Source organism: Diabrotica virgifera, chromosome 5 (genome assembly GCF_917563875.1).
Source record: "Diabrotica virgifera virgifera chromosome 5, PGI_DIABVI_V3a".
In the NCBI taxonomy this organism is placed as follows: Eukaryota; Metazoa; Arthropoda; class Insecta; order Coleoptera; family Chrysomelidae; genus Diabrotica; species Diabrotica virgifera.
In genome coordinates, this window is record NC_065447.1 from 259,561,877 (window position 1) to 259,625,007 (window position 63,131).

The 63,131-nt window shown below is 30.9% G+C and overlaps 2 protein-coding genes across 2 annotated transcripts; both read right to left on the reverse strand.

Moving 5' to 3' along the window:
* Positions 1 to 7,852: 7,852 nt before the first annotated feature.
* LOC114329031 (uncharacterized) lies at positions 7,853 to 26,249 on the reverse strand. Its single transcript, XM_028278042.2, has 4 exons — positions 26,128 to 26,249; positions 25,521 to 25,560; positions 17,618 to 17,687; positions 7,853 to 8,066 (listed from the first exon to the last, which is right to left on the reverse strand). The coding sequence occupies exons 1-4, from the start codon at positions 26,165 to 26,167 to the stop codon at positions 7,902 to 7,904; spliced, it is 315 nt and encodes a 104-aa protein (XP_028133843.2). The 5' UTR covers positions 26,168 to 26,249; the 3' UTR covers positions 7,853 to 7,901.
* Positions 26,250 to 41,964: 15,715 nt separating this feature from the next.
* Positions 41,965 to 60,457, reverse strand: LOC114329033 (uncharacterized). Its single transcript, XM_050651169.1, has 4 exons — positions 60,307 to 60,457; positions 57,297 to 57,327; positions 45,224 to 45,293; positions 41,965 to 42,186 (listed from the first exon to the last, which is right to left on the reverse strand). The coding sequence occupies exons 1-4, from the start codon at positions 60,344 to 60,346 to the stop codon at positions 42,019 to 42,021; spliced, it is 309 nt and encodes a 102-aa protein (XP_050507126.1). The 5' UTR covers positions 60,347 to 60,457; the 3' UTR covers positions 41,965 to 42,018.
* Between the last annotated feature and the right edge of the window lie 2,674 nt (positions 60,458 to 63,131).

Sequence of the window (63,131 nt, forward strand, 5' to 3'; positions counted from 1 at the left end):
AATTGAAAAACGTTAACCTTTTTCACAAAAAAACCATAGGCGGACAGTTGAATTTTTATTAATTAAATGCGAAACTAAAATATTATATTCATTTAATTTATTCACCAAAATTCAAATCAACTAAAACCCAAAAAAATTAGCATGACTGAATAGGTATTTTGAATACCTTTCAAACGAGGTATCTCTTGCCATAGGGTCCCATTTAAAATTATCGGTCACAGTGGCTCTGCAACGTCATCTGTCACTATTACGTCACCTGTCATGACTAGTTAAGAAGCTCACGTCCGTTTATTTCCTCCCTCCAAATTTCACTATTATAGGTATAACCGTTCAAAAGATACGAGGGGGGGGGGTACGGACTTTTGACTAGCACTGTATAATAAAAAATTGATCCACTTGAATAAAAAACATATTTACTAATGATATTCCGCGTAATATTTTCAAACTTACCTCGATTTACTTAGATAACATTGAATAATGTTTTGTAATAAAATGAAGACATTTGAGATAAGTAAAACATTTAACATAATTTTATTAATTAATAAAAATTAAAGACTAAAATTCTCTCTCTTAGGGCGATACAAAACAAGTCGGTCCCTAGCCTCTCCCAGCATCGTCTTTTAAGTATTCCTATCCTTGACTGCTCTCCTACAGTTATCTCGCTCAATATTTTTTAGCACCGTTGTCTTCGTCTATCCACCCCTTCCTTGGTCTTCCACTGAATAACGTCCCACCATAGTTTCTCTAAGCGTTCTACTAGGTTTCTGTCGTTATCTATTCTTTCAAGTTGACCTGCCCAACGCAATCTTTGCATTTTTGAACAATTTGCTGTAGAGGGTTTATGATGGTTCCTGTTTATCTGAACCATCTCAGATAATTGAGGGGTGGTTACCCCCTACCATAAGGGTTGATGAAGTACCAATACTCACTGTAGATTCATTTGTTGGTACGTTGAAATAACTACGGTAAAGAGCTGGTGGTATATTATTTAGTAACTGTGATATTTACTCGTTGGGATCTCAAATACCAATGACTAATCTTTTCGCCATGAAAGTAGAACTCAAAGTGGATTTCCCTGTTTACTATTTGGTATAAATAAAAGTGAGAGTGTTTAGTAAAAGTGCTGAATGGGCTAGATTATAAATAACGAATACTAATTGTTATTTCAAACTGACCTTGTATCGAAAATCCACACATTGATGTGGTAATATAGGTCAATCGTATTTATTATAAACAAACGTATTTGTCTTACCAAAGATATTTAATTATTAAAAGAATTTGTCTTAATAAGATGATTACTGAGATGCAGTGTATCCCAATACAGGTTCTTTGTATAACTTGTATTTGAACTTTATTCTCAATATACTATTGTTGCAAATGGGTCCCAATATTCTCACAGCCTTAAAATCGGCAAAGTAAACCAAATAGCTGAAATAAAAAGACGCATACAGTAGCTTCGGTAGCTTTCGGCAAGTTAAGCTTTATCGCGAAGAATAAAGATATACCAATGTGTCTAAAACGTAGAGTTTATAACAAATGTATCTTGCCTGTAACTACATATGACTGGAGACCATGACCTTTACAAAGAAATCCTTAGCGCAGCTTAGTACAACCCAAAGAACGATGGAGAGTCCTAGGGATTAGTTTGAGAGGCAGAATTCAAAATATCGACATCCGTGAAGGAACAAAGAAGAAGATCCTCATTAATATCTTTTTTTCAAAAGTAGTTTTTCTTAAATTTTCTTTAAATTCTATTTTTTTAAGTATCTTTTCAGTTATGATTCCTGTTCCTGCTCCTCAGTTATCAGTACACCCAGGTATGTGAGCTGTCTTACTATTTTTATTGTCTGTTGTCAAATTCTGCAGGTTTCGTTTGCTTTAGTTTTAGTTATGTTGACGGCTAGCCCTATTTAATAATAAGCTCCACATCAAGTTCTCTAACGTCTCTTGCGGTTTCCGTCAAGTTTACAGCAGCTGAAACATGTTACAATCTGCTACAAGTCAGCTACGCTGGCTTACCAGTGGATACTTTAAAACTAGTACAAGAGAGTGAAAAAGTCTAACCAAGATGCGTCCAGCTACGATGGCTTACAATTCGACTACTTAAAGTTATAGTATTCCAACTACTCTGGGCTAATTAGCAAAATACAAGGAAAAGTTATTTACCAGCAATTTTATTGCTGGAATCGAATCTTATTATTGTATGTATTAATAAATAGATATGCAAAGTCCGCAGATAGTGTGCTACTTTTTTTATAAACAAAATGCCGCCCGAAAATCGTGTTTTTTTCAATTTTTGCTCTATAACTCCAAAGATTTTTTAACTTTAGACCAAAAACACTCAAATAAAAATTCACCGCAATTAAATTCTGCATAGAGACGTGTTTTTTTCGATTTACTTCGACGAAAACTTTCCCCGGAAAAAGCGGGTATTTCCAACAAAATCTTTAGATTTCAACTAAGCTTTTAGATAAGTAGTTGTTAATCAATAATTAAATAACTTGGTAACGTAAAAGCCCTTTCCGTATATATTACAATTCCAGAAGCCGATGGAAATTGAATGAACAGTTTAGCAACAATTAAAATGTTAATTAAACATTTACGGTTGCTATAATAACGACAATAATTATGATGAATAAGAATAACTATGATTTTTTCATAAAAAGACACTATACCTACCTAATGTACTTTATAGAATTGAAATTGGACTATTTCAGCGACCTCAGAAATATTTTAAAATTATAAACAATTTTTGGGTTTATAAACAAATAGAATATCTCCGGAAATATTAAACTAAATTAAATTATGAAAACGGTATTCGAAATTCAGCGGCAGGATGCTTCTTCTAAAAGAAAAAACGTTTAATTATGACGAGTGGTTCCTGAGCTACAACCGGTCAAATTTGACCGGAATTTACGGCAAAGATATAAACAATAGAATCGTAATTTTCAAACCGTCACCTTTTTGTTTTTGTCCTCTTTCTCCACACCAATTTTCATATCTTCAAAATCCTCATAACATATATTATTATAATAAAAACTATCGATAATACGTGTGAAAATTGCCAAAAATAGCAAAATTCCAATCAAAAATTAGGTTGGAGAAAATGTAACCCTCAAAGTTCAAAATCGGTATACATTAACAAAATGCATTTTCTCGGCTTCCCATGGAGCAATTTCCTTCATTATTTTTTTGTTCCCTAATAAATCGAGTAGAGCCATCGAACTAACGCAATATTAAATGTCAAACTTGCTTTTGTTTTGTTATAATAGATTAATTTATTTATAAGAACAGAAAATTACATATTTTTCCAGTTGTAGGCTTTTTTAGATAAACTTACTACAAGTGTACCTTTTAAAGTTAAAAACATAAATATTCTCATTTGAAAGCTGTATAATTATTTAAACAATTTTTATTTAAACAAATTAAACTGTTGTGTTATAATAAATAAATTAGTTTATTATAACAAAAAAAAAGCAAGTTTGACATTTAATAATGCGTTAGTTCCATGGCTCTAGTCGAGTTACTTGGGAACAAAAAAAGAATGAAGGAAATTGCTCCATGGGAAGCCGAGAAAATGCATTTTTTTAACGTATATCGATTTTGAACTTTGAGGGTTACATTTTCTCCAACCTAATTTTTGATTGGAACTTTGCTATTTTTGGCAATTTTCACACGTATTATCGATAGTTTTTATTATAATGATATATGTTATGAGGATTTTAAAGACATGAAAATTGGTGTGGAGAAAGAGGACAAAAATAAAAAGGTGATGGTTTGAAAATTATGATCCTATTGTTTATATCTTTGCCTTAAATTCCGGTCAACTTTGACTGGTTGTATCTCAGGAACCACTCGTCATAATTAAACGTTTTTTCTTTTAGAAGAAGCGTCCTGCCACTGTCTTTCGAATACTGTTTTAACAATTTAATTTAGTTTAATATTTCCCGAGATACTCTATTTGTTTTTAAACCAAAAAACTGTTTATAATTTTAAAATATTCCTGAGGCCGCTTAAATAGTCCAAGTTCAATTCTGTAAAGTACATAACAACTACTTATCTAAAAGTTTAGTTGAAAATTAAAGATTTTGTTGGAAAAACCCGCTTTTTCCGGGGAAAGTTTTCGTCGAAGTAAATCTGAAAAAAACACGTCTCTATGCAGAATTTAATTTCGGTGAATTTTTATTTGAGTGTTTTTGGTCTAAAGTTAAAATCTTTGGAGTTATAGAGCAAAAAATTGAAAAAAACACGATTTTCGGGCGCCTTTTTATTTATAAAAAAAGTAGCACACTATCTGCGGACTTTGCATATCTATATTATTAATATATACAATTATAAGATTCGATTCCAGCAATAAAATTGCTGGTAAATAGCTTTTCCCAAAAATGGCCTATTCTTCGATAATCAGCCCAGACTAAATGCCTAGTCAAGCTCAAGCGCTCTTTCCGTCTGTATCTGTTTTGTGAGGCTTGCATCCAGTTACCGATAACATGCTTCAGATCGTCAGCCCATCTGGTTGGTGGGCGTCCTATACTTTGTAATGCTTCTTCTCGTGGCCTCCAATTGTCCGTCAACTCGGCTGTCCGTCAACAACTTCGAAATTTGTATAAGCAAGTAGGTAAAACCACACCTTTTCAATGTTCGGCGATATCCTAACTACAAGTTTTCAATATTTAAAAACATCTTTTGAATGCATTATACGTGTGATTTCTTGGGAATTTGCTGGAGAAACTTACTTGGTAGGTTTTATGAAAGTATAATTAATTTGCTACTAGTGGAATAGCAATATTTGGTTAAACTCCTTATAGAAACTTATGCATACAGCAAAGCAAAAACCAACTAAATTAAAAATTATAAATAGTAAAATAAAAAAAAGACTGAAATAACGTCATTAAAAAATGGTATAGGAGAAGATTGGATCAAAAGCAAAGTTACTATATTATAGCGAGTTTAAAACATTACCAGAGTTTAAAACTTGCTATAATTTTGCCTCATTCTCTTTTTAAAACGTCCCACATATTCCCTTATTGGGTTAGGGAATGTTTTTAAAAAAATATTATTATTAGGTTTTTACTGTTTTTAGGTTATATCAAGAAAATCTTCTACTGAATAATATGGTCTTTCAGATAGGTAGGCTCTTGTCAGTTTACGTAATTTGGGGAAAGATGCTGCAAATTTAAGTTGTAGAGGGAGATGATTGTAAAGTTTTTTGCGCAATATAATATAGATTTTTTTACTAACTGAAATGACGGGGTCGGTAAATAGACCTCAAAGGTAAAATTTCTCGTGAAGCGGTCATGATTCGGTCTTGCTGGAAAGACATGTAGATTTTGTAGATGTTTACGAATTAAGCAAACAGTTTCTAAAATATATAAAAATATATAACGAAAGAAGAGTTAAAATCCTGTGATCTCTGATGTAGCTTCTGCAGTGTGTTATTCTTCTAAGGTCAAACATATATCGTATTGCTCTTTTTTGAATTTGAAAATAACATCGGATTGGGCATCTGTACCAGAACCCCAAAAAGGAAGACCATATCGAAGATGCGACTCGAACAAAGAAAAATATTGTCATTCTAGAAGATGCTAAATTGAGTTTCTTCGAAACAGATCTTAAAGCATAGCAAGCTGAAGATAATTTCTTCCTTAGCAAATCGATATAAAGGGACCATTTAAGGTTGCTGTCTAAAAAAATAGCAAGAAATTTTACGGTAAAATTACGGTACTAATCGGGCTGTTGTTAAGAGGCAAGGGTTGAAGAGCTCCTTTATAGTATATTGCTACTGTTTTATCTACGTTAAGAGAGAGCAAAGTAGAGTCGGACCAGGTTTTTATTGTAAATAGATCAGAAGATATAGTAGCATGAAGAGTTGCGATATTTGAGTTGCTCCAAGTGATACTGGTATCATCAGCAAAAAGAAAGATTTTTCCATCGATTTTTAAACTAGTTATGTCATTAATAAAGATAAGGAAAAGTAGAGGACCCAATACTAACCCCTGAGGTACCCCACATACAATGTTTTTGAGACTAGAGTCTGTATAATTTGCTCTAACTAGTTGTTTCCTATCATCCAAGTAAGATTGAAACAAATAAAGAGAAATACGTTGAGTTCCGTAAAAATTTTGTTTTTTTATCAAGATGTCGTGATTTACACAATCAAAAGCTATGGCGTAGTCACAAAAAATGGTGGCAGTGTGAAGATAATTGTTCAGTGCTTGGTGAACGTCATGTAGTACAGAAAACATGACATCAGTGGTACATGTAATATTTAAAAAGCCGAACTGATTTTGTGATAAAATGTTGTTTTCAACGAGAAAGGACATACAATAAGTCGGGCTATTTTTTTATAATAAGTCGGGCAATTATTGAGTCTCTCAATAATTTTGGAGACTACCGGTAGCAGTGCAATAGGTCTATAATTGCAAGTATTAGATTTCTCACCACCTTTATGAAGAGGAATAATGATGGCTGTCTTTAGGCACTGTGGAAATTTGCCTTTCTCAGAAAAATCATCAATTAGTGAGATGAGGTCTTCCAACACATTTCCTGGGAGATTTAAAAAAAAATTTATTCATAGACCATTAGTACTACAGGAGGATTTGCTTTTGATACTATTGATTGTTTGGATCAGTTCAGCTATATCAACTGGTTTTATAAAGAATGAATTCGTGACCTTTCTTGTACTAGGAAGATAAGAAATGAAATATTATGGCAAAAAATTAATGTAATATTTTTACTCACATTAATAAAATATTAATTTAAATTTTCAGCGTAGATGTTAGCGTTAGATGTAGCACAGTAGCGTTCTGAGTTTCAACTTGAAATTATATTATAGCCCATTAAATTTTCTATTTGTCACATTCCAATCTTCATATCGTTTTGTCATATATTATTGTGTTTTCAATTTATCGATCAAAGGCAAAATAAAAATTAAATAATTTTTTTTTAAATAACGCTGGCACATAAATTTGATACACCCTGTATATTAATCTGTAAATATTTATTAGAATTTAGTTTGGATGTAAGTGGGTTTCTCTTTTAATGAGCTTTCCGATGAACCATTAAAGACTTTTGTGAATAATTAAAGTGAAAAGGACGATGTATTTAGATTTAAAATGGAAAAAGATTGTTTATTACGGGAACTATAGCAATTTCAGTTTAAAACTAAACTGCGTTGACCCCAATCGCGTTGTTTCCGACTGCTAGGCCGGTTGACCGTGGCCAGTGACGTCGAACATATAGAAGGACGTTCAAGAGCCTCCTAAGGTATTTGAAATTTATAGCATTTTCAAAGCGACGTTATTAGCGTACGGGTTAAAAATATTTGTTTTTTTCGCATGCAAGCGTTTTAAGATCATGTTAAGTACCTTATGTTTTTTAATATAATTTTAATATTTAAAAATTTATGCAAGTTCCCTATTACATCAGTTAATCTCGAAAGAAGTTTTTCTATGTAATCAGATAGAAGCCATAAGTATTTGTTAGAAAATTTTGAACAGCATTTGATAATTATTTATTGTTACCACAATTCGAAATAATATCAATTATTTATTTGTTACAATACTTAAATATTTAAATATTTAATTAATTAGCTTAGTTAGTAAAGTATATATGTACATGTTAATTAATACACCATGGGGAGATATTGTAAATATGTTTGTAAATAAAAAATATTGTAAATATTTTTTTAACTACATGCATATTTTCTAGATAAACTTGCATATTTTTGGGTAAAATACTGCATATTTATGCGCATATTTCACACCTTTTTATTTGCATAATATTTGCCTAAGTCTAATAATATGTATAGGAAGCACAATTTGTGTTAATTTTTTTCATAACAAAACAACACTTTTCTAACTTTAATTTTGAGTTTTTTATTATAATATTCTAACAAAAATTTAATTATTACACAATTCCAACTTTACGCATTGATCTCTAGGAGATATGTCTTCCGTCTGGTTGTACATTTGGTCGATGTCTGGAATCAACTGATAATCGCACAATACTTCCAAAAATCCTGGTAAAAGATGGCACAATTTTCTCACTTTTTCGTCAACTTCTTCCTGTAGAAAAAATAAATATGTATTAATATAATTGGAACTTATACAAATGTAAAGTTCTCAATGCTTTCAATCATAGTAAAGCATATTTTTGAAGTGTAAACTTCTTTAGGGACTTTGTGCGGTTTTTGGATATGGGAAGAAGCATTGAATTCGCGATCATCATCGCGACCGTCATCTTACGGGACGTTGTGCGATTTTTGGCTAGGAGAAAAAGCAGTGAATTCGTGACTATCATCGTGACCGTCATCCCAACCGTCATTGCTTCGACGAAATAAATTTTTGAAGTGAAAACTTTTTCATGGACGTTGTGCACTTTGTAGATGGAGAAAAATTATTGAATTAGCGACCGCCATTGCTTCGACGAAATAAACTTTTTAACCTTCGGATTACCAAGCGGCGGAAATTGTGACCCCAGCGTATGTTTTTCTTTAATAAATTCAAAAGTACTTTTAATTTTTAACTCATTATTTTTTTATTTGACTTTAATATCATTCTAGATATCCTCATATTTTGAAATAAAAAAAATTCCCTATATTTTACGAATAAAAAATATATTCTGAAGTTGATGTTTAGTAAAATAGCGTCTATTATGTGTAATTACAAGTAGTTTTACGCTAATCACGTCGACTTTGCAAAGTAACAAGACACTTACTCAACATACACTCTACACATGACACTAATACTTATGTTGTGACTGGCTGAATGACATAAAGTCCATGCCAAAAAAAATTGAAAATTAAAAAAAAAACTTTATTTTTTTGTTAATTGTCATTTTTGACCTCGAGTCATTTCCCCCCACCCCGTTAGTCATCCGTGTAACAAAAAAGGGTTGGTCATCGGAAGGTTAAGTGAAAACTTCTTTAGGGATATTGTGCACTTTTTAGGTGGGGAAAAAGTATTAAATTAACGACCGTCATTGCTTGGCGAAATAAATTTTTAAAGTGAAAACTTCTTTAGAGACGTTGTGCACTTTTTAGACAGAAAAAAGTGTTGAGTTTGCAACCGTCATCACTTTGCTGAACTAAATTTCGAACGTATGTATTATTGTGTTTTCAATTTATCAATCAAAGGCAAAATGAAAATTAAATTAAATTTTTTTATTTTATAACGCGGGCACATAAATTTGATACACCCTGTATATTGAGCTGTAAATATTTATTAGAATTTAGTTTGGATGTAAGTGGATTTCTCTTTTAATGAGCTTTCCGATGAACCATTAAAGACTTTTGTGAATAATTAAAGTGAAAAGGACGATGTATTTAGATTTAAAATGGAAATAGATTGTTTATTACGAGAACTATAGAACCCCCAGGTAGATGTAATTATCATTTTCTAGAAAAGGTGGTTTAAAAGAAAGTTTGGAATTGTAATATTTGTTTCAACCCGAGTAAAAGTTGTAGAGTTTCCCCGAAAGTAATTAAGGATGGTAGGAATAATTTTGAAAATGACTGTTTGTTTGTCGAATGGAAAAGATTGTTTCTGATTTTTGGCAAGTTGGAAGGGGAAAAGTGGTTTGAATGATTGAGAGAGTTTGAAAAAGAAGTCATTATGTTTTTGGCATCGCTGAGGAGCAGTTCGACGTTTTCGTGAATAGATAGTTAGCAAGTACCAGTGGTTGTTTGATAGTGGAGAATAGTGTTGAAAAGTGGAACGAGAGACAGATCAAATTGAGACAAAATACCTCTTTGATTCTGTATTATTGTGAGAAGGAGAACAGAGAATTTTTGGAGTTTTATATGAATCGAGTACGTGTCAAAAGAGGCCCGGCTTGTTGGAGAACTGGTGCTGGATTGATGGTGACTTTGATGGTGAATAGTTTTGAAGCTGGAGAACGGAGAGGGCTTTGATGAGTAGCCTTTAACATAGTCAACGAGGGAGAGCTGTTTTTGGGTCACGAGAAGACATCAGAGTGATTGAAGCAAAAGGTCAGTCAACTTATGCGAAAGATATTTTTATGTTCGGAAACTAAAATTTTGAGTAAAAAGCGTAGGAATTAAAATTCCAATATTTCAGAAAGTAAATAGGGAGTATAGCTAATCTTGCGAATAAATAATTTGGTTTTGTTTAATTTATTGTACCAAAGTCATTGGGAACAAACCGATAAATATTTTTTTAACTAGAATAAATTTAAATGTTAGAAATTTCATTCGGACATCTGTGTCCACAGGTTTTAGATTTGATAGATTTTTAGAATATTGATTTGGATAAATAAAAGACCATTCTGTATTTTTATTTTATATTTTTGCTTTATTTCTTTTCCTATTTTATCCCGATTAGGATCAACTAAGAGATACTGGAACCACGAGAGGAGATAAGTATAACGTAAGATAATTTAGACAATTTTTAAGATTATAAAAAGGCACCCTGAGATATTTTTATGTTTTTTTTATGTATGATTTGCGACAATTAAATAATTAATCAGATAAATAATAATTAATATAAAATTAATAAGAAGCAGATCATAACAGTATATTATGTGTACGTATACATAAATAGAATACAACCGTTGATTGAGGTATTGGGAGATAGAACGTTGGCAGCGCTTATATAATATGGGTATGGGTATAACACTTATTATTGGATAGGAAGAAGCATTGAGCTCGAAATTTATATAATATGAGAAGTTTTCACTTTTGTTGGCACTTCCATGAGTGCTTTAATTGTTTTTAATGACCAACTAATTAAGCTTTAAAAATAATGCTTATGCTCTACTTTATCTCTTTTATTTAGATTGATTAGCAAATTTCTTAATTTAATTAATTACTCAATTCTTTTAATTACTGTCTATGGAAAAGAAAACAACTTCAAATTAACTTTTCCAATAAACTTTATTCTCAGGGCTATTTTTGTATTTGAACCAATACCTTTTATTTGTGGCTTCTAGTATTTCTAGTTGCTTACTCCTTCCAGGATAAAACAGAGAAATTAAATGCATTCAATAACATATAAATGTAATCTATTATTTATTTATCAAATAAGCCGTGTACATATGATTTAAAAAATACTAAAATCTAAATTTGTTGCAACAATCTCTTACTTAATAAATTAAATTTTTTTAATTCTTCTCTAAAATAAACTTTAATTCTGATGTCTCCTTGTTCTAACAAAAAAAATTATTTAAGTAAATAATTGTTTATTTATACTAAATTTAATAAACTTTACTTTTCTTCTATTGAATTGATTTTGTTTGGAATGACTTACTGAATTATCGAACTGTTCAATAAAAAAAAATAAGCATATATGGTGTGGATATAAACAAGTTCCCTCCGTTTCAACAAATGATTTGACTAACCTTTTTGTTTCTTCACTCCTTCTTTTCCCAGACTGCGCCGTCCTTGATTCTTTCACACGTGCTTCTTGGATGTCGCGAAAAGAAGATCCCTCTCGTCCAAACTGCTTCAAAAACAAACAAAACCAGGACTAGCTCGAATTCTCCCTCAGTTTTCTCTTTGCTCGATATCTTTTGCAAATAGATACCAATCGGCTACTCGTTCTAGACAGAACAAAAGAAATCTTCCTCCGACACAGGAAAATCTACTTCTCAACCGGTAAACTATTCCGTGTCCACTTCTTTCTGCTCGCAAAGGCCGATCTCGCCACTTTTACACTGACTTATCACTTTTCAAAAAAACTGGACTGCTATCTCTCGATATTCATCACACAGTGACTCTTTTTCCTCTCTCAAATTCCAACTCCCATTCTCATCCCTTCCATCCATCTTTCTCTACCCAAAACATCCATACTTTCATTTCTTAGGAACCATGTTAATTTGTATAGAACTTTCCATTTATATTAAAATTCTCATAGACATTAAATTGCCACCGTTTTAAAAAAAAAAAAACTACACAAAAGCATCACATTCTGAACTCAAGAAAATTTGTTTACCATTTTAAACCTTCTCCGAATTATTTACAAAATCATATTAATGTCCAAAACGAAATAACATGCACTTTCTAATTATTTCCGAACTGTTGTCTGTAAATCCTTTAAAAAAAAACTATTAACGATTTCAGCTTCCCGGAACCACTGATTACTAACGAAATTAATTTCTATACAATTTTTGTTCATATACAGGGTGAAACAAAATCTATTCTCTCGTGGTCCCTGATATAAATTTATTTTCTGATTTTTTTTTCAAAAACAATTATACAACAATACATAGGTTGTTTCGAAACGTTACTCCACAGGCCAAAGCATTTGTGGACTGATTCGTCTGCTTTCGTTGACAATTCTTTGACGTACATTTGCTATAGACCGATATAGTACACCTATGGCAAATGGTGTTATATGGTGTAGATTAGACGCTTTAAACAACAAAAAAATTAGTGCACTCGGGGGAGTACCGACAGAAGTGAAAACTCCTTCGCAACTTATACGCAATTTAAATTATAGTATATATGTTACCGTAAAAACCCGATTTCAGTTAAAACCCGAATTTACTAGGAAAAACTAGTTTTGACTATGGGCTTTAGACAATAATTCTAGTTTTAATTAGTAAAAAATAAAATTATCAAATATTTTCAGTTGATTCTAGTTGAGACTAAACATATTTCAGTCAAAACTAGTTTTTGCTAAACTTTTCAGTAATTTCTAGATTGAACTAAAACTAGGTAAATAATTTGTTACTGATATGAGGTTGTTTGTAAATAATTTCTCTAAAACGTAAAATACTGGACAAGTTCGTTAACGTAAAAACGCAAGTCCTTTGACCATGTTGTTATTGTCTTGCATCCAGACTGAATTTTCTCGATGTCTTGGTTAGCTCGCTCTACTGAACCTTGACTCTGGCTGTGCCTTGGTTTTCCATGAACTAATTTTGCCTTAGGCCAGTATGACAAAACCGCATTTATAACTGCATTACCGAACTCTCGGCCATGATTGGAATGTAAAATGCATGAATGTAAAAAGTCAAGAATATATCCGTTAATTATTGATAAGTAATTTCGTCCGCCCTCTTACTTTGTAATGGTCTCAACAAAACAAATTTTGTTAAATTATCTTGATAAACCATAATAAACTTGTAGCGGTGATCCTCTTGTGATTGCATATTAGGGTGGAGCGAAAAATTCAATTTTCGAAATTTGAAGTGGGGTAGTGTGCAAAAGTTGTCTATCGGTATACAAAATAACGTGTTAAAAGCACAAATAAATTAAAAATATTTCAGAGGTTCGCCGAACGCTTCGAATTTTACAATAATAAGGTATATTACATATACAGTATTTTTATGATTTACAACATCAATTTGATTCTCCTCCGTCAACAGTCAACAAGTGTATGAGTTCTGGGAAATTATTTGCGCGCGGGTCTGTGTCTGTAGCACGTGACATCACATCACAAGTTTCAGAAGACTGGGTCAGTACGTGTTAAGTTACGGTATCGAGCGCGTCGCTTTGTTTTGTTTTCTGTGTTACGTATTTGGATTTTGTGTATTTTATTATTAATCGCGCCATGCCAACAACAAGAAAAGAGCTTTTGTGCAGTGTTTGGAGCGTCAAAAAAACTAAATGAACTAATGTTACCGACTTATAGTGATGTAATGAGACATTTTTTATGGATTAGATTTCAGTTAAAACAAACTTCTAAAAAGGAACCAAATGTTTCTGAAATAATAGCACTAGTGACAACAGATCTGGAAGGACTTTCGACCAAAGCTTCGTTACCTGTTTTCTCACACAAAAGGATTACCGATATGTTAAACGGATATTATAAGAAATATCAAAATTTGAAGAAACCATTAAAAAGCAGAAAAACAACTGCCATGTCACAAAAACTAAAAAGCTTTCAAGACCATGCTAGTAGTACCCTTTTTGATATTATTTCATGTAAATGTGCCGATTTTGCTTTATGCAAGTGTAAAATAAAAGTTCCCTTAACAGAGAGGACTTTTTTATTAGACCAGCGAAGCCAACGTAAAATGTCAATTAGTTCCATAGATAAAATTGAAAGTAAAAAAATAGAAAAGAAAATGGCAAGGAAATTAAAAGATAGACCTAAAATTACCGAAGAACCAAGACAAACAGAAACTGTCATACAAGATGTTACTTTACGAGAATCCGATTCTTCTGATAGTGTTTCAGAAACTTCAGAAACAAATTACCAATCGATTGCTTCAAGTTCCCAGGCATGTGAAAATATTGGACAAATGAGAATTTCCTTGCCAAAATTGGCGAAAGCGTGTGACAGAACAGGTGTCTCTGACAGAGCTGCAGCAATAATAGCTACTGCAGTTTTAGAGGATTTTAAAATAGTTAGTCCACGCGATACTTCTAAAATAATCGATAGAAGTAAAATAGGTCGTGCTAGAAAAAGGAAGAGAACTGATTATGAGAGCACAAGTAAGGAAGTGATAACGGGCTTATTTTTTGACGGTCGAAAAGAGACAAAACACTGTCGCAATGTATGAAGGGAAACCAACTTTATAGAAACACAGTCGTTGAAGAACATGTTGTATTAGTGTCAGAACCGAGCTCCATTGATTATAGGACATGTGACGCCGCAGTCTGGAACTGCATCTCATATTAAACGAGTAATCGTAAAGTTCTTAGAGACAAAGGTGGATTTTTCCCATTTAAATGCTATCGGACGTGACGGAACAGTTGTGAACACTGGAAATAAAAATGGTGCCATAAGAATGATGGAACTATATCTTAAACGCCCCGTTCAGTGGTTGATCTGCCTTTTTCACGCAAATGAATTACCCCTAAGGCACTTATTTCAAAAGTTAGATGGACCTTCAACAGGACCTAGCGGATATTCTTGTGCCATTGGAAAAGCTTTAGAAACCTGTGAAAATTTGCCAGTTGTGTCATTTAATCCAATACAGAGTGGAAACTTTCCAGTGCTTGTTCCTGATGATCTAAGTACCGATCAAAAATATTTGTGGGATATATGTCAAACTGTTACTTCTGGCATTTGCACGGAGAGCCTAGCCAATCGAAACCCGGGCAAATTATCCCATTCCCGTTGGCTAACAGCTGCAAATAGGATACTTAAACTTTATATATCCTCAAATGAAGTCTCAAATAATCTTCAAATTCTAAGCGAATACGTACTAAAGGTGTACGCACCTTTATGGTTCCATATTAAGCTAAAGCCGTCATGTAAGGACGGTCCTCGTCATCTGTTGAATATGATTAGATGGTCCAGAAATTTTGACAAGAAACTTTTGGAAATTATTGATCCCGTCATTCAGAGAACTGGTTTCTATGCTCATCCAGAAAATCTGTTACTTGCGATGGTAACAGATGAAACCAAGTCCATAAGGGAGCTAGGTTATCGTCATCTCTTGAAAATTCGTCAGCAAAATCAGAATAATCAATATATACGATTTTTTACTACTCCAAAAATTAATTTTAATGCCACAGACTTTGTGGAACTTATCGATTGGCAGTCTTGCAGGCTGACGGAACCCCCATTACTAGCTAATATGTCTAACAAAGACATTTTAGCTATGATAGAAGTGCCAGATCAAATGGAAATTGTAATACTCAAGCATTTGAACGATGTGTCAGACTGGTTACCGAAGCTTCTATGGCGGTCTGTGGGGAGGACAACAGGGATGGATTTATGAAATCAAGATTAGACTCACGACAACAGATGCCGCATTTTAATACAAAACGTGAGTACTCACTAGACACTACATAATACCATATTTACATTATGAGTTAGGGGGTGAAAAGAATTTTTGGGGGTGGAGGGCAGTGGCGGTGGGGGGGGGTGGTGGAACTCCTCGTGGTAAGTTCTGGGTTGTATTTTAATGCTAAAATATAAAATACAAGCGAAGAGCTGCTATTAATGTATACAACGTTATAGGCAAATTTCAAGTCCCGGGGGGAACCTCTAAATTACAACACAGGGGGTTGATTTTTTTCCCTATAATATACTACCTAGACAACTTTTGGGTACTAGCCCATTTCAAAAAAAGAAAAATGAAAAATATCGGTCAACTTCGCTCCACCCTATTGCATATCCATCAAATCTACCTAACAACGACTATTCATTTCTGAATGCAATATAGGTACAATATAGGTTTCGACACAAGACCCATCTTCACTTTACTCTTCTTCCGTTGGCGTATTTTTTGGCCGTTTTAGTCTTCAACCTACTCCAACTTCCATGACCAGTAGCAACGTCGGCTGCTTCAGTAGGTACATAATATTTAATGGGTTCAATTCTGTAGTAATAGGCCATGATAAAGAAGAAGAGGCGTGACTTGGCACAATGAAGTTAGATATAGGTTAGAAGGTTAGAACATATAACATGACGTAACGTAAAGATTGTAAATCCTACTTTTATTAAATATAATATTTAATAAATACCTGAGTATTATTATTACAAATTCTAGAAGCCAACTTTTTTATTTCGCCAACTTGAACAATTCTTAATCGTATTAGTGTTTTCTGAGCAGACAGTTCCGAATGTTGTACTTCGGGGATTAATTTATTATAAGGTTTGTTCGTAGTACGATCCAATCGATCAGCAACCGTTGCCAACCGTCAGACGCAAGCGCGTTCGTAGTCTACGAACTCGAACTGTTAACTGCGCAGCGCTAACTGTTAACTGCGCATGCGTCTGATGGTTGGCAACGGTTGCTGATCGATTGGATCGTACTACGAACAAACCTATACATGCCTTGGTCACAACATTGTGGTGACTTTCTTTCTTCTCGCCCTGTTCCTTTTGTAAGATCTTTTCCAAAAAACGGTATTTCTAAGTTCTTATATCTCTCCTCTCAACCTGATCTTTGACATTATCACTCATGGTAAATAATACACAGTAGTGTAATATAACCAATAAAAACGATGCAGAAAAACCAACAGTTGCACACACTAGTTTGTTACCGTTTGCAACCCTACCCCGAAAAGGCCAAATCGTATTTGTCTCTTCTCGCAACGATTTGAACCGGTATTCGCTAGTAATTCCAGTAAAAACTAGTGTATACTAGTATAAACTACCTTATATGAGATTTGTTCGGGATTTCTAGTTTTAACCGAATTTTGCAGTCAAATCTAGTTTTGACTAGTTAAAACTAGAATTATCTAAAGCTCTGAGTTAAAACTAGTTTTTCCTAGTAAATTCATAGTCAAATATTTATGTAACTTTTCTATTAATCTAAAAGTAGTAACTGACAGGACAATAATTACTAATTGCGATTTTCAATTTAGAAAAAGGTACCAAATACTATAGACTGTAATACATACAACTCTTGACATCTCCCATTAATTTTGAGGAAGAAAAAAAAGTAGGGCCATCTAGCGGTGTGAGTAGGATAACCAGAGTAGGATAACTAACCTTACATTTTTAAAATTGCTTTATTATTGTTTTTTATAAGTGTTTGAACTAATTTTATTTTAATTTAGTTTAGCAAAATTAGCTCGTTATTCAAAAATTTATAAAATTAAATTTGAATGTTTACGTCAAATTTTACTTTGTCGAAACGTAGTTCAACCCAAGCCGACAGTGGCGCTAGTGGCAACGTGCTTCCAGATTTTTGTGGGAGTTGGATGTATTACAGTCAATAGTACCTATTTGATGTTACTCAAAAAACTTACCAATGGAATTCCCCTTTGTTTGCTTTCTTGGATTAATTTTGCCAATTCTTCGCAGGCATAGCACAATTCGCTAAAAAAATTATTAAAATTAGTATTAACATTATAGTCTGAGATCCCACTGCAGAATCACTACGTTCATGGGTTAGTTAATTAAAATCACATTGTTATATATATTTATACGGGGTGTCTGCGTAACTTTGCACCATATGGGAAACTTTTTTAATATCAATTTTACGAAAAAAAGTCATTCTTTATAAAGTGCTCTGCATAGTCTAAAACCTAAGTTGCAATCATCAGATATCAAATTTTGTCAACAGTATACGAGGTATGTCAAAAAATATGAATTTCGCTTAAGAGCAAAACTACCTTTATATTTCAAAATATCAAAAAATTTTATTATGAAAAGTTATTTGTAATTAAAAACCATATTCAAATATGCAATAGCAGCCTTCTACGTGAAAAAAAATTTTTTGAGATTTTCCTAAATTACCGATTCCGAACATCATTTTTATTTATTAGACATGTAATAACTCTTTTATTAATAATTTTAGGAAAAAAACTTATTCTTCATAAAAATCTCTACATGGTCTAAACCTCAAAATGCAACCATCAGTTATCCAAGTTTGTTAATTTTATACGAGGTGTGTCAAATAATATGAATTTCTAAATTCTTTCTAAATTTATATTATTTGACACACCCCGTATAAAATTAACAAACTTGGATAACTGATGGTTGCATCTTGAAGTTTAGACTATGCAGAGATTTTTATGAAGAATAAGTTTTTTTCCTAAAATTATTAATAAAAGAGTTATTACATGTCTAATAAATAAAAATGATGTTCGGAATCGGTAATTTAGGAAAATCTCAGAAATTTTTTTTTTCACGTAGAAGGCTGTTATTGCGTATTTGATTATTTTTTTTAATTACATATAACTTTTCATAATAAAATTTTTTGATATTTTGAAATATAAAGGTAGTTTGCTCTTGAGCGAAATTCATATTTTTTGACATACCTCGTATACTGTTGAAAAAATTTGATATCTGATGATTGCATCTTACGTTTTAGGCTATGCAGAGCACTTTATAAAGAATGACTTCTTTTTGTAAAATTGATATTAAAAAAGTTTCCCATATGGTGCAAAGTTACGCAGACACCCTGTACATTTAAGAATAAGAGAATACGAATAAGACAGTCAAAAAGTGACCGCAACTAAGTAAATTAACCAGTTAATGTACGCGCTCGACAATGACATGAGTGAGCCTTACTAGACCAGGGCGCATCTGTAAAAATATTAGTACATTTGGACGTTGAGAGGAGACTCAAACTTTTTTGCAGAAATTGCTTGAAAATAACTCAAATAATTATATTTGAGTTATCCTTTCTCTCAAAAAGGTCCGGAACATTGTTTAAATAATCAAAATGTCAAAAAAAGAAAGAAAAATTCGATTTTCTTCTTCGTTTTTTGATTATAACTTTAAAAGTATTCATTTACGAGAAAAGTTGTACTAACATAAAATTTGCTTAATTAATATATTTCTACAATACAAAATTGGTAATAAATTTAAAAAATAGTCACCCTTGTTGAAAAATAGCAATAATTGCGAAAAAAAAACCATACAAAAACAAGTATTTGCATTTTACATTTTTCAACCATTTATGCTACATAAAGGATCTTCATATTTTACACAGAAAAACTATATGATACAGTAAAACAATACTGTAAATTTCATTAAGATCGGTTCAATAGATTTTGGAAAATAAATTTTGCAATCCAGCTTTTGCAAAAAAAATTCATTTTTTCAAAATATTACAAGACTGAAAATAAAGCAAGTTAAATTTTTTTTGCATATAGAAATGTACTGTACCTTTCAATTGCAATGTGCAAAATTAAAATCGATTAACTACCACGACATCAGAAATTTGTTTAAATAAACAAATTATTGGTGCTACGCGCAGGACAGCGGATAGTTTGCTCTGATTGGGCATTCCAATGACCTTTGATAATTATTAATGCATTTTAATTTTTGTAACATTTCGATGTAAATAAATCAATTTGTTTATTGCAAAATAAAAACACATACTCTATCCTTTGAAATAATATTTTTTTTAGCAAAAAATTTCTTTGTTCATATATTTTAACTTAGAGAATATAATATTATTATTTTTAAATATATGCAATTGTTTAAACAATATTTCACAAACAATAATCAAATTAGTTTGATTTTTGTGGAATTAAAATATTAAAATACAACAAAATATAGAGTTAGAATATAATATATTATATAAAGGTTTAAAGAAATGGTGGAAATCAACTTGTGAGAGTCGAACACCGCCCTCCTGCACTTAACACCAAAAATTAATGTTTATTAAAAAAATTTCCTGACACCGTGGTAGTTAATCCATTTTAATTTTGCAAATTGCAAATGAAAGGTACAGTACACTTCTATAAGCAAAAAAATATCAATTTGCTATCTGCTTTATTTTTAGTCCTGCAACATTTAAAAAAAATGAATTTTTTTGCGAAAGCTGGATTGCAAAATCTATTTTGCAAAATCTATTAAACCGATCTTAATGAAATTTACAGCGTTAATTTATTATATCAAAAAGTTTTTCTGGCTAAAATATAAAGGTCCTAAGTCTAGCATAAATGGTTGAAAAACGTAAAATGTAAATACTTGTTTTTGTATGTTTTTTTTTTCGCAATTATTGCTATTTTGCAACAAGGGTGACGATTTTTATATTTTTAACCAATTCTATATTGTAGGAAATTTAATTACGCAACTTTTATGTCGGTACAACTTTTCTGAGAAATGAATACTTTTAAAATTATAATCAAAAAACCAATAAAAAAATCGAATTTTTCCTTCGTATTTTGACATTTTGATTATTTAAACAATGTTCCGGACCATTTTGAGTGGGAGGAGGATGCAAATATTATTATTTGAGTTATTTTCAAGCTATTTCTGCAAACAAATTTGAGTCACCTCTCAACGTCCATCTCAAAACCGATGCGCCCTGGACTATACTGCCAATTTTGCAAATGCTCGACTCTGACACGGACACGAGCGACCATTAAATTGTAATGTTTAAATTTTTGTAGCAGTTGCGGAACTGGTATTTATTTAAAAGCGTATAAATATCTAAATAAAATCTTCTTTACATTTCTTCTTCTTCTTTTACATCTATAACTTTTTTATTACAAAGCCAGTGTTGTCATTATAAAATTATATTTACCAAATAAATTGCACCAGAAACCATTGTAAGTTGAATTTTGTAGAATTGTTAAAAATTTGGTTTTTTTTGTCGAGGCATAGTGTACTAAACAGCGGTACATAAATTTCTTTTTTTATTGCCCAGCCAGTTTTAAGACATTGTAAAATGATATTTTTTTATCTAATAACTTGCAGTGCGAACCATTGACAATTTTTACGAATTGAAATTTGTGGAATTTCCAGTATTTTTTGTGTACAAAGTTTAAGTGAATTTGAACCAATTTGAAATGAATCGTGTTTTTTTATTCTTAGAACTATTTTCTGCCTTATTTTCCTAACAATCATATCGATATTATATAGATTATTTGTATATATTATGAAGAAAATATAATTTATTAAATAGCCTCATCCCCAGCTAAAGTAAAGGTGGTAAGCCACTGAAAATAATTTTGAAATTATGCTTCTTTAGGCGCGATTGAGAGTAAAATTTCATAATACTGCGCGCATGCGCACATACACAGTATGGCGTTTATGCCCGGTTGCTCCAACAGATCTTAAGCTTAAGTCGAGAATATCATAAGAATGAATATAATATAATTATTGTAATAAATTACAATAAGAATACCATAATATAATAACAGATATAATTGATAATAAGGTAAGAATCTAAAATTATGTTGCAACGTAAGTGATACTCAAGGAGGCCCTATCTATAAGTAGAACTTAGCTAAGCTGTAGCTTAAGATATGTTGGTGCAACCAGGCATAAGTTGCTGAATCTTTCAAGTTATGTATAAATACTATTTATGTATTTCAAGTTATGTATATCAGTGCAAGGAAAGGTGTGAAAAGAATATATTAGTGTTTTTAGTAAATATATCTATTAGTGTCTTTGGATTTGTCTTCCTCAGGAGTAAGATGAGTACTATTAAAACATTTTATTGTATATTTATTATACTTCACCTTCTCTGTTTGTTACCGTGAATTGTCATTAGGTGCGTCCGAACCGATACAGACACAGTCCTCGTAGCGTATTTGGTATAGCATTCGGCCAGAGCTCGAGAGGTCTTGAGTTCGAGTCCGGAGCAATTTTATACTTTTATTTTTGGAAGCGGTAAGCACAAAATTAGTTTGGTGTTTAAAAAAATTAAAACAAACTGTTTAAAGTATATTTATTTTTAAGAAATCATATAATAGAAGTATAACTCCTTACGTGCGTACAAAGTACACACACACATTCTTTTTTTTTAATTTAATTATATGTAACCACTACATTTCACTTAATATAATGATATCAGGTTGCCTGTGAAAAAACGGCCACAAATTCGGGTTGTCAGCTGTTAGAAATGCGAGGTATCAGAGATAAGTTACCTATTAATCTAGTAAAATAAAGTTACACTACATGTAAATCAAAATGTAAATTCGTACAGGTTGAAACAAATTTTATATCAAAGTTTAGGTGGGTACAAAAGATATTTTCAGGAAAGTATCCAAATCATAAAAGGGGGTCATTGTTTATAGAATTAAAAAGGGGTCATTTTTGCAAATAAATTACTTTTTAACTACTGAGGTCATTAAATTCCTAATAAAGGTCTACAGGATTGTTTTCTGCAAAGCTGAAGGGTAAGTCTTTCACATAAGACTTACTGAATTAAATTTGACCCCCTATTTATTTAAATAATTATAAATAAAACTTGCAAAATTGGAAAAAATTATTTTTAGCGTTTTAAATAAGAATTATAAAACAAATTATTTTACAGGATAAGTTGCGCTATATTGTCAGTATTAACAAAAAAAAATTGGTCAAAAATATTTAATATTTTTTGAGATATTGAATTTGTTTATTAAATGTTACTCTATTTTCAATTGCAAAAACGCGGTTGTTGCCAAAGAAATATTTACCTGTATTATATCTTATTATTTTTATTTTTATGTATGTTTTCGATAAATGTGTTGATATATTCAAATTTCATTTAAACTTCCCCCTAAAATGGCATTTGAAAATTATTCAAATTTGTTTATAATTTGTTTTTTTAATAACGTCGAGGGGATTAAATATTTTGAAATGCCGTTTCGATAATTGGGTTTCTGGGAATTTTTCACTAATTAAAAATTTTTTTTGTCTTTTTTTCCTCTTCTTTTTTTTTTCTTTGAGTTATATTACTACGGACCATTTTAGGATTAAATTTCATTAAGAATGTTGAATCTCTAAGTTTTAGATTCTGGACCTAAATATATTAAGATTGATCTAAAATCACCTAAATAAAATGTGGCTACTTACTAAGTTACAGGGTGTTTTATTTAAAAATTTAAAAATTATTTTTACCAAGTACTTTCAAACTATTTGACGTATCCTTATCATACTTGGCAAAAAGTGTAAATACTCTACAGTCTACTAAATTGTGATAAATAAAATTTTCTAGCTACTACCAGAAGCGTACGATAGGGGATTGTTAATGGTTAACCATTCCCAAATTCTACGCCACTGAGGGAATTACTATTTTAGCGAAATTTTTTGATTCTCCAATACCTTCTATGTAAATAATATGCTCTTTACTGGTAACGATTAAGTCATTAGTTTTCGAGATATTGGACGTTAAAAATGAAACGGCATAGTTATTTTGATTCATTCATTCATTCATTCATTTGAAACTTCCAAGATCTCGCAAACTGATGACTTTATCGATACCAATAAAGTTATTTACATACAAAGTATTGGAGAATCGAAAAATTTCGCTAAAATAGAAATTCACTCAGTGGCGTAGAATTTGGGAAGGTTTAATCATTCACTATCCCCTGTCGTACGCCTCTGGCACTAGCTAGAAACGATTATTAATCACAATTTAGTAGGGTATATAATAGCCACACTTTCTGCCAAATATGATAAGGATACTAAAATAGTTTTAAAGTAATTGGTAACAATAATTTTTAAATTTTTAAATAAAACACCGTGTAACTCAGTAAGTAGCCACATTTTATTAAGGAGATTTTAGTTAAATCTTAATATTTTTAAGTCTAGAATCTACAACTCACAGTTTCGACATTCTTAATGAAATTAACCCTAAAAGGGCCCGTAGTAATATAACTCGAACAAAAAAAGAAGAAGAGGAAAAAACGACAAAAAAATTTTGTTAATTAGTAAAAAATTCCCAGAAAGCCAATTATCGAATCGGTATTTCAAAATACTCAATCCCCGCGACGCTATTAAAAAAAACAAATGCCATTTCAGGGGGGAATTTCGTTGAAATTTGAATTGATCAATACATTTATCAAAAATATAGCTAAATATCAAGAAAATGAGATCTTATTCAGGTGAATATTTCTTTGGCAACAACCGCGTTTTTGCAATTGAAAATATAGTAACATTTAACAAACAAATTCAATGTTTCAAAAAATATTAAATATTTTTCGACCAATTTTTTTTTGCTTAATACTGGTAACATAGCGCAACTTCGTCTGTAAAAAATATAGTTTTTAGCGTTTATTTAAAACGCTAAAAATCATTTTTTGGAAATTTGTTTTTAAAGATTTATATACAATTATTTAAATAAATATGGGGTCAAATTTAATTAAGTAAGTCTTATGTGAAAGATTTGGCCTTCAGTTTTACAGAAAATAATCCTATTGGCCTTCATTAGTAACTGAATGACCTCAGCAGTTAAAAAAGTAATTTATTTGCAAAAATGACCTCTTTTTAATTATTTAAACAATGATCCCCTTGTATAATTTGGATACTTTCTTGAAAATATCTTTTGTACCCACCTAAACTTTGATATTAAATTTGTTTCAACCTGTGCGAATTTACATTTTGATTTTTTTTTTATTTTATTAGGCTATATAATAGATAATATTATTGCCCCCTTATTTTGCATTTATTGCTATATTGCAGAAAAGGTAATACGTTAAGATATTTTTGCCTCTAGTCGTATATCATACAAAATTCAATTATCTTTATTTTATTCCTCTACGACTTTGTTCCAAAACGAATCGTTTTAAAGTTATAAGCAAAGAAAGCAGAAAAATCGTCGTTTTTCGAAGTTTTTAAATATTCTAATTTTTTTATTAATGTTTCGGGCATATTTTAGAAGGAGCATAAGTCAAATATTATTACTGAAGGTGTCACCTAACTTTATCTGCAAAAGCCGAATGCCACCTCTCACATCCAAAAATAGACGTTTTTTCACAAATCCTTACTGGTCTATAATTTAAATATGAGTTTTTAAGCCTGGGAAATGCATATTTTGGCATTTTTCAGATTTTAAATCGCCTATAACTCGAAAACTATCATTTTTTGAGAAAATTTACAAGATAGCTTTCTTGTTTAGAATTACCCAAAAAACCGAAAAATAATAATATATATTGGAGAGCAAAAAACGAGATGTTTTGTATTTGTTTAAAAAAATTGTTTAAACAATTTCTGCCAAAAAATTCCGCCCGGCACCCTCCATTTTTGTTTAAAGTGGACCTTTTTGAATAGGAATCCACAAAGAAACCGAATCAGAAATTTTTTCAGACGGGAGCGGTCTCACCACATGGACTATTTGACTCGACATGAATAACTGAATAAAAAAAGTCTCATGTGGCAGGTAATATTTTTTAGGTGTGGGCCCAAGTCCTATTAACCAAACACCATTATCAGCTGAGGATAATTTTATAATATTAAAAAAAAATGTTATTCACTTTTACTTACTCACTTATGTCATCATTCTTTTGGGCGCTGACGGTAAGACCTAGAAAGAAATTGTTTTAGTTTGTTAGGAAAACCTGTTAACTGTTTTATTTAATCGGGACAGCCTACAATTTTAATTATAAATATTTTGAGTTCCACCTCAGAAACGGTAAATATAAAATAATTTTAGATTTGGGGTTTTTAATCATTTAACTATCTTTAAGCACCATGCCTCACAAAACTAAAGAGATATGGATAAAAGAGACCGGACTAAAAAAATATTCAAAAGACAAAAAAGCTAATACATGCAAGATATCTAGGAAACAATCGCACAAAAGTAACAAATGGATTTTGTTAGTAAAGGTACTTCAAATATTCTATGTTTTAAAGGCTATACAAAACAAAGGGCAAGAAAAGGGTAGGAAGATGAAGTGACAAGGTTGGAGACATGGTTTGCAATAGGCCAAGGCTCGCTTGAGGTGTAGTGCCTTTGGACAAAAAGAGAAAAAAACGTTCTGATATAAATTAACATTGTCTGAGGATAATAAAAATATACAATAAAAAGATAAATAATTATGAAAAATTCTAAAAATCAAACAAAATACTAAAATATTCTATAAATACTTACCGACGCAAACTAAAATGGCCAATACAAAGCAAGACTTCATGTTTGCAAATTAAACTGAGAAGTGATGTAAGCTGGTGGTGTGGTTTTATATAATAAAAAATTGAACCACTTGAATAAAAAACAAATTTATGAATGATATTCCGCGTAACTTTTTCATAACTTACCTCGATTTACTTAGATAACATTGAATACTGTATTGTAATAAAATAAAGGCATTGGAGATAAGTAAAATATTTAACATACCTAATTTTAATTAATTAATAAAAACCGAGGAAAAAAAGAATGTGTGTGTATTTTGTACCAACGTAAGAAGTTATACTTCTGTTATATAACTTCAACGAAATAAATATACTTAACAGTTTATTTGTGTTTTATTTAAATATTAAATAAACGTATTTACCTACCACTTTCAAATTTTTTTTATTAAAACAATACCAAAAATTACAAAACAAAAAGAATATCAATCGTCCGGGATTTGAACCCGGGACCTCTCGATCTCTGGTCCAATGCTCTACCAACCAAGCTATCAAGCCCCGTCTACGTGACGTCTCGGATATAATTTGACATCACGGTGACAAATAGATCAAGTGAAGTATAAAAATGTTATAATAGATATTTTATTATCTTAGTCCCGTGGAAGAGAATTCCAAAGACACAAAAATTATAATAAATATATTAATTTACTAAAAACACTAATATATCCTTTTAATGACCTATTTGCGCTGATACATACATAAATTGAAAGATTAGCAACGAACTGCATACTGTCTGTGTGCGCATGCGCCCAGTATTATAAAATTTCCCTTTAGATAATAAAGAAGTATAACTTCAAAAATTATCTCTCTTCTAGGGCGTTACAGACCAAGTCGGGCCCGAGCCTCCCCCAGCATCGTCCTTTAAATATTTCTGTCCTTGACTGCTCTCCTACAGTTATCTCCCTCAATATTTTTTAGCATCGGTGTCTATCCACCACTTCCTTGGTCTTCCTACTGTATAACGTTTCACCATAGTTTCTCTAAGCATTCTTCTAGGTTTTCTGTTGTTATCCATTCTTATAAGTTGACCTGACAAACGCAATCTTTGCATTTTTGAACAATTTGCTGTAGAGGGTTCTTTGTAATACGTATTGGTGTAACTTGTAGTTGAATGTTAAAATGCTATTTATTCAGTACTTTGCTCTACGGTGTTGAGTCATGGACTCTTAAACACGGGAATATTAAAAATCTTGAAAGCATTGGGGTGTGGTGCTACCGCCGTATACTAAGAATAAGTTGGGTGGATAAAATTATAAATGAAGAAGTAATACGCAGAATAAATAACGAACCAGAAGTTCCACTGAATATAAAAAAGAGAAAACTTGAATACTTAGGCCACCTGATGAGAGGACGAAAGTACACATTCCTACAAAATATAATGCAAGGAAAAATCCAAGGACGAAGAAATCCAGGCCGTAGAAGAATATCCTGGATGAGAAATTTGAGAGAGTGGTTTGGCTGTACCACTAACGAATTGTTCAAAACAGCAGTAAATAAAATTATTAGAATCGCCCTAATGATATCCAATCTCCGATAGGAGAGGCACTCAAAGAAGAAGAAATAGTCGAATCTTATGCTCAATATACCATTATTGCAAATGGGTCACAATATCCTCATTAATATCTGTTTTCAAAAGAATTTTTTCTTATAGTTGCTTTAAATTCTATTTTTTTAAGTATTAAAAATGCAACTTCCATAGTTTCATTACAATCAGTTATTGTGGCTCAATCCCAACTAATTTCTTGTCTGAATAAATTGAATTTTCCATTAATTAAATTAATTGTTTTGTCTTCTTCTTCTTCTCCTTCTTCTTGTAATAGGACTATGTCCTGTTTCTTCTGTTACAGTCTTTGCTGCGATCCGGAGCTCCAACTCTCGTACCATCGTTTTTTGGGTCTTCCTATGGGTCGCTTGGTGTTGGGCTTCTGTGTTTTCGCCCAATGCGCCATACGTTCAGGGTCCATCCGATCTACGTAGTCCCTCCACATGCGTCGTCGCGCTCTTGTCCATCTCACTACGTCCTGAACGCCTAGCTCTCTCAATGTGTCTTCGTTTCGTACTCTATCTCTGAGTGTGATACCTCTTATGGATCTTAGGGTTTTCATCTCTGTTGTTCTCATTATCTGTTTGGTCTTTGTTGTCTCGGCCCTTGTCTCAGCTGCGTATGTCAGTACGGGTCTAACACATGTCTTACAAATGCGGACTTTGCTTTCGGTGCTCATATATTTATTCCGCCAGATTATATCCCTCAGGAAACCAGATATTCTCGCTGCTTTCATTGCCTGCTGTTTTGATTCTTGCCACAGATGCCTGTCGCTAGATATTTCCACACCTAAGTATCTGCAATCCATTTCCTGTTCGATTATATGGCCGTCCACTACTAACTTACCTCTAATTGGGTTCCTGGATATTACTATCGATTGGGTTTTCTCTTTGGATAGTGTCAGGTTATACTTTTCGGCGGTTATTTTGAATTTTTGTAGTAGGCGTTGTAAGTCATCTTCGTTTTCGGCTATTAAGATTGCATCATCTGCGTAGCAAAGTATTCTCATGGTTCGGTTACCCATTTTGTATCCCTGATTCATTATGTTAACACTACCTATAACTTCATCCATTATTAAATTAAATAGGCATGGACTGAGGCTGTCCCCTTGTCTAATGCCTGCATTGATTTTGATTTCTTCCGTGAGCCCGTGTGTGGTTTTAATTCGTGTTTTGTTGGATCTATTGAGCTCTTTGATTATGTTTCTATACCTCTGACCTATGTTTTTCTTTTCAAGGATACTGAGCACGTCCTTTAATCGTACTCTGTCGAATGCTTGTTTCAGATCTATAAAGCATGTGAACATGGGCTTTTCGAATTCTATTGATTTCTCAACTAATTGTCGCATTATGAAAATAGCGCCTATTGTAGATCTGTTTGGGCGAAAACTCTGTTGTTCTTCCGATACACCGGCTTTCTTATATATTTTTTGGGATAGAATTTTTGTCAATAGTTTTGATGTAGAATTGAGTAGTGTAATTCCTCGGTAGTTCGTAGGATCTGTCTTTACGCCTTTCTTGTAGATGGGTATTGTTATACTCTCTCTCCATTCCTCTGGTACTGTCATGTTGTTTACAATTTTTTGGAATAATATTGTTATCTCTTCTATTATTTTTGTACCGCCGTATTTAATTAATTCATTTGGTATATTATCCGGACCTGGTGATTTTCTATTTTTTGATCTTTTGATTGCTTCGTTTACTTCTTCTTGGGTGATGTTGTCATTCTCTGTTTCTTCTTGGTGAATGTTTTGTAGGTCATTTCTTTGTACTTCATTATTATCGTCGTTATCGTCTTTGTATAGATTCTCGAAATGAGTTACCCATTCTTCTGGTTTTATTGCGTTAATTTGTAATTCTTCGGTAACCGGCTTCTTCCTGTTCCTCAACATGTTCCATACCTTCCTTTGACCTCCTCGTAAATCATGTTCCATGTCATTTGAGAATTTTTCCCAATATATTTGTTTTAGATCTTTGATTCTGTTAGTTGTTCTATTTCTTTCTGATTTATATCTTTGATACTCTTCTGGGGTCCTATTGTTAATATATCTTACGTATGCATCTTTCTTCTCTTTTGCTAAATCTTTAACTTCCTGTGTGAACCATGGTTTTTGGTTTCTGCCGCCGTTTAAGTCAATTGTTCTTTCTCCAATGGCTTCTTTTGCACTACTAGTTATATATTTTATTTTTTCTCATGCTTCGTTTATATTGTCTGTGATTTCAATAGGGCTAAGATTGATCTTTTCCTCAAGTCTTTTTTGGTAGAGATCCTTAGTACTTTCGTCTTGTAGGGATTCTATGTTGATCTTGGTAATGTAGTTAGGTGGTTTCTTTCTCTCTATTATGTACGCGTGACGGTACTTACATATAACCATTCCGTGTTGTGTTCCCACATTCGCAGACGTCATTGTGCGTACGTCAAGTACTTCCCGTGGGTGAACTTTTCTGTTGGTTATCACATAGTCAATCATCGATCTGTGGCCCCTTGTGTTAGTGAATGTATATTTATGTTGTTCTTTGTGGTCAAAGTATGTATTGTTGATACGCAACTCGTTGTGTGCACATATCTCTATTAGTGAATCTCCGTTATCATTTGTTGGTGCTTCGTTGAACTTGTGCATTATTCCTTGGATGGGTGTATTTCCTATTCTTGAGTTGAAATCTCCCAACAAGAATATTTTTTCTGTTTGTGGCAATCTATCTAGGGTCTCTTGAAGTTTTTCGAAAAATTCGTCTCTCTTGTTCTTTGGTTTGTTTACATCTGGTGCATAAATGCTAACAAGATGGATTTTTTCATTAGCTAATTTTTTGTATTTTTTTAAAATAATATTTTGAATTATTTTATATTTTATTTTGCCAAATAGATTTTCGAATTTTTAGATTTTATTTAAAATTTGAATATTGGTCTTTGTCACTATGTCCGGGAAATCTTGTAATAGGTCCCTGGTGCAAATCATTCTTTTTTTTTTGGTTTGCTTTAGTTAGCATTTTTATATTTTGTTGAATTAATATATTAAGAACTTAATGATGTAACTGTAGGTAAGTATTTTTATGCTATATTTTGAATATTGTTGTTTTTTAACGAAAACTTTTCGTTTATAAATTTGCAAAAGTCTGTGTGTTATTGCGTTGCCGCTCCTGCAATACTTAGAGCAGGTGTATCGATGGATTCTTATGTAGTTTTGCCTTCTGAATCCAAATCTGAAAACGGCATTTCGATATATCTAATTGTCTTCGAGATAATCGACCTCAAAGTCTAAAATGTGACGTCCCAATCCGGTTATTTCCTACCGACGCACTAAACGTCAGCTCAAATGGTTGATTAGGAAGTAGGCTACTTTTTTTTTAAATATTGATTTGCCAAGCATAGGTTATTTACATTTGAGTTTGACACTTCGTGAATGTCAAACTAAATTTTAAATTAAGTATTAATAAAACATCAATGACATGTGATAGTGAATTTAATTAATATATAAAATAAATAAGATGTTCAAAAATACAATTTGAGTATAAATATTTTAAAAGCAATAATTTATTAACAGTTTTAAAAAGGTTTATACCAGTATAAATACGGCCTCCCCTTTATGATAAATGGACTGTTCCATTTGCTATAAAATTAAAATATTATGTATACCTAGTCGTTCCCTAAACTCGACACAACTGGCTAGTGATTGTAGAAGGTAATTTTTTTGTTTTTTGAGAATTTTGCCGAAATTGGCAAAATTACTAATTATTTAGTAATAATTATTAACTATTTAGAAATTATTATTTTGTCGAATTGGCAAAATTATTGACTAAAATCACTAGCCAGTATTGTGTCTGTGTACAGTACATCCTTCTAATGAAAAAAAAAAAATATTTGAAGGTTTTTCTCAAATTATGGATACCAAGAACATTTTCATTTATAACTCTTTTATTTTTAATTTGATAAATAAAAGTTATTCTTCATAAAAAGCTCTTCTTGTTCTAAGATTTATGATGCAACCGTGTCCCAAAAGTAGGGGATCGGTCGAATATTTCGCGAACTAAACATTGGATGGAAAAACTGAAAAATACGTGTTCAATCATTTTCAAAAATCTATCCAATGACACCAAACACCAACTCCCACTACACCCCCTGGAGGTGGGGTGGGGGGTAACTTTAAAATCTTAAATGGAAACCCCTAGTTTTTCTTGCAGATTTGCATTCGTTATGTAAAAGTAAGCAACTTTTATGCAAGACATTTTTTCGAACTGTGGATAGATGGCGCTATAATTGGGAAAAACGATTTATCCTGATACCATAGGTAAATTATAGAAACGGTCTAATATCTCGAGAAATACACTTCCAAATAAGAAACCAAAAAACAGGTTTTTAATATTTTTCGAAAACCTATCGATAAACACTAAACATGAATCTCCAACCCACCCCCTGGAGGTGGGGTGGGGGGTAACTTTAAAATCTTAAATAGCAACCCTCACTTTTTATTGCAGATTCGAATTCGTCATGAAAAACTGAAAAATTAAGCAACATTTATTCGAAATATTTTTTAAAAATGCTGATAGATGGCGCTAATAAATCGTATTTTTCCAATTAAAGCGCCATCTATCAACAATTCTAAAAACTGTTTCGAATAAATGTTGCTTAGTTTTTCATGACAAATCCGAATCTGTAATAAAAAGTGGGGGTTGCTATTTAATATTTTAAAGTTACCCCCCACCCCACCTCCAGGGGGGTGGGTTGGAGGGTCATGTTTAGTGTTATTCGATAGGTTTTCGAAAAGTATTAAAAAAATTTGTTTGGTTTCTCATTTGGAAGTGTATTTCTCGAGATATTAGACCGTTTCTATAATTTACCCATGGTATCAGGATAAATCGTTTTTCCCAATTATAGTGCCATCTATCCACATTTCGAAAAAATGTCTTGAATAAAAGTTGCTTACTTTTACGTAACGAATCCAAATCTGCAAGAAAATCTAGGGGTTTCCATTCGAGATTTTAAAGTTACCCCCCACCCACCTCCAGGGGGTGTAGTGGAGGTTGGTGTTTGGTGCCATTGGATAGATTTTTGAAAATGATTGAACAGGTATTTTTCAGTTTTTCGATCCGATGTTCAGTTCGCGAAATATTTGACCGTTCCACTACTTTTGGGACACCTTGTATAAAATTTTATTAATTTTATACGAGGTATGTAAAAAATATGAATTTCGATCAAGAGTAAACTACCTTTATAGTTCATAACATTTAAATTAGAATGATAAAATTGCACATTAAAACATAATTATTAATTCTAAACTACTTTTCATAATAGAAATTTTCCATATTATGAATCAAAATACGTAAATATACAAAGTTTTCGTTATGACAATGCTCGCATTTCAGCTTGTTTTATTATTAATCTAATCAATCGATAAATTTTTGGAGGGTAGTATTGTCAGCAGATAAATTTTTGATTCAAAACAATATGAAGTGACTTTAAGGTCTTATCGATATCCTGATAATAAATTATTATAAACCATTATCAGCTCAACATGATTTTATAAACAACTTTTTATTTCTGTTAACTGCTACTTACTCATTATTTTGGACGCTGACGGTCAAAAAAATTGTTTTAGTATGTAGTCCGTTCTTTAACGGTAAAATATTGCAAAACCTCTAAATTTTAAAGAACCGCTTGGATTGACATGAAATTTGGCATACACCTCTAGCTAACAAGTCAAAGAAAAAAAGTGATATTGTGCCGATATGTGCTTTTGCCCTGGGGGTGGTTTTCACCCCCTCTTGGGGGTGAAAAAATATTCGTCCAAAGACAGTAAGGAAATGGATAAAGTGGATAATTTTAAGTAACTTTTGTTCTATAGAGTTTTTTCACTAAGTCAATACTTTTCGAATTATTTGTCAGTGAATATGTTCATTTTTTCAACAAAATAACCACGCTTTTGGACGGTCTCTCGCAAATAACTCAAATAGTATGTAGGTATTTTTTTGTCGAAAAAATATTCTTAGCAAAAAAATAGCCTTAAAAATTTTTAAAAAATGGTGTGTATATCACGTCTCTATACCTATAGAAGCATAGTTATAGCTAATGAAAAATAGGTTCATATTCGTCAAATTCCAAATGGAATATTTTAACGTGAAATAAATAAAAATGAAGCACATTTCGGGGAAAACTCATTACAACTTGTTTAAAGTGTTTAAAAAAAGCTTCATTTTTGTTTTATAAAAAAAATTTCTAGCATCAAAATTAAACAAGTTACGCTCAAAATAAAGTGAGTCTCTTTTGGTTTTGCTAAAAAATCGAGAAAATCACCCCCTAATTAGTATCATAAATAAACTTAATCGTTACGACTTCACAAGTTTCTTGACTCGTGTATATATTGTTTATATGATCTGTAAGTTTCATCAGTTCAAAGTCCTTAGGCCTTCCTTCAAAGTCCTTTCCATTATTGAAAGGGCTGTAGTTAAAAGGGGCTGAACGAGTCACTGATCACGATGTATGCAAATTTAGAAACACCAAATCTTAGTCAATTTTTGTCTAAAACAGAAAAACAAAAAATACATGATATTCAGAGAAGCAAATCTAACTTTTTTTTGTTTTTCGAGATTTTTGGTATCTCTAACCATTTTTAAGTTATTTTGAAAAAAAGCATATTTTTCAAAATTTTAATTTTAAAAAATTTTACTTTGAAACCAAATTTTTCCAAAAATAAGCACTTTGAATCGATCAAACTTACAGATCATATAAACAGAACATAAGTAAAATAGGTAAAAGGGGGAGAAGTGTACTTTTGAAGTGTGTAAAATTAATAATTCTTAGCTGAGCGCTTTCGGCTTATAAAGCCATCTTCGGAGCTATGCTACAATAAAAGATCTCTAATGAATAATTGATCTTAGAATTCAAAGTTTAACTTATGTCAAAAAGGTCAATATACCACTATGAAGAGAGATGGGTTCCATTTATGATATGAAATACTTCTGTTTCTTATGTAGTTTTTTATTGGTTGGAAAAAACCTTGTCTGCCTGTTTAAAAAATTGTTCAATATGCTGTTGGTTATTTTTGTATCCAGAAAAGTAAAGTTAAACATCAAGAACGAGCACAAAGGACTTTCACACGAAAATTACATTATATATAAAACGAATATTTGATCATGGTAAGGTCAAAAAAACCTTACCATTTGAATACTGCGGTGTCAGATAGCAGAATGGTCGCCTCGCATGGAGGATTTTTAATGACAGTCGATGTAGACAGGGTGTGCTCGTTAAGGTGTCTTCACATTTTCTCATATAAAGTGACAATTGATATATGACATTTTTTAGCAATTGGATTGAACATCTTTTCAATAAAGTCTGTAGTTACATAAATCTGGTTTTTAAAAAATAATGAAATACATATTGAAAAGAGACTTAAGGTCTAGGATAAACCAATTGACAAGTTATCCTCCACAAACCAAACTCGAATCGTTTTTGAAAATTAATACATGATGTAAAGAAACTTGATGGTGAAGTTTTTTAGGAAGATGGGAAATAAATTAACAATGAATTTTGTGAAATGTGATTTTTAAAGAATAAACTGCAAAATGATTTATTACAAATATTGTTTTAAATGATGCTTTAGTAAAGAATTAAAATTTTTTTAAAAAAATTTAAAAAATTATTTTTTGATTGCATGAGGTCAAACTTCTTCCTCCAGAGTCTCCCACAAGAGTCTGAACAAAGGTTTATAGTTGTAATTAAGATTGAGTTGTGTGTTCAAGCAAAAATCGGGATTAAGTTTCATTTCTTTAGTTATCTCTAGATCTTCTAAAAGGTTCATTTGTCTATAGTTTTTGATTGGGATGTTATGTAAAATTGTACTGTTTTCGGAAGGATAGAAGGAATGGTTGCTAAATTTAACATGATAACCAAAATTTGATTTTTCTGGATTGTTGAGATGTTCTTTGATCCTCTGAGATAGGGTCCTCATAGTCCTGCCCACATAAGTCATGTTACAATCCCCACAAGACAGTTTGTAAATAACACTTTTATTTAGTTTGTCGATTTTATCTTTGGTGTGGCTGAAGATGGATTTTATGTTATTTTTCGTTTTGAAAGATATGTTAAGGTTACTGACTTTATTACAAAGTAATCTTGATACTTTTTCTGAAATTGGCCCTAAGTAGGATAAGGATCTATAAATAGCTGTAGTGTTGGGTTCGTTCTCTGTGTTAAAAGCTTGGTTTAGTCTCTTTTTGAGCATTGATCTTCTAATGACCTTATCTACAGTAGAAGAGGGGAAACCATTGTTGTTTGCTATTTGTTTAATAATTGAAATTTCGTTGTTGTAATTGTCTTGGGACATGGGGATGTTAAGAAGTCTGTGGACATAACATTGAATAGCTGCCATCTTATGTTGAAAAGGATGGTTAGATGATATGGGTATCATATGGCCTGTTTGAGTAGGTTTTCTAAATACTGAGTATTCTAAAGTAGTAGACGATGAAGAAGTGGAAGATGTATTCTTTTTGATGGTTAGGTTTAGAAAATTGATCATGTTGTTGGTTTCTAATTCTAATGTGAACTTAATTGCTGGATGTAGGTTATTAATTATTGAAAGAATGTTGTTAGGTTCTGAAGGAGGACCCTCTATAAATGCTAAAATATCATCAACATATCTGTACCATAGGATTATTTGTGGATGTGAATGGACAAAATTATTTTCAAGAGAATCTAGGAAAATATCTGCAAGTAGTGGGGATAAAGGATTTCCCATTGCTAGACCTTCTGGTTGTCTGTACATTTTGTTGTTGAAGATGAAGAAATCCTGAGAAAGGCAAAATTTAAATAGTGAGGTGATTTGAGAACATTTGTTGAGGTCTATGTTCTTTGAAATTAAAATATTGTTGACAATTGGAATGGTTTCAAGTCTAGGAACATTAGTGAAAAGATTGGTTACGTCAAAAGAGACCATAGTAAAATTGTTTGGGAGGTTAGTTGAAGAAATCAGGAGCCTTAACTTACGCGGTTGAACAGAACTTTGGAGACACGGTTATACTATCAGATTTTTTATCTGCTCTTGAGGCAATATCACAACCAATAACCAAAAAACACAACAATGAGTTGTTATGCCATATTAGAAAGACAATCGCTCGATTTAAAAATAATAGTAGTGACTTGGTCTTTATCTGGGTAAAAGGACATGCTGGAATCAAAGAAAATGAGATAGTGGATGAAATGGCAAAGAATTCGGCAACTTTAAATGAAATAGTAGATTTAACAATCTCCAGCGATTACATTCCAGAATTGCATAAAAAATTAAGAAAGAAATGGGAAACTATTTGGCTTAAGACTAAGTTTTCACTCTAATGGCATATAACATATCCCACCAGAATGAAAACAATGGGAACCTTCTCTGGTTACACCTCCGAGGCTTCTACAATTTGCAAGCCATACGGATGCTGAGACTAAGGAAGATGAGGGAATTCTACAATTTGCAATTCACGTCACATCTGCTCAGCGCGGTAAAATTCCAACGAGACTGGTTCCCTTCATACTCCACACAGAGTAAATGTAAATCATTATTTAATTGGCTTAAATGTAATTTGGCTTAAGTTTGTACAAACTTCGAGGAATCCATACACTTACATATACCCACAACTTCCGCAAAATATTCCACATATATTTGATTATCACGTTACTCGGTTTTATTCCACATCCCTAAGTCGCTTAAGATTAAACCATGGCAATTTTCCTGCACATTTAGCTAAAATAGGAATGCGTATCAACTCTCTCTGTTCATGTGATAACTACTCTACTGCAGATTTAAATCATATAATCTTTAATTGTGAACTTAATAGAAACCATACGAAAGCACTAATTGTTAGACTTCAGGAGCGGAATGTAAGTTCACCGCTGAATATTTCACATCTACTAAGCTTCAATACCAAAACTATTAATGATATTATCATACAATTTCTTAAAGATTCTAAAATAAAAATTTAATATGACATCTTCAATCTTCAACTTTCAAATATCTGTGGCAAAAAGTTTATCTAATGCCATCCCCTCTTTGTGAACACACACACACTAGTTTAAACATGGCTTTATTTATCCTATTACCTTTGTTAGATGGTAGGATGTTTCTTTTAGACTCACTAATATTTTTTTATGATAAATAAAGCACACGCCATGTTTGATGTAACGTTGAATTGTAGGATTGTGTATAGAAGACGATACATTCAAGTAACATATTATAGTTTATACATAAGTATACACAATTTTATAAAGAAACTTACCTGTACTGTTCTACGATTTATGGAAGCCCCTAGTTCGTTAATAGCTCCTTTCAATATTGTTCTGAAACTTTATATTAGATATATTATTCTCTCCGAGGTGGAAGTCGAAACGTCAATAAAATTATTTTTAAGTTAAATTGTGGCTTATTTCCCAGTTAGAATAAGATCCATTCTTTCAGAGTTGTCCATCAATATAGATATCTAAAATGCATATAAAGATACTATGATGTTTCTTTTAGAACTGCATATTCGGATATGCAACAATATTATTATTACATCTTAAATTAATCAATTTACTTTTGTTTCCTATGTACATATACGTACTTTCAAACTATTCCTTAGATTTTAAAGAATACCAACAAATCCGTCTATGAAAATGAACTAATACCACGCCATTTTGTAAAACACACATTAAATCACTAATAGTGAATAATGGTTACTGCGCAATTATTTTGTGGAAGAAAATGTATTTGCAAGTAGCATTTCGGCATTAATGATAAAGTTTTTATTTAATAACAACAGTTACTACAGGGGGTATTCCTGAAGAATTATTTCTTGTTGTTTAAAATGTTTATTTGATTACAAACAAATTTCTTGTTCACAAATATAAATATGGGTTAACTTAACATATACTTCTTATACTGCAAAATATTTGTAGTTTTCAATTTAAGAAACAAACACTTAATTATCAGTAGTAATAACCTAAGGACATTGATAATTGTTCGAAAAAATTTTATAACAGATTTCGAAAGCTTGTTGCTTGGAAACAGACCGACGCCGTAGGCGGAGGTCTGTTGCCTGTAAGCAACAAGCTTGAGAAAGTTGTTAAAAAATTTTTGAGCATTTATCAATGTTCGAGGATTATTCGGATAGAAAATTTTTTGCTGGTTATGAAAAAAAAAATACAGAGCAGAAACAATTTATTTAAATGTGCAATTAACAAAGGAACAATTAGAAAAATTTAATGAAGATCCAGACATGTTAGTTTCTTTAACTGATGAAGATGTATTTCCACTACGCATGCTGTTAATAATTTTATTATGATGTTCTTCTTTATTATAATTCTTCTACCGTCCGATTTCCATCTAATTCATATTTTCTATCATTGCAAAAGTCCATAAACGCTTTCCATACAAATTTTTTACTGTAAACAGTATTCTTTGGTATATTTGATTCGATAATTTCATTAATATTCTCATCAGTATTATAACCAAATCGTGACATTTTGAAATATTGAATATTTGAAATGTCAAAATCGAAATGAAACGAAATGTAGGTATCCATAGCTACATGATTGAGTGAAAACAGCCCATGGGATCTGTTTTCAGTATAATGTTGGTTTTATTGGTTGTATTCAATCAGATGACCACAAATTAATTGATTTCATTGGATTTCTAATTGAGCAAAAAATTTTCGTCTAAACAATTTTTGTTTAGATGTTAATAAAATTTAATTTCGTTAATTTCGTTAATAAAATATATTTATAATTAGTCTGGGCTGATTATCGGAGAATAGGCCATTTTTGGGAAAAGTTATCTACCAGCAATTATATTGCTGGAATCGAATTATAAGATCCTATATATTAATAATATAGGTATGCAAAGTCCTCAGATAGTGTGCTACTTTTTTTATAAACAAAATGGCGCCCGAAAATCGTATTTTTTTCAATTATTGCTGTATAACTCCGAAGATTTTAATTTTACAACAAAAACACCCGAATAAAAATTCACCGTGATTAAATTCTGCATAGAGATGTGTTTTTCCCGATCTGCTCCGATGAAAATTTTTCTCGGAAAATGTGGGTTTTCCCAACAAAATCTTTAATTTTCAAATAAAGTTTTAGATAAGTAATTATCTACCAATAATTAGATAATTTGGTGAATTAAAATCCTTCCTTGTTTAGATTATAGTTCCAGAAGCTGATGCAAATTAAACGAATATTTTAGCAACAATTCAATTGTTAATTAATAATTTACGGTCGCAATAATAACCAAAATAATTAAGATACACTGATCAAACTTTGAAATCTTTTAAAGATGAAATGCCTATTTAACATTTTGTCGACAAAATATAAATTTTTTATTTTTTTGCATAATCTTTAAATGTTTAAAAAAATAGTTATAAACAAATTAACGTTTCTCAGACAGTTTTTACTATATTTTAATTTTAAAACATAGCTAAAATGCGTATTTCAAATCTCTTGAAAACGAATGCTTTAAAACTTTTTTGCAACGACTTGCAAAAAAAATTAAACAGCAAAGTAAACATACAATTACTACGATGTTTTAATTCGTTCAAAGCGTAGAAGTGAGTTTAAAGTACAAGCTAATTATTTACAAAAAAATATCGATTATAAGTTTAATGGCTATATTTTAATTAAAGATTATAAATATATTTTTTTGTAATTTACACCCGCGAAAGTAGAATAATACAGTACTGTAGCTAAAATTTTCACTCTGATCGACGAACGGCCGCGCGAGACGTTTACTTTTATAAATAAGGTATGCTGCGTGTCAGTCGCTTCGAGTGAACATTTTAACTCTGACTCTGTATCAGGCCTACTTTTGCGCTAAAAATTACAAAAAAAAAGTATTTTTAATCTTTGATTAAAATATAACCATTGCACTAATTTTTGACATTCTTTGTGAGTAATTAGATTGTACCATAGACTCACTTTTAAGCTTTGAAACAATTAAAACAAATCATAAACAACGGATAAATCGTATATTTATTTTGCTGTTTCATAATTTTTTTGCAAATGGTTGGAAATTTTTTTTAAAGCATTCATTTTCAAGACCTATGAAATACCCATTTTAAGTATTTTATAAAATTAGAATATAATAAATAATTTCTAAGAAATGTTAATTTTTTTATAACAATTTTTTTTTTAAAGATTTAAAGATTATGCAAAAAAATGAAAAATTTATATTATGTCGACAAAATATTAAATAGGCATCACACCTTTATAATCATTCTAAGTTTGATCAATGTCTCATGATTATTTTGGTTGTTATTGCGACTGTAAATTGTTAATTAACAATTGAATTGTTGCTAAAATATTCGTTTCATTTTCACCGGTTTCTGAATTTATTATCTATACCAAGAAAGCTTTTATTTCACTAAGCTATATAATTATTGATAAATAATTACTGGCCCAAAAAATTTATTTGAGATTTTGAGATTTTGTTGGGAAAACCCACATTTTCCGAGTAAAATTTTCGTCGGAGCAAATCGGAAAAACCATATCTCTATGTAGAATTTAATTGCGGTGAATTTTTATTTGGGTGTTTTTGTTGTTAAGTTAAAATCTTCGGAGTTAAAGAGCAATAATTGAAAAAAATACGATTTGCCGGCGCCATTTTGTTTATAAGAAAAGTAGCACACTATCTACGGACTTTGCATACCAATATTATTAATATATAGGATCTTATAATTCGATTCCAGCAATAAAATTGCTGGTAAATAACTTTTCCATGAATTTTGTTAATTAGCCCGGAGTAAATCTACGCATCGAGCTTTCTGTTCGGGGCGATGTGACATTATTGTGTACATGAATATCCGAATTTGACGATCGCGTGAAATAGGAATTGCTTTTGTTAATACGACATGAATGTATAAGGAAAGGGAAAAACGGGAATCTCGCTCAGCTCGCCAGCTGAAAAAGACATAATAGGGATATACGATCACCGCTCTTATAAGGATAGGTAAAGGGATAGGTAAGAGGAAAACTGTCGGATTTGCTCAGCTCGCCAAAACGACAGCGGAAAATGGTCGGAAAATACTACCTACATATACCCACCTCTTATACCTCGCTGTTGTTTATTATTCTTCGACCAACGCTCCAAGAATAATAATCAACTAGGCTTTTCGTTTCGACTTTTATATCGTCCAAGACGGCACAAAAACACGTTTTACTTAATTCATTGGCCTACTCTAGACGATAAAATTATATTATCGTCACACACCATTAGAAGAAGAGAAAGAAGAAAAAAATTAATAAAAAAGAAAATAATTTTTGTTCAAAAATTTATTTTAAACTTTTGAGTTTATTCTGACTTTCATATTAATTTGTCTCACATAAGTCTAAAACTGTGCATATTTCTACAGGCGAGGCGTCCTCAAATCGGTGGTATATGTTGTAGACTGCTGGAATCAGTTTATTCTTGCATATATCTGCAAGTGGATCTGGTAATGCACTGCACCCTTCCCTTACTATTTCTTCAAGTTCGTCCTGTAAGAAAAATAAACGTTTATTAACACGTTGATGGACAGAACGTTTAGAGACTCTAATTTCCATTGAAGTAATGTGACACAGAGTCTATAGACGACATTTTTAAAATAACGAGTTGTGACAAAAAATCGGTGTCAAAAAATATCATATTACATATACGTCGTCGTCCATGATCGTCGTCCCCGTTTATAAAAAATTTATGCAGAAATTCTAATGCACTTGATTGGCGCGATTCATTCAGTCATTCATCATTCTACTAGGCTATTGATTATATTCAAAATAAGATAGCTAAAAGGAACTACAACGTTAACGGGATTTTATTATTTCATATGGTCAATGGACACCTATATATGAAAAAACCACGGAGTGCTACCATTTAAAGGGGTGCGTTTTTGAGAAATGGGTGAATTAGTCCCTGGGCACAGGTTACATTAGGGTGAGTTCTATGCACTTTTGGTATAAACATACCTACATAAAAATTGTTCCTGGTTAAATTTCCTATCTAAATATCGCTTTTTAAAGTCAATGATACTTTTTTTTACAAAAATATATTCAAATGAAAAAGCACAAAGAAACCCAAAAGAAAAAAATTTTGTTTTTTGTCCCATAACTTTTGTCCACGAGGATATAGGTATAGACATTGCTTTACAGAAAAAAAATCTACATATTTCTTCTTTAAAATTTTGTGTAGTAGAGGTAATTAGGATTTATACTTTTCAAAATATGATTTTTCAAAGTTCACCACTCACAGCAATTTTGGGCAATTTTCCTTGTAATTTCGCAAATATTGTTCTGTAACTTTTTTCCACGTAACTTTAGGTATATGAAATGGTACACGTAATGAAATCAATTAGCTTTCAAATGGTCTACTGTCTAACGTTGTACGACTTTTTTTAAAGAGATTATGGTTTTTCAAAGTTTTATACTTTTAACGATTTTTTATAATATAATATAAAAATAAAATTATATTATTATATGATATATTGTATATTATATAATATTATATTATATATAGTATATATAATATATTATATAATATTATATTATATATAGTATATATAATATAATATTATATTATATAATATATAATACCTAATATAAAAAAATATTATTTTTTACATTTTTTACGATTATTTTTGAAATTTCTCATTATAACTTTTTTTCTTCTACATTTAGGTATATATTATATTATATAATAAAAAAAGCTTATTTTGTTTACTTTAAAATTTTGTATTACAAAAAATACGAGGATTATTTTTGAATAAGATATTATTTTTCAAAATGTAATAAGTACTTGCAACGATTTTTGATTTTAGGATTATTTTTTAAATTTCTCATTACAACTTTTTTTTTTCTTGTACATGAATATACTATATATTGCTGAATAAAGAGGGCTTATTTTCTGTTCTTTAAAATGGTGTATCATCTATATTTAAATAATGGAAACCGAGTGATTCTTTGATATTTTTTTACCTGTATTATTTAAAATTATTTCTTTTACAAAAATTACATAAACATTAGTCTTAGAAAACATCACTTTAGTTAAAATTATTTAAACGTTGACATTTAAAAAATTTCAAAATCAAAGTCCATCTCTTCGTTAGCATTAGCTTCAATATCTTCCTCTGACACATCAGTTATCTTAGAGTCCCACAATTAGTACCCATGCACATGCACCCTTTGCAGAATATTGAAAAACTAATTCCTATCTTCCTACAACCGCAGTTTTTTGTACACCCTTTGGTACATTTACATGCTATTTTTTTCAAGCAAAGCTTGTGGTGCAGGAGCTTTGACAGTAAATATTAGAATTAATCCATATTTTGAAGTTTGCCCGGCCGAGTCAAGTGGATCCAAAGTATTACCTATAAAAAATAAGATTCAATCATAACACACAATCACATAAAAAAGTTATAAGGAGAAATTTAAAAAATAATCCTAAAATCAAAAATCGTTGCAAGTACTTATTATATTTTGAAAAAGCATAGCTTATTCAAAAATAATCCTAGAATTTTTTATAATACACCATTTTAAAGTAAATAGAATAAGATTTCTTTTTTATTATATAATATATACCTAAATGTAGAAGAAAAAAAGTTATAATGGGAAATTTAAAAAATAATCGTAAAAAATATAAAAACTTGTTAAAAGTATAAAATCTTGAAAAAGATAACCTCTTTAAAAGAAGTCGTACAACATTATTCAGTAGAACATTTTAAAGGTAATTGATTTATATTCCTCTTACATGTACCATTGCATATGCCTAAAGTTGCGTAGAAAAAGTTACAGAAAAATATCTGCGAAATAACAAGGAAAATTGCCCAATATTGCTGTGAGTGTCGAATTTTGAAAAATCATATTGCGAAAACTGTAAATCCTAACGACCTCTACTAAGCATCATTTTAAAGAGAAAATATTTAAGTTTTTTTTCTGTGAAGCAATGGCTATACCTATATCCCCGTGGACAAAAGTTATGGGACAAAAAACAAAATTTCTTTCTTTTGGGTTTCTTTGGGCTTTTTCTTTTGAATATATTTTTGTAAAAAAAAAAGTATCTTTGACTTTAAAAAGTTATATTTAGATAGGAAATTTAACCAGGTACAATTTTTATGTAGACGTGTTTGTACCAAAAGTGCATAGAACTTACCCTAAGGTAACCTGTGCCCAGGGACTAATTCACCCATTTCTCAAAAACGCACCCCTTTAAATGGTAGCACTCCGCGGTTTTTTCATATATAGAGATTCATTGACCATATGAAGTAATAAAACCCCGTTAGCGTTGTAGTTCCTTTCTATAGTACATAATCAATAGCCTAACAGTGGCAATGCAACTTATTCTCATAATCAAATCAATGTTGCCGATTTTAGCGATTTCTTCGGTGGCCTATTTCTAATCGAAAATTAAATGTATTGTATCTGTTTAACAAGAGTAATATATTATAAACTCTTCTATTAATTTACAAGTAGTGTTTAAAAGGGCGACTACTAAATGCAATTTGCTAGACAGAAACAGGTGAATATTACTCAAAAAGCTTACCAATGGCAAGTCTTGTTCTAAGTGGTCCTGGATCACTTGTGTCAATGCTACGCAGCCATCACACAGGACGCTGAAAAAATTAAAGCTTTAATTATTAAAATTTATTTCTTTTTTATTTATAGGTGTGTTTATATATTTATATGTATTGTCTGCGTTGGAAGATCGATATTGTAACAAAACTATTGTATAAATGTTAAATGATGGCGATCGTTCTTACTACAGTACACATATTTTATCGAAATATTTTTTGATATACTTTTGATATACTTGTTTGTTGTCACTTTCTCCGGGAAAAATTTTGTAATCAATTTAAAACAGCTCAGAACTATATGACAATGGAATATTCAACAGCTTTTACATGGATGCATTGAATTATATTATTCCAAAAAATCATAGTTATTTTATTACTGTTCCACTAGAACTTATACGCCAAGTATTTATCTCCATACCTATATATACAGGGTGAGTCATAACTATAGGGACATAGACTAAGGACAGGTTATTTGGACCAAAATATGGTTATTGGGCCAAATATGCCTTAATAAAATGTTAGAGAAAAAAGAGAGCTGAGAAAAAAGATACAGGGTGTTAAAGTTAATTTTTGTTTTTCGTTTTTTGCTAATAGTTTCCCTGTATATTTATAAATTGCTATCAAAATTGGCACAGAGGCATAATCTTAGACAAGAAATAGTATTTTATCTACAATTTTAGGTTTTGTCATAGAGGGCGCCACGTGGATCATTCCTGATGATCAAATTGAGTCTAAACTTTTTGTGATGAAACTTTTTAGTAATTTTTATTAGAAAATATGACGTAAACATCATTTTTACGTAAAATTGGTACTCTTAATGTTGTTCTGAAGCTATTTTTTTGTGGCATTTTTACAATTTTAACTATTTATAAGGAGAAATAAGCCACAATATTATTAAAAAATGATTTTTATTAACGTTTCGACGCCCAAATCGGGTGCCGTTGTCAAAATACAAAATACTATTAACATAAACAAAAATGTTGTTGCTTAGTAAAAAAATTCTTCCAATAATTTATTTAATTTGACTCATTTATATCGGCAATTAAGATACATATGATACATTTTAAAGTAGAAGACTTTAAAATGATATTGCCAATATTTATGAGTTGCGTTCCTGGGACGACTTTACTGAAAGATAGTTCATGGGATAATGAACATAGAGTTCAGTGGAGAGATCAAGTATAGTCCTGAAAGAAACAGATAGTAAAAAGAGAAAAATCAAAGAAGCGGCTCTAATTATGCTAAACGAAACCAATTGTGTCGCAAATTCCTCGGTGGAATGCAGTAGGGTGTGGATACCCATACTGAAAGAGGAAGTCAATAGAAAGAAAATACCACAATTAGTAAGTCAATAGTCGAATTAGTACATATTTTATATTTTAGTATTACTTATATATCCATGTATTATTGATATTATTTATAATTTAAACAAAATTATAGTAAAGTCAGAATTTGGTATTAATTTTGAGAGTAAATTAAATGTAAGAGCAAATACTTATGATGTCGGGATAGTATCACGAGGTTTTTCCTGGTTTTCCCTCGTGATTTACTATGAGATCTCTAACGCGAGAATTTTAATGTCACCGTTGCATATGGTTGTCTTTTTAAAAACAGATCACATGCTTTGATCACATGATTTTTTTGTGACGGATATTCTTGAGTTTGGGTTGATTTCATGTAATCGAATGAACCATCTTTCAGTAAAGTCGTCCCAGGAACGCAACTCATAAATATTGGCAATATCATTTTAAAGTCTTCTACTTTAAAATGTATCATATGTATCTGAATTGCCGATATAAATGAGTCAAATTAAATAAATTATTAGAAGAATTTTTTTAATAAGCAACAACATTTTTGTTTATGTTAATAGTATTTTGTATTTTGACAACGGCACCCGATTTGGGCGTCGAAACGTTAATAAAAATCATTTTTTACTAATATTGTGGCTTATTTCCCATTATAAATAGTTAAAACTGGTACTCTTGTTTAAACATGGTAAATTCAACCGTTTTCGATAAAAACGCAATTGAAGATTTCAGGAACCCAGAAGGGGATATCAAATACCAAACTAATAAACAAATTTGCAACTGAATTTCAATTAAAAAAGTAATGATTACTTTTAAAAATGCAACACTACACTACACTGTCACATCAAAAATAATTTACTCTGAACAAATGACATTTACCAACAACAATTATCTGACAGTCAAAAGCATACTTTTCTTAAATGAAATAATATTTGAAATCCTTTTTTAAGACTCTAAGCAGCTCGACTGCGTTTTTATCGAAAACGGTTGAATTTATCATGTTTAAACAAGAGTACCAATTTTACGTAAAAATGATGTTTACGTCATATTTTCTAATAAAAATTACTAAAAAGTTTCATCAGAAAAAGTTTAGACTCAATTTGTTCATCCGGAATGATCCACGTGGCGCCCTTTATGACAAAACGTAAAATTGTAGATAAAATACTATTTCTTGTCTAAGATTATGCCTCTGTGCCAATTTTGATAGCAATTTATAAATATACAGGGAAACTATTAGCAAAAAACGAAAAACAAAAATTAAATTTAACACCCTGTATCTTTTTTATCAGCAACATTTTATTAAGGCATATTTGGCCCAATAGCCATATTTTGGTCCAAATAACCTGTCCTTAGTCTATGTCCTTATAGTTTTGACTCACCGTGTATATTATATCGGTTTTATCGCATTCTACGCCTTTCCGTTCCTAAACTCCACTCCTTTCTATTGTGGCGGTCTTCCTCTCTTAGATTTCTTTCAGACATCGCCTTCGAGTTGCCCTTTATCCAGGTAGTTGCTGGTCTTCTTCGTTTTCGTTTTTCTGTGGGGTCCATTCTAACACTTTTTGGGGATTTTCCTTTCGTCCATTCGTCTTACTTGTCCGTACCAAACTAGCTGTTGTCTTTCGATGTCATCTATGATTGTCCTTTCTATTTCCATTTGTTGTCTAATGTCGTCGTTTCTTATGTGGTCTAGTCTAGATCTTCTTGCTAACCTTCTCCAAAAATCCATCTCAGTGGCTAGTAATTTATCTTTGTGCTTGTTGATTAATTGCGAGACTTCAGCTCCATAGGTTAACACTGGTTTTAATATTGTGTTGTAAATTCATTTTTTATTTTCTGTTCTTATATTTTTTTGCCACAGTACCGAATTCAGGGCTCCTATCACCTGTTTTCCCTTTACTATCCTTTCCTTAATATTTTCTTCATTTCGTCATGTACTAGTTAGTTTTATTCCCAGATATATTACGTATTCATTGTAGCTTGGAATTATCTCCTGTTCCAGGTTCAGGTTCTCTGTTTTTCCCGTCTTGTCTAAGAGCTAGTGAACCCTCCGACTAACGGTCGTCCTGTAAGGCTAGAAATTTTTCTAGTGATAATCCATAGCACACCAAGGCTAAAAACCATGACCTGGCAGGCATCAGCGGTGCACGTGTATCTACCAGGTGAATCGAAAAGTGCAAATTTAGGAGGTAAAATAAACTTTCTCCTGTAAGGTTTAAATTTAAGTATGTGTTTGAGTAAGTCATTTAGAAGAAATGTGTACAATGACAGGCGATTCTGAAGAGCATATGACCTTGCCAGGCGATGGGAAAGATTAGGGGTTTTTCCTAAAATTATTGTTTTTTGCATCGAACAAATTTTTTTTAAGTTTTTTGAATTATTCCAAACAGAAAAGGTCTTTAGTGATTTTTCTCTTAATAGTCCGTTCATTAACGGTAAAATATTGCAAAACCTCTAAATTTTAAAGAACCGCTTGGATTGACATGAAATTTGGCATACACATAGCTAACAAGTCAAAGAAAAAAAGTGATATTGTGCCGATATGTGCTTTTGCCCTGGGGGTGGTTTTCACCCCCTCTTGGGGGTGAAAAGTTATTCGTCCAAAGAAAGTCAGGAAATGGATAAACTGGCTAATTTTAAGTATTTTTTGTTCTACATAGTTTTTTCACTAAGTCAATACTTTTCGAGTTATTTGGCAGTGAATATGTTCATTTTTTCAACAAAATAACCACGCTTTTAGACGGTTTTTCGCAAATAACTCAAATAGTAAGTATTTTGTCGAAAAAACATTCTCAGCAAAAATATATCCTGCAAAAAATTTAAAAAAATGGTGTATATATCACGTCTCTACACTTAGTAGAAGCGGAGTTATAGCTAATGAAAAATAGGTTCATATTCGTCAAATTCCAAATGGAATACTTTAACGTGAAATAACCAAAAATGAAGCACATTTCGGGGAAAACTCAATACAAATTATTTAAAGTGTTTAAAGAAAGCTTCATTTTTGTTTTATAAAAAAAATTTCTAGCATTAAAATTAAACAAGTTACGCTCAAAATAAAGTTAGTCCCTTTTGGTTTTGGTAAAAAAATCGAGAAAATCACCCCCTAATTAGTATCTTAAATGAACTTAATCGTTACGACTTCACAAGTTTCTTGACTCATGTATATATTTTTTATATGATCTGTAAGTTTCACCGGTTCAAAGTCCTTATTATTGAAAGGGCTGTAGTTAAAAAGGGTTAAACGAGTCACTGATCACGAATGTATGCAAATTTAGAAACATCAAATCTTAGTCAATTTTTGTCTGACAGAAAAACAAAAAAATACATGATATTCAGAAAAGCAAATCTAACTTTTTTTGTTTTTCGAGATTTTTGGTATCTCTAACAATTTTTAAGTTATTTTGAAAAAAAACATATTTTTCAAAATTTAAATTTTTAAAAATTTTACTTTGAAACCAATTTTTTTCAAAAATAAGTACTTTGAATCGATGAAACTTACAGATCATATAAACACAACATAAGTAAAATAATTTGTGGAGCGGTAACGATTAATTTAATTTAAGTTGCTAATTAGGGGGTGGTCTTCCCGATTTTTTTTTTGCAAAAACAAAAGGGATCAACTTTATTTTGAGCGTAACTTGCTTAAATTTAATGCTAGAAAAGTTTTTTGTAAAAACAGAAATAAACCTTTTTTTAAACTCTTTAAAAAAGTTATAATAGATTTTCCCCAAAAAGTGCTTAATTTTTTGAATATTTCTCGTCGAAATATTTTATTTGAAATTTGGTGAATATGAATATATATTTCATTGGCTATAACTCTGGTTCTGCGAGATCCAGAGACCTAACGCGTAAACCATTTTTTTTGCTTTTTTATAGGCTATATATTTACTAAGAACGTTTCTTTCAACAAAATACTTACTTTCTGAGTTATTTGCGAAAAACCGTCTAAAAATGTGGTTATTTTGTTGAAAAATGAACATGTTCACTTGCAAATAACTCGAAAAGTGTTGACTTGGCGAAAAAGCTCTATAGAATAAAAGTTACTTAAAATTAGTCAGTTTACCCATTTCCGGACTTATTTTGGACATATATTTTTTCACCCCCAAGAGGGGGTGAAAGTCACCCCCAGGGCAAAAGCACACATCGGCACAATATCACTTTTTTTCTTTGACATGTAAGCTATACGTATGTCAAATTTCATGTCAATCCAAGCGGTTCTTTAAAATTTAGAGCAAAAACCGTGAAAGAATGGACTATAAGTTAATAGTTTTTGTTATATAAGCGATTGAAAATTTTGAAAATTGAGAAATCGGCCATTTTTAACCCTAAATCGGACATTTATCTAAAAATTTCAAAGTTGCCAAGGTAGGTAGATATACTTTAAACATTGATTGATGAAATCCCAAAGAGTTTTTTGCAATAAGATATCGGAAACCCCTTTGTTTTTTAATTGCTAATCAAGCGGGCGCGACACTGTAGTATAAGTGAGGACGTTTGAGTTGGCTTAAATTCTTTATCTCGAGAATAGGCAAATTTCAAGAGAAATCCTTAAACAGGTCGAGTTTTATTTTTAAATTAGGACATTTTGGCATATATATAATACTAGTGACGTCATCCATCTGAGCGTGATGACGTAATCGATGATTTTTTTAAATGAGAGTAGGGGTTGTGTAATAGCTCATTTGAAAGGGTATTTAATTCTCTATCCAGTAATATAAACATTAACATAATTATTTATATAGGGTGTACAATAAAAATTTTTTTATTAAATTAACTTTGATTAAATTTGACAAATAGAAGAAACATTTTTTTGTACACCCTGTATAAATAATTGTGTTAATGTTTATATTACTGACTAGAGAATTAAATAACCTTTCAAATGAGCTCTCACACAACCCCTATTCTTATTTAAAAAAATCATCGATTACGTCATCACGCCCAGATGGATGACGTCACTGGTATTATGTATATGCCAAAAAGTCCTAATTCAAAAATAAAAATCGACCTGTCTGAGGATTTCTCTTGAAATTTCCCCATTCTCGAGATAATGAATTTATGCAAACTCAAACGTCCTCACTTATACTATAGTGTCGCGCCCGCTTGATTAGCAATTAAAAAAACAAAGGGGTTTTCGACATTTTATTGCAAAAAACTCTTCGGGATTTCATCAATCAATGTTTAAAGAATATCTGCGTACCTTGGCAACATTGAAATTTTTAGATAAATGTCCGATTTAGGGTTAAAGATGTCCGATTTCGCAATTTTCAAAATTTCAATCGCTTATACAGTATGTCCCTGTAAGTTGTATCCATATGGAAAACTTTTTTATTATTAATTTTACGGAAAAAAGTTATTCTTTATAAAAAGTCTGCATGGTCCAAAACCTATGATTTAACCATCAAATATCATTTTTTTTTTAATATTATACGAGGTATGTCAAAAGTTTGAATTTCACTCAAGAGTAAAGTAGCATTATTTTTCGTAATATTGGAAATTGCTATTATGAAAAGTTGTTTGGAATTAAAAACTATATTCTAATATGCAATTACATCCTTCAAACAAAAAAAAAATTTGAGAAATTATGGATCTCTCATTATTTTTTCAGTTATTTGAATTCTAGTAACTCTTTTATTATTAATTTTACGAAAAAAAGTGTTTCTTAATAAAAAGTTCTGGATGGTCTAAAACTTAAAATACAACCATCTTATATCAAATTTTATTAATTTTATACGAGGTATGTCAAAAAAGATAAAAGATCAAAAGTAAAGTACCTTTATAGTTCAGAATATTTCAATTAGAAGGATGTAATTACATACTGAAACATAGTTTTTAATTCTAAATAACTTTTCTTAATAACAATTTTCGATATTGTGAAAAATAAACGTATTTTACTCTTAAGCGAAATTCATATTTACATACCTCGTATAAAATTGATAAAATTTGACAAAAGATGGTTGTATATTAGATTTTAGACCATGCAGAACTTTTTATTGAGAATCACTTTTTTCGTAAAATTAATAATAAAAGAGTTATCTGAATTAAAATAACTGAAAATAATGTTATTTATCCATAATTTTTCAAAAAAAAAAAAAATTCAATTAGAAGGATGTAATTGCATACGAGAATACAGTTTTTAATTCCAAACAACTTTTCATAATAGCAATTTTCAATATTGTGAAAAATAAAGCTACTTTACTCCTGAGTGAAATTCAAACTTTTTGACATACCTCGTATAATATTAAAAAAATTTGATATTTGATGGTTAAATCTTAGGTTTTGGACCATGCAGAGCTTTTTATAAAGAATAAGTTTTTTTCGTAAAATTAATAATAAAAAAGTTTTCCATATGGATACAACTTACAGGGACATACTGTATAACAAAAACTATTTACTTACCAGAAAAATCACTAAAGACCTTTTTTGTTTGGAATGATTCAAAAAACCTAAAAAAAATTGTTCGATGCAAAAAGAATAATTTTAGGAAAAACCCCTAATCTTTCCCCTCGCCTGGCAAGGTCTTATGCTCTTCAGAATCGCCTGTCATTGTACACATTTCTTCTAAATGACTTACTCAAACACATACTTAAATTTAATCCTTACAGGAGAAAGTTTATTTTACTCCCTAAATTTGCACTTTTCGATTCACCTGGTAGATACACGTGCACCGCTGAGGCCTGCCAGGTCATGGTTTTTAGCCTTGGTGTGCTATGAATTATCACTAGACAAATTTCTAGCCTTACAGGACGACCGTTAGTCGAAGGGTTCACTACCTCTTAGACTAGTCCTACGCATAGATTTTGTGTTTTTTTTTATATTCACCTCCTGGCCCCATTTTCTATATTCCTCTATTAGTTTCCTTACCATATATTCCAGATCTTCGTTGTCCTGTACAATTACAATTTGGTCATCTGCATAGTGCAATCTCTAGAGTATCGCATCTCCTATCGATAGTCCCATTCCATTGCACTTCTTCTTCCATTGTCTAAGAGCTTATCTCCATACCTAACATCCAATATCGATGGCTAAAAGGACAAATATTGTGTGTCCAAAATTGATGTTTTCAATAAAATCAATTTAAAAGTTTGCGTTATCCGTAACAAACCGTACATAAAATAAATAAAATAAAATATATTGTCCTCTTAGCCATCGATATTGTCTAGTGGCCCAGGTGGATTCACCCAGGAGGCTCGGGCGCACTAGATTTTAAAAATAATTGTTTTTATAATACTTTTTTATATTGTGTCCTATAAATACCTAATAAAAACGTGGTATTATAAAAAGTTATTTTCAACGAAAATTTTTCGTTTATAAATTCGCAAAGTCTGTGTAATATTGCGTTGCCGCACCTGCAATATTTAGAGCAGATTTATCGATAGATTCTTATGCATTTTTGTCTTCTGAATCCAAATCTGAACACGGCGTTTCGATATCTCTAGCCGTCTTTGAGATAATCGACCTCAAATTCTAAAATGTGACGTAACAATCCTTTTATTTTCTGCCGACACACTAAACGTCAGCTGAAATCGTTGCTAGTAAGTAGGCTAGTTTTTTAATCTGAATTTGTTAAACAAACATAGGTTATTTACATTATTTGAATTTGACACTTCGTCAATGTCAAATTAAATTTTAAATAAAGTATTAAAAAAATATTAATGACATTTGATATAGAATTTAATTATTATATAAAATAAATACGATGTTCAAAAATACAATTTGAGTATATTTTGAAAGCAATAAATTATTATCAATTTTAAAAAGGTTTATACGAGTATACGGCCTCCCCTTTAATGGGAGTACCTAATGATAAATGGACTGTTCCAGTTGTTATGAAACGAAAATTGGTATTATAGTCGGTTCGCTAAACTCAGACACAACTGGCTAGTGATTTTAGTAGGTAATTTTTTTGTTTTTTGCCAATTTTACCAAAATTGGCAAATTACTAATTATTTAGTAATTAAATTAACAAATGAAATAGAGAATGTGGAAAAATCCCCTTACGAATAACTCACACATCCACTATTTCGGGATGGGAAAAATTTTCTGAATAGAATCAAGATCCAAACACCAGTTCTCAGAAATGTGTTTCGCTCTCTTCAAAATGCTATTTAGTAATTATTAACTATTTAGTTTTTTTTGCCAAATTGGTAAAATTACTGACTAAAATCACTAGCAAGTTGTGTCTGAGTTTAGCGAACCGACTGTATGAAATGTTGTTTGGAATAAAAAATTATGGTCTCATATGTGCAATTACATCCTTCTAATGGAAAAAAATATTTGAAGATTTTTCTTAAATTATGGATACCAACAACATTTTTATTTATAACTCTTTTATTTTTGATTTGACGAAGAAAAGTTATTCTTCATAAAAAGCTCTTCATGGTCTAAGATTTATGATAATAATAATAATAATAGCTTTATTGCCCAACAGTTTCCCATTTACAGGAAAATGATAAAAATATTACATAATTTATAACACCTATTATAGGTAAGATAAAGATTTAAGCAGTAGTACCAAAAAAATTACATTAATAATACAAGTTATACTAAAAATTAATAGAAATTCAAACAGAAAAAGAAAATAAATTAATAAAAAAAAATTAGTGCTTATTTCAGACACTCTATAGCTAATTTTATAAAGTCCCTTTGAGAACATGAAAAAATGTCACAATGCTTACCAATAACATTAAAATTTCTACACATTACATTAATAGGAGCCTTACAGAGAATATTTGTACGAGCTCTTGTACACCTAAATAATACATTTGTTCTTAAATTTGACCTTCGAATATTAAAATTAATGTTTTCTAATATTGAAATACAATCAATTGCATTATTAACAAGTTTGTACAAAAAAATTAAAGATGCAACTTTTCTTCTTAATTCTAAACTACACATACTAAAACGATCACACAAGTAATTATTATCTACACCTCTAGCCGGATAAAGACCATTTACTTTAAACATTAAAAATTTTAGAAATGTTCTCTGAACGCTTTCAATTGCAATGTTATGACAATCATAGAAAGGACTCCATACAATACTGGCATATTCAAGTTTAGAGCGGACATAAGTATAATATAGCAATGTTAATGACTTTATATTATTAAATGACTTACAATTGCGAATTAAAAACCCATAAGCCTTCAACGCTTCAGAAACTTTAACACACATATGTTCCACAAAAGTGAGTTTTGTGTCAAAAATTACACTCAAATCCTTAACCGTGTTCTGTCTTTCTAATATTCTATCGTGACAACTATTATAGTTAAATACAAATAAACTTGATTTCCTAGAAAAAGTGACTACTTTACATTTTTTTGTGTTAAGTTGTAATTTGTTGCTGTTGCACCAATTTTCCAATATTTCTATATTCTGCTGAAGTTGGTTACAATCATCCAGCTCCCTAATAGTAGAAAATATTTTCAAATCGTCAGCAAAGCCCAGTTTTTCGCATGAAATATTTTCAAGAAGGTCATTAATAAATAGTAGAAAGAACAATGGACCGAGATTGGAACCTTGAGACACACCAGACGCAGCAAGATATTTTTCTGAGACATAACCATTATATGCTACAAACTGCATCCTTCCCTGAAGATACGATTTTAACAATAAAAGAGCACCGTCAGTAAAACCAAATGTTGAAAGCTTCAACATGATCAAGTCTGTCAAAAGCCTTCGAAAAATCGGTATATATATCATCAACTTGGCCATTATCGTCAATAACTTCAGAAACATATTGGGTAAAATAAACCAAGTTGGTTACAGTTGATCTTTCATTAACAAAATCATGCTGACAAGATGAAATATAAAGTTGAACAGAAGATAAGATCCTATTATATAATACGATTTCGAAAACCTTTGAAAAATTAGGTAAAATAGAGACAGCTCTATAGTTTTCTATTTCTGACTTCACCCCAGCCTTAAATATCGGACACACCCTTGCCTCCTTCCATAGCTCTGGATACTTCATTTGTTATATAGATAAGTTTATGATGCAACCATCATATCTCAAATTTTATTAATTTTATACGAGGTAAATAAAAAATATGAATTTCGATCAAGAGTAAATTACCTTTATATATAGTTCACAACATTTAAATTAGAATGGTATAATTGCACATTAAAACATATTTTTTAATTCTTAATAACTTTTCATATAGCAATTTTCCATATTATGAATTAAAATACGTAAATTAACAAAGTTTTAGTTATCATAATTCTCGCATTTTCAGCTTGTTTATAATAATATTATTATTTTACTATATGATACTTAACAAAAACAGCTCATATACAAACATTTATGAAACTCGATATATTTAAAAATGAATATGGGTATATACATAGTTAAAACAGTAGAAGAAAAGCATTATTGGCCTTTAACCAACACAACATTCAAAGGGGATATAACGACCTTTAGGCACCACCTCACAATTACTAATTATAAAAATTTATAGTCAACTGACACATTTTGAAATGTGCCCTTGAGCACTAAATGATGTTAGGTAAGAGGTAAGTATTATTGATGTGCTATCTTTTGAATATTAGATATTATTTATAATTAATCTAATCAATTAATAAACTTTTGCAGACGAGTGTTGCCATCAGATAAAATTAAAAAAAAAATATGAAGTCTTATCGAAGACTTTTAAGTCTTATCGATATCCTGATTAAAAACCCTTATCAGCTCAACATAATTTTATAAAAAAAAAAAAAATTATTCGCTGTTACTTACTCGTTCTTTGGGGGAGCGCTGACGGTTAAACCTAGAAATAAAATTGTTTTAGTATGGAAGAAAAAGATGTTAACTACTTTATTTAATGAGAGTAACCTACAATTTGAATTAAAAATATTTTTTACCTATTTGCCATTTTGACTTCCTCGGAAACTCCCAATATAAAATATTTTTATATTTGAAAGAGGTATATAAAGCAGGTGGCAGAAATACATATATTCATATTAATTGCAAACAGATGTAAAAGAGACCAGACTAGAGATAAATATTTGAAAGACAAAAAACTTAATAAAGTCAAGAACTTGGGAAAACATATGCCAAGTTTCATTAAAGGACGAAATTGAAACTGTAGATGACAGCAGTAGGGCTGTGATTATGTTACTGACTTATGTTACTAACAAGCTAAAGAGCGCTGGTTCTATAGCGCAGTTGTAGTCAGTTTATTTGCCACCGTGCTTCGGAGGGCACGAAAAGCTGCTAGTCGCGGCTACGTAAGTGGTCGTTAAGTCATAAGTGGACGAGGCGCTTGCTTGAAGTGAAGTGAACAACCTGGATAAGATCGGCGAGGAACTGGCAAGGTTGGAGGCAGAGTTTGGTGGAGCCTACGGCTCATTTGGGCTATAGTGTCATTGGAACGAGAGAGAGAGAGAGAGAGAGAGAAAGAGAGAAAGAGAGAGGGAGAGAATTTGGACATAACCTAATATTGCTTTAGGGTAAAACTGCCGTTCTAAGCCCAAAGGCGGTAACTGATTTTTTATCGAAAATAAGATTTTTGTATTTTTAGGTAGAATATAGAATTTAGTATATATTTATAAAGTCTTTGGAGTTGTAAAAGCATTATATTTTAAATAAAATTGCAATTTTGTTAGCGGTATCTACAATTTTCAGTTAAAATACTAAGCCATTTGGCGGTAAATGTTAAATACTATGGCGTTTTGACAGTATCTGCTACACTTGCCGTCCATATACCTTAGCATATTGTACTTACCGCTAATCTACTTTAAAGAATGCTACGCCTACATTTAGAAACCGTCAAATCGCCTTAGTATTACGAAGTAAATTCGGCCTAACTTTACAAGGTTAAATTATTGTGTTAGTTAAAACAGTTGTGTTAGTAAAAGAAATAATTAGCGAGGATGATGAGAACGTTTCGAGATTATTATATCTATTGAAATGTATTTTCATTTTTGTTTATAGTGTTACAAGGATTAACCAATTATGTTGTCCTAAACAATATGACTGCTCCAAGTGGATGATTTATATCTTGAATTATGCAGTAAGAGATTTTCACATTTAAAAATATTATTTTTTTTTAATTAGGTTTTAAAAACTTAATAATATATCCACACGCTGTTCACAAGCATTTTTAGAAAAAGAGACTTAAAATATTTTGTTTTTTTAGAAAATCAAGTAGAGTCGAGTAAGAGTTGTGAAACACGAGGTGAAACCACTGAAGGCAATATTATAGAAAGAGGACAATTTATTGTAAAGTAATTACAAGAGGTGAAAAAAAATTATGTTCAGCCTGTACAGGCGCAAGGTTTGTTTCATACTTAAAGTTTTCTGTAATTAACCCTTTGTTGATCGTACATGGGATTAGCAGTTCCATTGATTTCATTTTTTTTTGTTTAAATACAAGCTGTTATCATTGTTTAACTAGACAATATCTAGTAGTCTAGTTATACAATGCTATTATAAATAGGTAAAAGACAATGTGATCATATTTTAATCATAACATATAACTAGTTTGTACAATACAACTAATAAAATGTTAAAATTTGCCCTAATTACATTAAGTAATGGTATTTTTTACAACAGGTAACAATACTTTTTCTCCTGTAAAAAATCACACTTCAAAAAACATTTTATTAGTAATTTTATTTATCATGGAATCCAGTTATTCCATGATTCCAGTTATAAATCACAATTGGCTTACTGAGAAGGAACTTTAAGTATTCACTGATGCCGAATAAGGTTTATAACAAACGACTAAGTATATTTTTTCAAAAAAAAGTAAACAAATCCGCTGTTTTTAAGTGTATTTTCTTGTGGCGTATAAAGTACGCCGCGCGTGTAGTTATGTTATAACTTGATGCGCGGGTAGTTTAGTTAAAGGTTAAAGCTCTATCATAACATGTCGTAAATAAATAGCGAACCTCTGTCGCTAAGAATATAATAGCTGAAAATAGAAAGTGAAAAGTATGGTTTACAATCACACTCACAGTTCAAGAATCCTTTAAAACGCTTAACATCAGCAGATAACAATCTAAAGAGATTCTGTTTTTTCCTAGTATAAGTACAGTTTCGCCTAAATTATTAGACGCACTATAAAAGATTTTATAAAAAATGTTAATTATGAGGTAATACCATTGTAATACTAAATAGGTTTTTCGGTATGTACCAGACACAAGGTATCTTGTTCGGTTGTCTATTTAATTGTCTATATTTAATCACAAATGGAACATTATTATTAATGAACCAATATGTATTTATTGACTCTTGAAAGAAAACAGATATAACGACAACTAAATATTGTCAATTTGTTGTTGTCATATCGTGGCTCAACAAAATAATAACATTTAATAGTACTTTAATACTTTCAATTTAATAAACTTTAATACACAGAAAAGCTTTTTATTTCATATCAATCACAAATGTAAACCACATACCGCTAATAGGCTTAGTATTATAGTAAGTTTTGATAAAACGGTTTAGCGGTATCTACCTCTTTTTATATACAACTTATTGTTTTAAAATATAATTAATGGTTTCCTTAATAAACTGGGGCATATATCCATGCATTAAATCTATTAGCTAGTCCATAAATCCCTAACGGGCCAAAATTGTAGCATTCAATTTTAAAATAGATTTTGCCACCATTTTTTAAAATTTTAGTTACCGCCTTTGGGCCTAGCACGGCAGAAAAATAAGACGCAATAAAATGATAAATAAAGATGGAAAATTCTACCAATCACAAACAATAGTAAAATAATCTAAGAATTCTACTTACCGACGCAAGCTAAAATAGCTAAAACAATGGAAGTCTTCATGTTTGTAAATTATATTGTAAAGTGATATGAACTGGTGGTGTGACTTTATATAATAAAGAAATCAGACCACTTGAATTCAAAAATTATTTACTGAGAATATTCCCCACAATATTTCCAAATTTACCTACTCGATCTACTTAGATAACATTGAATAAGATATTTTAATAAAATTAAGACTTTTAAGATAAGTAAAATATTTAACACAATGATCAATAAAAATCAAAATGAAACTTATAGTCCGTTCTTTAACGGTAACATATTGCAAAACCTCTAAATTTTAAAGAACCGCTTGGATTGACAAGAAATTTGGCATACACATAGCTAACAAGTCAAAGAGAAAAAGTGATATTGTGCCGATATGTGCTTTTGCCCAGGGGGTGGTTTTCACCCCCTCTTGGGAGTGAAAAAATATTCGTCCAAAGAAAGTCAGGAAATAGATAAACTGGCTAATTTTAAGTAACTTTTCTTCTATAGAGCTTTTCACTAAGTCAATACTTTTCGAGTTATTTGGCAGTGAATATGTTCATTTTTTCAACAAAATAACCACGCTTTTAGACATTTTTCGTAAATAGCTCAAATAGTAAGTATTTTGTCGAAAAAACATTCATAGCGAAAATATAGCCTGTAAAAAATTTAAAAAAATGGTGTATAATATATCACGTCTCTACACCTAGTAGAAGCAGAGTTATAGCTAAAGAAAAATAGGTTCATATTCGTCAAATTCCAAATGGAATACTTTAACGTGATATAACCCCAAATTAAGCACATTTCGGGGAAATTCATTAAAACTTATTTAAAGTGTTTAAAAAGCTTCATTTTTGTTTTATAAAAAAAATGTCTAACATCAAAATTAAATAAGTTACGCTCAAAATAAATTTAGTCCCTTTTGGTTTTGATAAAAAAATCTAAAAAATCACCCCCTAATTAGTATCATAAATGAACTTAATCGTTACGACTTCACAAGTTTCTTGACTCGTGTATATATTATTTATACGATCTGTAAGTTTCATCGGTTCAAAGTCCTTATTATTGAAAGGGCTGTAGTTAAAAGGGGTTGAACGAGTCACTGATCACGAATGTATGCACATTTAAAAACACCAAATCTTAATCAATTTTTGTCTAACAGAAAAACAAAAAAATACATGATATTCAGAAAAGCAAATCTGCCTTTTTTGTTTTTCGAGATTTTTGGTATCTTTAACAATTTTTAAGTTATTTTGAAAAAAAAATATTTTTCAAAACTTAAATTTTTAAATATTTTATTTTGAAACCTAATTTTTTCAAAAATAAGCCCTTTGAATCGATAAAACTTACAGATCATATAAACACAACATAAGTAAAATAATTTGTGGAGCGGTAACGATTAATTTCATTTAAGTTGCTAATTAGGGGGTGGTCTTCCCGATTTTTTTTTGCAAAAACAAAAGAAACCAACTTTATTTTGAGCGTAACTTGCTTAAATTTAATGCTAGAAACTTTTTGTACAAACAGGAATAAAGCTTCTTTTAAACACTTTAAAAAGTTATGTTGGGTTTTCCCCAAAAAGTTCTTAATTTTTTGGATATTTCAAGTCCAAATATTCTATTTAAAATTTGGTGAATATGAATCTATTTATCATTGGCTATAACTCTGATTCTACGAGATCCAGAGACCTAACGCGTACACCATTTTTTTTACTTTCTATATGCAATATTTTTGCTAAGAATGTTTTTTTCGAAAAAATATTTACTTTTTGAGTTATTTGCGAAAAACCGTCTAAAAATGTGGTTATTTTGTTGAAAAATGAACATATTCTCTCGCAAATAACTCGAAAAGTGTTGACTTGGCGAAAAAGCTCTATAGACCAAAAGTTACTTAAAATTAGTCAGTTTACCCATTTCCGGACTTATTTTGGACATATATTCTTTCACACCCAATATGGGGTGAAAGTCACCCCCAGGGCAAAAGCACATATCGGCACAATATCACTTTTTTTCTTTGACATGTATGCTATACGTATGCCAAATTTCATGTCAATCCAAGCAGTTCTTTAAAATTTAGAGCAAAAATCGTGAAAGAATGGACTATTATGGAAAAACAACGAAGTAAATGACCATAAAAAGAACATCTGGCAATGAAAATAATATCGCAATGGACAACTGAGCACAGAAATTAATCAGAAGAATTTCGTAAGTAGCGAGTTTAATGCACGTATTTCCAGTGGAAATCGTACATTCTATGCTAATAAAATATTGATGATATTGAAATTATTAGACAAAAGAACCAAAATGACTATCTACAGAACATTGATTAAACTCTTAATAACCTATGGTTGTGAAACCTGGGTAATGACAAAAAAATATGAAACCCACCTCGAAGATTAGAGGAAAAGTTACTGAGAAAAGTATACGGCTCGGTTCTAGTGGATGACAAAACTTGGAGAATCAGGAAAACAACGAGGTTAAAACTGAATGGAGGGTATAATATTATAACAATTGTTAAAAGTCAAATACTACCATGGCTACGACTAGTGATGTTGATTATAGTTACTTTCAAGTATTCGTTACAAATCGTTACTTTTGTAAAAAGTAATCATTTACAGTATTCGTTACTTTGATTACTATGATTACTTTTGATACTTTTGTATTTGAGTACCGGTAAGCATGTCGAGAATCGTATTTCTCGACTCGAATCGAGTAGATAGGTATTTTGTATAGGTATTCCGATATAACAACGACCTTCACCGATCTGTTTAAGGGATAAAAATGGTTTGATTACTATGATTATTTTTGTTACTTTGTATTTG

Bases quoted from the DNA above. Each gene is read 5' to 3' on its own strand.
- LOC114329031 (XM_028278042.2), bottom strand. From the start codon at position 26,167: ATGAAGTCTTGCTTTGTATTGGCCATTTTAGTTTGCGTCG. The intron at 17,688-25,520 runs GTAAGTAAAAGT...TAATTTTTTTAG, and splicing joins AAGAATGATGACATAAGTGA to CGAATTGTGCTATGCCTGCG. The intron at 8,067-17,617 runs GTAAGTTTTTTG...TTTTTTCTACAG, and splicing joins AACAAAGGGGAATTCCATTG to GAAGAAGTTGACGAAAAAGT.
- LOC114329033 (XM_050651169.1), bottom strand. From the start codon at position 60,346: ATGAAGACTTCCATTGTTTTAGCTATTTTAGCTTGCGTCG. The intron at 45,294-57,296 runs GTAAGTAACAGC...TAATTTTTTCAG, and splicing joins AGCGCTCCCCCAAAGAACGA to CGTCCTGTGTGATGGCTGCG. The intron at 42,187-45,223 runs GTAAGCTTTTTG...TTTTTCTTACAG, and splicing joins TAGAACAAGACTTGCCATTG to GACGAACTTGAAGAAATAGT.